The sequence below is a fragment of the Tenrec ecaudatus genome, chromosome 9 (assembly GCF_050624435.1).
Source record: "Tenrec ecaudatus isolate mTenEca1 chromosome 9, mTenEca1.hap1, whole genome shotgun sequence".
NCBI lineage: Eukaryota > Metazoa > Chordata > Mammalia > Afrosoricida > Tenrecidae > Tenrec > Tenrec ecaudatus.
Window position 1 is genome coordinate 143,133,756 of NC_134538.1, and position 72,089 is coordinate 143,205,844.

At 41.1% G+C, this 72,089-nt stretch overlaps 2 protein-coding genes across 2 annotated transcripts; one reads left to right on the forward strand and one right to left on the reverse strand.

Annotated features, from left to right (window-relative positions):
* The first annotated feature begins 28,382 nt into the window (after nucleotides 1-28,382).
* Nucleotides 28,383-39,090, forward strand: LOC142456172 (hyaluronidase PH-20-like). The gene is made up of 4 exons (XM_075557378.1): nucleotides 28,383-29,336; nucleotides 29,766-29,855; nucleotides 36,689-37,143; nucleotides 39,012-39,090. The coding sequence occupies exons 1-4, from the start codon at nucleotides 28,383-28,385 to the stop codon at nucleotides 39,088-39,090; spliced, it is 1,578 nt and encodes a 525-aa protein (XP_075413493.1).
* A 17,995-nt stretch (nucleotides 39,091-57,085) lies between these two features.
* LOC142456173 (hyaluronidase PH-20-like) lies at nucleotides 57,086-66,628 on the reverse strand. The gene is made up of 4 exons (XM_075557379.1): nucleotides 65,714-66,628; nucleotides 65,148-65,237; nucleotides 59,017-59,566; nucleotides 57,086-57,237 (listed from the first exon to the last, which is right to left on the reverse strand). Exons 1-4 carry the CDS (start codon nucleotides 66,626-66,628, stop codon nucleotides 57,086-57,088), a joined length of 1,707 nt encoding a protein of 568 aa, XP_075413494.1.
* Nucleotides 66,629-72,089: the final 5,461 nt, after the last annotated feature.

Here is a 72,089-nt window from a genome sequence, read left to right on the forward strand (position 1 = left end):
GCCACAAGTAGCTTCCTTCACCATAGCTAATTAACCAAGCCGTAATTAGCCTGCTAATACCCACCTATCAGAATACACCCTGAAAGGAGAGTTTTAGCTTGTGTTGTTCACTTCAAAAAAAGAAAGCAAAAACAAACAAACCGCCATTGAATGCCCTGGAAAGAGCTTTTTCTTTTCTTTTTTTTTAAAGAGCTTTTTTCTTTAACAAAAAGTGTCTGTCATTTTCTCAAGTATCATTCTAAAACATGATTTTTGTCAAACAATCAAATTCCAAATCTTCTCTCTAAACCTATGCCTATATAATTTGAATCAATTTCTTCTTCCTTTGCATTCCTAAGTATATTTATTAGTTTTCTAATTACTTTATTGATTTATTTTGAATAGGTACTATTACATCAGTATACTATGAACACAAAAGAGAATAAGAAGAAAATATCTACCAGAGAATGTTTTGCTTAAATCTGCCGAGAAACTTCAGTCATTCAGCTCCCCTCATTCGAGACAACTATCTATCTATCTATTTATAAATAACTTTATTGGGGGCTATTACAGCTCTGATAACAATCCATATATCAATTGGATCAAACTCATTTGGACATATGTTGCCATCATCATTTTCAGAACATTTCTTTCTGCATAAAACCTTGGTATTAGCTCCTCTTTTCCCCTTTCCTGCTCCACTCTCCCACCCTCATGGACCCCTGATAAATTATGAATCCATATCATTTCATATCTTACGCTGTCCACTGCCTCCCTTCACCCACATTTGGAGGTGGATTATGCATTGTAGTCAGTTCCCCATTTCTCCCCACTTTCTATACCCACCCCATCACCCCACATTCATGGTATTGATCTTCCCATTACTATTCCTGAGGGATTTCCCTGTCCTGGATTCCACATGTGTCAAAAGCTCTTATTAGTCCCACTGTACATGTTCTAGTCTAGCCAGATTTGTAAGGTAGAATTGTGGTCATGATATGGGTGGGGTGGGTGGAAGCATTAAAGAACTAGAGGAATATTGTGTGTTCAGTTGGTGTTACACTGCACCCTGGTTTACTAGTTCCTTCTGACAACCATCTCTTGAATATCTGTCGGAGACATTATCGTTCAGCATGTGAATTTTGGGCACATGTACACAGCCATGTTTTAGGAACATGGTAACATTCCATATTTATCTTGGACTTATCATTTTTTACAATTTAAAGTAGATTTCTGGGAAGATGGTGCTGATGTAGGATCACCCACATGAAATGTTGCTGTGTGATCGCCAGATGTTTAGGTGAGGAGGCCAAGTGTGGGACTGGGATGTGAAACTGGATTTTCCCAGCAGCCCAGAGTTCTCATGTTAGTTTTTCCACAGAGAACACAAATGTACTGGTCAGATATGCACTTCTCAGAGTGCCCACCCATGACTTTCCTCACCTTGTGGGTGGGGCAGCAACTCCAGGCCTCTTCCCTCTCCCCCACCTCCAGTTCAGCAGAACGCCAGCTTGGGAAGGTGGCCCATGACACCCTATCACTCAGGGAATCCCACCGACACCCACATGGACTTCTGGAAGCTCTTGTACCCTCAGTGACTGAGTTACCATTGGGGATAAGCTTTAGTCAAAACTCGGTTCACTCCTCTGGTGGCAGGGGTGCCACTGGGCTCTACAGAGAGAAAGCCCCACTAGTTGGAGAGGGACCGGGCACTGGGAATAAAGAGGCGAGCTGGGACTCTCAGAGCAGCAGGTTCTAGGAGGTTGTAGATTTGTTCCTATTTTCCTTTGAGAAAGGACATCCCACCAGAGGAAGTCTAGAGAAACAAAAGTAAATTACTGAAGATGACCCAAACCCGAAGGTTTACACAGAGGAAGCAGTCAAGATACTAGAATCTTCATATTGAAGGGGAAGCCAGGTGTTAAGGAATGATGTAGCAGAAATAAGGAAAAAGTTGAATGCTCTCACTAATAGAATGGAAGACCTGGAAAACCAAACCACTGATAAGGGAAATAACCAAGCAGAATCCAGCAAAGGAGAGAAATAACAAGAAGAGGAAAAGAATTTGAATAAACCCTGAGGACAATGTGGGATTCTGTGAAGCAAATCAATATTTGAATTATTGGAGCTCCTGAACAGGAGAAACTAAATAAGCCTACAATTAAAATAGTAAGGGGATTCTTGGAGGAAAAACTTTCCAGTGTCCCAAAGGAAGAGATGATAGCCATTTAGGAAGCAGAGGCAACATCATTCAGCTAAAACTCCACCCAAAATATTATATATATATACACACACACACACGCACACACACGCATACATACAGAAGTTAAAATATCCAATTTCAAGGAAAATGAGAGAATCAGAGCACCTACAGGTAAAAAAGGAATCACATATAAAGGTAAACAGGTAAGCAGACCTCTTTGCAGACCACGCAGGAAAGAAGAAACTGGAGCAATGTATTCATAAAGTTGAAAGACAGCAAGTACAATCCAAGAATCCTTTATCCAGCAAAGTTTTCCATCGAATTTGAGGAGAAATTAAAGTTTTAAAAAAATGAAACATTTAGAATTTTAAAAAATAAAATCACCATTACAAAAAATACTTTCTCATTCTTTATGGACAGAAAACCAACAACCATAGCACACAACCATGAGACCACCACAGGGTGTAACACCATCCAGAAGCCAACACATTAAAAATAGTACCCAAAATATTATATATCCAATGGAGAAAAGAAGACAGAAAACTACACACACCAACACTACCACCACCACCACCACCATCACCACCCTATAAAGGGGGAAGAAAGAAAGTATCAAACATAAATAGTATGAGCTGGCAGCAAATAATCAACATTTAGTTTATACACATTGAATAAGAATGGTTTAAAAACATCTATTAAAAGATAAAGAGTGACAGACTAGATTAAACAACAAAATCCATCAGTCTGATGCTTTCAAGAGACACATCTCAAACTCTGAGACAGAAATAGACCAAGAGTCAAAGGATGATGAAAAAATTTACCAAGCTAATGGCAACTAAAAAAGAAAAGGTGACAATACTAACCTGACAAAATAGACCTCAAGGCACATGACACAGTGAGCGATAAAAATAGGCATTATTTAATGCTCAAGATATCAGTAGATCAAGATCCTATAAATATAATAAACATATATGTGTCCAATAAGACCCTCAACATTTTTCAATCAAATCCTCAGAGATGAAAAGAGAAATCACTGGATCAACAATTATAGTAGGTGATTTCAATACAACTTTCTCAAAGAAATATAGATCAACAGGTAAGAAACTCATTAAAGAAACTGAATAGCTGAACAATACAATTGAACAACTTGACCAAATAGACATTTTCAGAGCTCTCCAACCACAAGCAAAAGATACACATTCTTCTCTAATGCACCCAGCTCATATTTGAAAACAGACCCTATGCTGTGACACAAGAAAGCTTAGAAAATTCAAAACACAGAGTGCATTCCACCTTCTTTGACCACAACACTATAAAACTAGAAACCAACAATAGAAAGGACAGAAAAACAAAGACCAACACTTGGAGATTCAATAACACTCTTCTAAAAAAATGAATTGGTATTAGGGCAAATTAGAGACAAAATTAGGAAGTTTCTAGAAACCAATGAGTATGAAAATATAACATACCCAAACCTATGGGACTCAGCAAAGGCAGTTATCAGAGGTCCAGTTATTGCAATAACTGCACACATGAAAAATCAGAAGAGAATTGTGGTAAGCAACTTCACTCAGCACCCCTAGCAACTAGAACAGAGTTAAAAGTATAATCCTTCCAACAGCAAATGAAAATAAATAATAATTAGATCAGAGATGAATGAACTAAAAAAAGAACAGTGGGAAAAAAATCAACAGAGCAAAAAGGTTGCTCTTTTATTGGATCAACAATTCAACAAACTGCTAGCAAACTTAACAAATGAAAGAAAGGAGAAGATGTCAACATCCAGAATTAGGGATGAAAAGGGGGAAGTCACAACAGACCCTAATGAAACATAAAGATTAATTACACAGTACGAAAGACTATATATCAATAATTCAATAATTAGAAGGACATGGACAAATTCCTGGGAAATCATTCTCTCCCCAAATTAACAAATATGCACATTATGAACTTGAACAGACCCGGAACAAAAGAAGAAATAGTCAAGTCATCAAGACACTATCAACTTAAAAATACATACACAAAAAACCAGTCCAGATTGTTTCACAGGAGAATTCCACCAAGCATTCAGAGAAGAGCTGACATAATCTTCCAGAACATAAAAGGGGACAGCAAACTCCCAAACTCATTCTATGAAGCCTACATAACCCTGTAACAAAAATTAAGCAAAGACGCTTCAAGAAAAAAAGAGTTACAGAACAATATCTTTCATGAACATAGATGCAAAAATCCTCAGCAAAATCTTGGCCAGTAGAATCCAACAACATATCAAAAAGATAATACATCATGATGAAATAGGATTCATTCCAGGGATGCAGGGATGGTACAACATTTGAAAAACATGAACCATATGATCATATCAATTGATGCAGAAAAGCATCTGATAACAACCAATACCCATTCCTAATAAAGGATTTCAAGAAGACAGGAGAAGGGAGCGTCTCAATACAATAAAAGCCATATGCACAAAACCAATAGACAATATTAAACTCAATGGAGAAAATCTGAAAACATTTTAAAGAAAACCTGCCAAGGTTGGCCCTTCTCTCAACTTCTGTTCAACATTGTGCTGGAAGTCCTAGCCAATAGCACCAGACAACATCAACATAGTAAGGGTGTACAACTGGTAAAGAAGTGAAATTATTTACAGATGATATGGTTTTACATATTGAGAATCCTAAGGGATCCATGCGATAAGATTGCTGTAAACAACAGAAGAGGTTAGAGTAGTAGGATACAAGATTAACAAGCAGAAATGGCTGGTTTCCTATATAACAGTGATGGGAATGCAGTAAAAGATACCAAGGAATCAGTACCATGCACAATAGCCATGAAAAGGCGGAAATATCTAGGGATAAATCTAACCAAAAAACAAAAGACCTAAATGAACCAAATAATGGAAGATTACGATAAGAGACTAAAAGAGGTCTACACAAGTTCCATATTTTCAGAGTGGAAGACTCAGTGTTTTGAAAGTGTCATACTACCTAGAACAATCTACAGATTCAATGCAACCCTGTTCCAAATTCCAGTATCATTCTTCAACGAAATAGAAAAACTGGCTATTTTCTTCATTTGGAAAAGGAAAAAGCCCGGGATAGGCAAAGAACTCCTCAAGAAGAAAAATTAAGCAGGTGGTTTTTCATTATCTGACCTCAAAACCTACTATACAGCCCCAGTGGTCAAAACAGCCTGGTACTGGTGTAGTGATAGATACTCAGACCAGTGGATCTGGACAGAAAACCACCAAATAAAAACTTCCACATACAGAAAATTGATTTGTGACAAAGGCACCCCCAAAAAACAACAAACCAGCAACACCCCCCAAAAAAAACCCCACAAAACACTAACTGGGAGGCAAATGCCCTCTTCAATAAATGTTGGAAAATCTGTATATCCACATGCAGAAGAATGAAACAAGACCTATATCTCCATGAACAAAAACAAACTCAAGGTGGATCAAAGACTTAGATGTAAAACCCAAAGCTATGAGGTTCATCAGTGAGAAAATTGGGACAAAACTAGGCGTCCTAGTACAGGGAATATACAGGCTATCAGAAATAACAAAGGAGGTACTCCATGGAACATAAAATAAAAGAATGGAACCTAGTAAAAATAAAACACTTGTGTACACTGAAAGACATTATTAAGAGTAAAAAGAGATCCCACAGTCTGGGAAAATATACTTAGTAATGGCATAACAGACAAAGGACAAATTACTAAATCTACAGGTTTTTACAAGCTTATGACCAGGAAAAAAGTCTGAGAAGGTGGGCAACAGACCTGAAGACAATTCACAAAGGATGACACTTGAATAGCTAACAAACACATGAGGAAATTATCCAGGTCATTAGCTATCCGGGAAATGCAAGTCAAAAAACCCCCCATAAGATACCACCTAAGGCCCCAAACTGTAGTCCAATGTTTAAAAAACGAATGTTGAAGATGTGTTTTAATAGGAATTCTTAACTATTGCTGGTGGACTTGAAATAGGTACAGTTGCTGTGGAAGGTGACATGGTGATACCTAAAACAGATGTTAATTGAACTGCGATATGGTCCAGCAATACCATTACTGGGCATATAACCCCCCATAATAAAAAATTTATCATGAACAGACATTTGCTCACCCATGTTTATCGCAGTATGGTTCACAAATAGCAAGAAGCTGGGAAAAGCCTAAATTCCCTTCAGTAGAAGATGGGATTAAGAAAACCACAACAAAAAAACATAGTACATAGCCACAATGGAATACTACACATCCCCATAAAACAGTAATGAAACTATGAAAATCCCCAAGACATGGAGGAATCTGAAGACATTATGCTTAGTGAAGTTAATCAAGGAAAAGGGAAAATATTGTATGAGTCCGCTGCAGTAGGATCAAGCAGCAGAATGAGCATAAGTTCAAGTTTGTAGGCTATTCAGTCTTCTGGCTGGGGACAAGACAGCTTGGTAAAGAGCTGAAATGGTGCCAATGAACCACACATCATCCACTCCAGGTAAGTATAGTGTAGTTCACTTGAGGGTACCTTACAACAGTTGGGATCAAATGGCCAAAGGAGGGTGGAATGCTGTCTGCTGAGTAATAGCCATGTGGATCTGGTTCCCAGAGAGGCAGGCAGCTGTGTCAGAGGGATGAGGCCTGCTGATGGGAGTGGCAGGGTAGGAGAGGGGAGAAGAAATGGTCATGTTGTGGAAACACCAGTGCATGTCTGTTCTGGGAAGGGAAGGGAGGGATGGCCTCCACATAGGGGGAAGAGAGATTGAGGATGATCTTGGGATCATTAGGTTGGAAGGGCATGCAGCCCTTTACACGGAATCATGGATCTTTGGGGTTCGCGGCGTACTCCAGAGGCTTCATGGATGATTTCACATATGGGAACTCCGCTGGGTGAACTGGTCTCCTTCTCAAACACGCTTGTAACCTGAGGACTTAAGCCAGAAAATACATGGTATCTGAGAAAGCTATACCAAGAACGGTGTACTCTTGGTTGGCAGACAGAAAAGGTCTTGCTGCATCAACACCCTGTATGCTGTATTTAGATACATATTATTCTGGTAAACCTGCAATGGTCATTCTTTGTTATACTTTGCATATGCTTATTCATATTACGGCGTATCTCAGAGTTGCATTGCCATTGGAAGTCACCCTCTTCAATCTGTGTTATTTGTTCCTCTGTTTTTCAGTAGAGGAATGCTGAAAGTAGAGGGAAAACAAATATGACAAGGGTTTCAGGAGGAGGGAGAGTGGGGTGGTATGGAGTGGGTGGCGGGGAGACAAGAAGAGGATGATGTCTAGAAGTCTGGGAAAAGAATGTTGAGAGACTGATTATGAAACCAATTGTATAATTCTGTTTGACATGATTTAACAGATCTGACATATGTATTTACTCACAATTTACACTAAATTAAAACCAAAAAAAAAAAAAAAAACTAGATCCAGGAATGGGATTTGGGCCCACACTAAATCCTAGCTCCAACATAAGAACAATTAGTTCTTACATCATGGCCTTGCTTGATGCTCACCCTTAGGAAGTGAATACAGAAGATACAGGTGCCACAGCAAAATATGGTGAAGAATTTAGATGGTGCCCCGCTATCAGATAAAATTGCGTTTGGGGTCTTAAGGGCTTATCTCCAAACACACAGCCATCTAAGCATCTAAGGTTTATCTCCAAACAAGCAGTGAACATGGAGGAAGCACACCATCATCAGACACTGAAGGACTGCAATCCATAGAACCCAAAGTTGAATGAGGGATCAGTAGCAGAGCCTAAATGATGAGAATCGGGTTTGCAGAAGGCAATACATGACAATGGGAACTCAAGATTCATTTGTGGAACAACCGAGGAAACAAGCTTCTGAAGGACTCCCCCTATCTAAAATTGAGGGAGGAAAATGGTCACTAAACAGAGTGCTTGGGAGACAGGAGTATAGAAGATCAAAGGCATATAGCAGACTTGCATAGTTGAAACTTTGTCAGTAGATACCCCCTATGATGCATGCTGGACCTAATCTGGTTTCAAAAACTTTCTGTATTTTGGCTTGTATTATTTTCTTTGTGTTTGTTTATTCATATTAGAGTATATCTCAGAGGTGTTATGTAAATGGATTTCACTCTCTTAAAGCTGTGTCATATGCTTTCCCATTTTTCAGTATATGAAACCTAGACTAAATACAACTAGAGAGATAGCAAATAGAATAAAAAGTTGGGGAGGAGGGGGATAGAGTAGTTGGGGTGGCCTGAAATGGAGATGATGTCATGGAATCCTTGTAGAAAAAGAATCTTCGGAAATGGTACATTTTACTTGATGTGATTGAAATTTTGAATGCTATGATATTTGAGTTAAATCCCAACTAATAATTGAAAAAAATTAAGTAACTCTCCAGACACACCTCAAACACAAATACATAGTTCAAGGAATAATTGGGCCTGGGAAAGATGGCACATAGGTGGGCAACCTGTGATGGGAGCTCCATGAATATCAATGAGTAGGGAGATTGCAGATTGGGAGTCCAGTGGTAATGTGGTAAATGTTGGAGAGAGCCCAGAGCATTTCCATGAACTGTAACAGAATTTCACACCTTCTCCTAAACCTTGCTGCAGATTCCTGGGGATATGAGGGATTTCCTTTATATCCCACATATGCTGGATATGAGGGAAGCAATACAGAAAAAGAAATGATAATGAAGATAAAGGTCACACACCAAAGGGAAATACAAGAATTAAGAAATAAGGTAACAAAGCAAATATCATGTTAACAGATGCCACAAACAGACTATAAGAAGCAGAGAATGGTGCGAGTGATATCAAGGATAACCAGGCTGACTTCAACAAATGGGAAAGACAGTCAAACAAGATAATCAGAGAAACTGAAGAAAGCCTGAGAACAATGTCTTATGCTATGAAGAAGTACAACATTAGAATATTGTGCATACTCATCTATAAGCTAAGCTTTTTAGTACATTTTCATGCAGATATTGTGGTAAAAGTAAGTGCCTCAGCTGATATTTAGGTCGGCTTATACTCGAGTATATATGGTAATTGGATTATCAGAGCAAGACACAACAAAGAATTTAACAGCCAAAATATCAAGGGAATTCCTAGAGGAAAATCTCCCCAGTTTAATTAGCGAAAATCAGGCAATTATTCGGGAAGCTGAGAGGACACCAGCTAGACTGAATCCCACGAAGAATTCTCCAAGGCATATAATAATTAAACTATCCAACTTTGAGGCAAAGGAGAAAATCATAAGAGCAAATAGGGGGGCGGGGATCCCTTCAGTCACCTATAAAGGTACCCAAATAAGAATATGCTCAGACTGATCATCAGATATCATGAAGAAGAGGACGGAGTGGAGTAATGTCTTCTGAAAGTTGAAAGAAAACAATTCAAACACAAGAATTTTCTACCCAGCCAAATTATCAAGATAGAGAAGTATGAGTCTTTTCAGACAAGGAAAAATTCAAAGAATACTTTGATAGAAACCTAGATCTACAAAAAAAATTCTTGCTAATCAAGTGTGGTCAGAAGAACAACACCCATCAAGCACAAATAGGTTATCACCACATAGAACAAGTCCACACAGAGGTCAAAACATCAAAAACCTCCCATAAGACAACAGTGACTAAACAGTGAAAAGAAGGCTAGAATGAACATCCCCTGCCTCCCCACATGCACAATGCACTGATAAAAAGGGAGGTAGGAAAACACTCAACAAAAAGGCATGAGATGCTACTACAGAGTCCATTGATGGATGTAATTGAAAATAAATAGAATAAACTCACCCATTAAAAGACAGAGATTAGTGGACTGGCTTAGAAAATATAACCCATTACAAGAGACACATTTCAAGTTTGCAGACAAAAATAGTCTAAGAACCAAGGCTGGAGAAAAATATACCAAGCAAATGGCAATTCAAAAAAAGCAAGTTTTGTAGTGACATAATCTGTCAACTAGCAAAGGGGTGGAGTCTAGCATGTCAATTAGGTCACAGCTTGAAGACCTCATTTGGAGGCACAATGGAGATAAAGACCTCATTTGTAGGCCAGATACACCCACTTCCTGCAAGATATTCCTGTTGACAAGCCACATAGAGCTATGCTGATAGAGTCAGAGCCCTGGAGTTGGAGGAGCCACATAGAGACCCATGCCTGTATTGAGCTGCTTCCACTACCACTGGATCCACAAAACTTTCCACCCACTGACTGTGATCTTCCTGCATTCGGCACCATTGCATGACTATGAGATTCTAAAGAGGAATTTATGGACTAGTATCGACATATGGGGTAATATCAGACTTATGGGGTAATATCAGACTTATGGACTTGATCTGGACTGGGTAGGGACATTTTATTAATGTACATTTGCTCTTTGATATAAAGTTCTCTGACACACATATGAGTGTCTCTGGATTTGTTTATCTAGTCAACCCAGATGAACACAGAGGAGAGATTTTATAAGAGCTGTAAGATCCCCCTATAAAATGATTTAAAAAAGAAGTCTAAAACAAAACAAAACAAAACAAAAAACAGGGTTGCAAATCTAATCTCTGACAAAATTGATCTCAAGGTGCAAGTCACAAAAAGAGATAAGGAGGGGCACTATATAGTGCTCAATGGATCAATAACCCAAGAACCTACTGAATGAGAGACCCATGAAATTCGTCAATCAAATGCTCCAAAAGATGAAAAAAGAAACCATAGGCTCCACAATCATAGTTGACTTTAATACACCGCTCTCCGAGAAAGCAGTGCTCTTGTGGGGAAAGAATCTTAACAAGTTGACTACCGAACTAAACTCTACCATTAGGCAACTTGACCTGATAGACATTTTCAGAGCTCTATCTGCAAATGCAAAAAAAAAAAAACCCACCTTTTTTTCAAGCCTACATGGAACCTACTTGAATATAGACCAGATGCTGGGCACCAAGTCGAGCCTGTGTAAATTCAAGCACATATAGGTTACTCAGACTTCCCTCTCAGGAACACTATTCCATATGGCTGGAAAGCAACAAAAGGATGATTAAAAAAGGAAGGGTAAACAATTAGAGGATAAATAACTGTACTGTAAAATGAGTGGGTACTGGCCCAGATCAGAGACGAAATTAGGAAGTTTTTAGAAGCCAATGAGAATGAGAATACGATGTAGCAAAACTTTGGGGACACAGCAAAAACAGATATCAGAGGAAATTTGATAATGAATAAATAAATACATGAAAAGCAAGGGACTTATGATCGATATTCAGACACAAAACTTAGAGCACTTAGAGCAGTCAACAGGACAATTCACTAATAGCAAAAGAAAAGAAAGAATAAAAACCAGGGCTGAGATAAATGAGAGTGAAAACAAGAAAACAATACAGACAACCAATGCACCAAAATGTTGGTTCTTTGAAACAGAACTGATAGACTGTTGGCAAACCTAACCAAAGAAAAGAACAAACCAATATTGATAGCCAGAATCGGGGATGAAACGGGACATAACAACGGACCCTAATGAAATTAAAAGGCAAATTACACAGTACTATGAAGGCCTATATATAATGTCTTCAACAACTTGGAAGATGTAGACAAATACTTGGAAAAACAATCCCTCCCTAGACTGTCCCAAATGGACGTCAAGAACTTCAACAGACTCATAGCAATACAAGATATAAACATGGCTATAATAAACAGACAACTAAAAGTTTCCCCATGCTAGACGGCTTCACACAAGAATTCTACTAAGCATTTAGGGAAGAACTGACATCAATCCCAAACAAACTATTTCAGAACATAGAAAAAGACATCAAACTCCCAAACTTTCCATGAAGCTAGGATACACTGATAAAATGGGCAAGGATCTCACAAGAATTGAGAATCTCTTATGAACGTCAATGCAAACATTCTTAACAATATACTGGTTAATATAATACAAAAGAAAAAAAAACAAACCTAATAATTCACCATGATTAAGTGGGATTCATTCCACGGATGCAGGGCTGGTTCCACACCTCAAAGTCCATCAGCATTATTTGCCACATTGATGTGAAAAAGGATAAGAACCACATGATAATAGATGAATGAAAAGCATTTGAGAACATCCAGCACCCATTCCTGTCTAAGACACTCAAGAAGATAGAAATGGAAGGAAAATTCCTCAGTATAATACAAGTTAAGTATGAAAATCCAACAGCCATGGTAGCCAAAGGTGAAAAGATGAAAACAATCCCACGGAAAAAGGGGACTAAACAAGGATGGCCCTTGTCCCCACTTTTATTTAACATCGTACTGGAGGTCCTAGATAACAACATGAAGCAAAGGAAAGACATCAAAGGTATTTGTCTGAGGAAAGAAGAGGTGAAACTATCATTATTTGCAGATGTTATGATTTTATGTACGGAAAACCCCAAAAGCTCCACAAGAGGAGTGCCAAAAGTCATATCACAGTGGTTCTCAACCTGTGGGTCGCGACCCTTTTGGGGGGAGTCGAATGACCCTTTCATAGGGGTCGCCCGATTCATAACAGCAGTAAAATTACAGTTATGAAATAGCAACGAAATTAATTTTATGGTTGGGGGGGGGTCACCACAACATGAGGAACTGTATTAAAGAGTTGTAGCATTAGGAAGGTTGAAAACCACTATGATAGAAGGATAAGGCAGAGGAGCAGGATACAGTCTATTAGACTGCTATAGACATTGGGCGAGACTACAGAAGGGGAGATAAAAAAGTAGTACCCTTCATAATAGCCAAGAACAAATTGAAATATTTAGGCTATACCTAACCAAAAACACAAAAATATTTGTATGAGGAAAACTACAGAATCCTTTTACAAGATACTATGTGCGATATCCACAAGTGGAAGAATATCCCATGTTCGTGGATAGGAAGACTTAATATAGTAAAGATGTCAGTCCTGCCCAAGGCACTATATAAGTTTAATGCCATTTCAATTCAGATACCAAAAACTGACTGCCAACTTTATATGGAGAGGGCAGAAGCCCAGAATTAGCAGAGAATTCCTCAAGAAGAAGGCCAAAGCCGGAGGGCTTGCTTTACCTGATTGTAGCACATATTATACAGCTACAGTGGTCAGAGAGATGAAACATAACCTGGCCCGTTCAGAGCTGCCAATGCACAGGCTAGCCCCATCATGAGACATATGTTCCCTCACTGACCCAGAGTGCTATGTAGAGACACAGTGCAGGAACAGTGCCCGGTCTGATCCACACACACGGGGGTGCAATACAAAGGGAGCGCAACAGGACAGCAAGGGAAGCCAAGCAACAAAGTTCCTGAGAAATCCTGAAAATAGACTTCTGATTCTGGGTGCAGAGCTTAGCACCTCATCAAACTTGATTGGAAAGCATTCACAAGGGTCAACAGACAAGCTTGGACTTATTTATAGGCTTTAAAGTTTTTTTAATATATATTTTTTCTATCTCTAGCTCTATCTATATAAGATAGGCAAGATAAACAATCCTGAGGAGCAAACAATAGGACTGATGGTTCCAGGGGACATGGGCGAGGAGGAGGCAGGGAAGGGGAGGGTTGGGCAACAAACTCAGGGACAAGGAAACAATAAGTGGTGTAAATCATTGGCGAGGAGGGCGTAGAATGCCTGGTGGGGTTTGAGCAAGTGCAGTGTAGCCAAGAGGAACTACAGAGTCAAATAAAGGTAGAACATGATAGTGGGACAGGAAGAAAGTAAAAGGAAATACAGGAAAGAATTAGGAGGCAAAAGACATTTATAGAAGTATAAGTATAGGCATGTGTATATGTAATATATAGGGATATACTTATATGTTAAGTATTAAGGTAGCAGATGGACATTGGGTCTCTACTCAAGCCCTTCCTCAATGCAAGAACTCTTGTTTCTAATAACCTAGCATTCTGTGATCTCACCTGCCCGACATGATCGTTGAAAGCAAAATGGCTGCATAAGCAAATGTGGTGAAGAAAGCTGATGGGACCTGGCTATTAGAGTATATGGCATGTGGGTCGTAAAGGCTTGATTTTAAACAAGCAAGCACCTAGCAGGGAAGCAACAAAGCCTTTATGGAAGAAGCACACCAGCCTTTGTGATCATGAGGTGTCAACGGATCAGTTATCAGGCATTAGAAGATCAAAAGCAAACAATCATATTGACATGAATGAGAAGGGTAGAAGTGAAGACGCAAAGCCCATCTGTGACAATTGGATGTCCCCTCATAGAAGGGTCACAAGAAGGAATGAGTCAGCAGGGTGTGGCATAGTACCAACAGAACACAGCACATTCCTCTAGTCCTTTAATACTTCCTCCCTGCCACTATCATGACCCAGTTCTACCTTACAACTCTGGCTAGACTGGAACACGTACATTGGTACAAATAAGAGCTTGGATCTACAGAATCCAGGACAGATAATCCCCTTGAGAATAGTAGTGGGGACAGAGATACCATGAGGGTAGTGGGAAGATTGAAGAAAAGGGGGATAAAGGGGTAACCAATCACAATGATCAACTTAGAACACTCCCACCCCCTGGTCCCACTAATGGGAAAGAACAGAAATGTGGGTGAAGGGAGACAGCAGATGGTGTAAGATATGGAAATAACAATTATAATCTATCAAGAGGGTGGGAGAGTGGGGGAGGGAGGGAATAAAGAGGAGCTGATACCAAGGGCTCAAGTAGAAAGAAAATGCTTTGAAAAAGGTGATGCACAAATGTGATTGATACAACTGATGTAGGAGCGCCCAATAAAGTGATTAAACAAGAAGAAGAAATATCCTCCAATACCCCATCAGTATGGAAAGGCAGCCTCATTCTTTCTTCCAGCTGCATTGTATCCCGCTGTGCAGGAGACCACATTTAACTTTGTCCTTAATAATGGACAATTGATCCCAGGCTTGATAATTACAGCACCACTGCAGTGAATGACACCGGAGCAGGAATTGTAGGTGAAAGATTGAGTGCATTGGCAATTTAGCTAGAAGTGGTCAGTTGGCTCTCTGTGAGGTGCCCATTGTGCACCCCCACCAGGAAAGCATGATAGTGCTTTACTTGTTCTTCCGTGCAAACGGCTTGGAATCAATCTCTGTACATTTTCACTTTGTCTTGCCTGGTTCGAACATATGAGGGGGCTTTAAGAAGTCTGCAGAGAATTTCCAAGATCAATGCTATTTTAAGGGGTTTAGTTAAGGAACAGATTGATAGAATATTTTATTCGAAACATGGTTCATGTTTGTAAGACTTGGTGTACTTTTCCTAAAAAAGCTGCCGATCTTCATGGCAAGACATTCCAAGTCCTGAAGGAGAAGTAACATTTTAATTGCCTTCCCCTCCCACCCCGCCCTGTGAACATTTTGAAGACTGCTACATTGCTTCTAGAGAACAATCAGAACCAATGTCCAGGCCTGGACAATCCTAGTTTCCCAGATAATGCAGGGCAAAATCTGAAATTAAATCAGCCTGAAACAAGAAAACAGGGCAACACCACCACCTTTGGTCTCCTCTGTGAACGTTTCCTGCACTCACTTCACTTCTGTTGTTGTCTCTTACACTGGTGCTCCTATCTGGGATTCAAGGCATCTGGATGAACTGTTCCATTTAATTGTTGTAGCTCCAGTTCCCAGGACTAGGTCCAGGCGCCATGCCTCATTCCCAATTTCTGTCTGCCTCATAGTCAATTTCTCCTAGTAAATGGCAGGTCAAATTGGAGGGCAAACATATATTTTAAGTTCCACTCTTGACGATGAGCAATGGAAAGCCTTAAGTAACTTTTCCAGGAGGCCTGGTGGCGCAGTGGTGAAGTACAGGGCTGTTGATCAATAGGATGGTGATGGGAATCCAGCAGCGCTCTACCAGGGGAAAGCCCCCTTCTGTGAGATGTACAGACGTGGACAGTCTGGGAAGACAGTCCTCCTCTCTCCTACAGGGTCCTTAGGAGTTGGAGATGACTCCACGGCCAAGGATTTTGTTTGTGTGTTTTTGGGTTAGTTTCTTTTAAAATAACCATGCACAGGCCAGTGAATTGCTTCTTAGAAAACTGAAGATTTAAATCAACTCCATGTTCTTTGGCCTCAAACATATCTGCTATGGTGAGCATGGCACACAGCTGGGAAACGTTTTGTTCTATGGCACGTGGGGGCTCTATGAGTCGGAATGAAACCCCCATCTAACAACAGCAACAATGATATTTTCAGAAGTTTATTTAAGGAGCAGGTTGACAGAACATTTTATTCGAAACATGGTTCATGGTTGCAAGATTCTTTGTGCTTTTTCTAAAAATGCACTTGATCTTAATTGCAAGGCATTCCAAGTCCTGAAGGAGAAGTGATACTTTTTAAAAAAAAATATTTCTTTGGGGGATTTTACAAAATTCCCTACACCAATCATATCAAGCATAGTTTACATATATTGCCATCATTATTGTCTAAACATTACTTTCTATTTGAGCCCTTGGTATTAGCTCCTCTTTTTCCCCTCCCTCCCCTACCTTGTGATCCCTTGGTAAATTATAATTTATTATTTTCATATCTTACGCAGACTGCTGTCTCCCTTCACTATGTTCATCCCCCAGGGGTGGAGGACAGTTCAGCATCAATCACTGTGATTGGTTCCCTCTTCCCTCCTTCCCTCTACCTTCCAACTTCTGTTCCTGAGAGATTTAGCTGAACTGGATTCTGTGTTGTGAGCTCTTATCTGTACCAGTGTACATGCTCCTGCCTAGCCAGAACTGAAAGGCAGGACAGGGTCATGATAGTGGTGGATGAGGAAGTCTCAAAGAGCCAGAGGAATATTCTGTGTTTCATCGGTACTAAACTGTGCCCTGGTTGACTCATCCCTTCCTTGTTAATCTTCTCTGAGGGGATGTCGTATTGATACAGATGGGCTTTGGGACTCTGCTCCCACCCCCTCATTCTCAATAATATGATTTGTTTTGGGTCTTCTGGTGCCTGTTACCTGATTCTGTTGACATCTCATGCTTGCACAGGTTGGTGTGCTTCTTCCATGTGGGCTTGTTGTTTCTCTTCTCGATGGCTGCTTCTTTAACATCAAGCCTTTACGACCCCAGATGCTATATCTTTTGATAGCTGGACACCATCAGCTTTCTTCACCACATTTGCTTTTGCTCTCATTTTGTCTTCAGCGATCATGTCTAGTGGGTCAGCATCACAAAATGCCTGGTTGTTAGAACACAGTGTTCTTGCATTGAGGGGATTCTTGAGCAGAGGCCCAAAGTCCGTCCACTTTCTCAATGTATTGCCATATAAATATGTGTACATAGGCCAATACCTCTCTTTTTATGTATTAATGTATTTACATAAGTGCACACCCGTGTTTATATATCTATCCATAGCTTTGATTCATAGATCTGTTTCCTTGTACCTTTCTCCTGCCCTACCATCATGCTTGCCCTTCTTCTACCTCTTCGCAATTCCTCTACGTTAGATTGCTGTTGCTCCAACACCACTGGGCTCTCTATATTCTCCTTGTTGTTGCTTTTAATTCCCTAGTTCTTCCCCTGTCTATGGCATGCTTCGCTCACCGCTCCTTGCCTTATCTCCTCCTTCTCCTAAGTTCCTCTGGAACCGTTAGTTCTGCTGCTTTCTCCTTGGGCTTGCTTCCTATGCCTATCTTTTTTTAATATATATATTTTTAAAATGTTTTATTAGGGGCTCATACAACTCTTATCACAATCCATACATATACATACATCAATTATATAAAGCACATCTGTACATTCTTTGCCCTAATCATTTTCTTTTTTTCCCTTTTCTTTTTTTACATTTCATTAGGGACTCATACAACTCTTATCACAATCCATGCATATACATACATCAATTGTATAAAGCACATCCATACATTCCCTGCCCCAATCATTCTCAAAGCATTTGCTCTCCACTTAAGCCGTTTGCATCAGCTCCTCTTTTTTTTTTTCTCCTCCCTCCCGGTTCCCCCCTCCCTCATGTGCCCTGGGTAATTTATACATCGTTATTTTGTCATATCTTGCCCTATCTGGAGTCTCCCTTCCCCCTGCTTCTCTGCTGTCTCTCTCCCAGGGAAGAGGTCACATGTGGATCCTTGTAATCAGTTCCCCCTTTCCAACCCACTCACCCTACACTCTCTCAGCATCACCCCTCACACCCTTGGTCCTGAAGGTATCATCCACCCTGGATTCCCTGTGCCTCCAGCCCTCATATGTACCAGTGTACAGCCTCTGTCATATCCAGCCCTGCAAGGTAGAATTCGGATCATGGTAGTTGGGGGGAGGAAGCATCCAGGATCTGGGGGAAAGCTGTGTTCTTCATCGGTACTACCTCGCACCCTAATTAACCCATCTCCTCTCCTAAACCCCTCTATGAGGGGATCTCCAGTGGCTGACACTTGGGCCTTGGGTCTCCACTCTGCACTTCCCCCTTCATTCAATATGGTGTGTATATATATATATATATATATATATATATATATATATTCCATACATATATTCTTTTTTTTTGCATGATGCCTTATACCTGGTCCCTTGGGCACCTCGTGATCGCACTGGCTGGTGTGCTTCTTCCATGTGGGCTTTTTTGCTTCTGAGCTAGATGGCTGCTTGTTCACCTTCAAGCCTTTAGGACCCCAGACACTATCTCTTTTGATAGCCGGGCACCATCCGCTTTCTTCGCCACATTTGCTTATGCACCCATTTGTCTTCAGAGATCCTATCATGGAGGTGTGCAGCCAATGATATGGTGATTTTTTGTTCTTTGATGTCTGATAACTGATCCCTTTGGGGCCACTCGATCACCCAGGCTGGTGTGTTCTTCCATGTGGGCTTTGTTGCTTCTGAGCTAGATGGCCGCTTGTTTATCTTCAAGCCTTTAAGACCCCAGTCACTATTTCTTTTGATAGCCGGGCACCATCAGCTTTCTTCACCACATTTACTTGTTCACCCACTTTGGCTTCAGCAGTTGTGTCGGGAGAGTGAGCATCATAGAGTGCCAATTTAATAAATGAAAGTATTCATGCATTGAGGGAGTGCTTGAGTAGAGGCAACCTTGGACATTTTGAAGTTGTCCTTACTTGATAAATTCTGCCTTACAGATTTACTAAAACACGGCCAACAAAAAAGTAAGCGTAGGTTTTTAAAAAATAAAAGCAATTAAGGTTCAAACTACTTGAACTGGAGACATACCTGGTGCTACAAAGTGACATGTAATATTCCAAAATGGTGATGTAACAGAAGCACATTTATGACGTAAAAGAACTGCGTGTGCGGCATTCTGATTGGAAGTGGCCTTGCAGAGAGGACCAAGGAGGTTAGGACACTGGAAGCGGGGTCGGGGAGAGCTTGGGTCGAAACATGAATGTGGACTAAGTGGATGGGTTAGCTTAAATACATCCCAAAGGGGGAGTTGAAAGGGTGGCCCTAAGGTAACTATTGTAAAAACTATCCTGAGTATTGCTGAGGGAATATCTGGTAAAGGTTGTATGTCAAAATCCCCATTTAAGAACATCCTTTCCACATATTTATCTTATTGATGAAGAAAAATGTTTCCTTTTCTATGTGCTTAAGTTTAAGTGTTTGACAACTGGGGGAGAAGTGAGAAAAATGTTGAGTCAGGGTTCAGACGTGGACTGATCATTGAGTTCAGGGCATCTGTGTTCAAACTCTCATCCCCCACCTTTAAGAACTAAGATGAAAGTTTTAGCATGATCTGGGATACAAGAAAAATAGAAAAGATGGCTGGTAATAGTTGTTTACGGTTTTGAGAGAGAAAAAGAAAGTCATTGTGCCTTAAAATTAGATATCTGGTTATGCTACCATTATCACCAGACAGTTGTCCTATGTGTGCTATGGTGGTGGTGTAGTATGGTGGCATCTTGTGTATTGCTGTGATGTTGGAAGTTATGCCATTGGTGTTTCAGGTGCCAATGGGTTGGTTCTACCACAATATGAAAGGTAATAAAAGGTAAACTTGAAGGTGTATGGTAAGTAATAGATGGCTTGAAAGAACAGGGAAAAAGAAGACTGTGGGAGAGTGAGAGTGTGAAAAGAGACTAAAGAGAGACTCCATCAGAAAGGGAGCGGATGTCAAGTTGTCCAGGAAGGAAATGAATGCTTAGAAACGGACTACACTAACAATTGTGCAATGCTGCTTGACGTGATTGAATGATGGAATGGTATGAATTCAGTATTCACTCCACATTAATAATAAATTTTTAAAAATTCACAATAAAAAAAGGATTGGGGATAAACAGGAAGATTAAGAGAAGAGAATGAATGAAAGACAATGAATGAGGTTGTGATGAAAACATCTATGTAAGCAGTTGAAGGTCTGTGTAAGTGAAGAGAAGAAGGTCTGTCTATTTGGAGGCATAAGAGAATGTGACAGCGCATTGTGATATTTTAAATATGTTATCTCTTATTTCCCTGTTTCATTTTTGTTTTTTCGGTCCCAAGCAATCACATTGTTTTTTTTAACAGTTGTATGGGTGCTTCATCCAGAAGCCATACAATTCAATGATTCAATCATATCAAGAAGAGTTGTACAATCAATTTTAGAACATTTCCTTTTTCCTTTGACTCATTGTTCTTCATGTAATTATTTTTTTCAATAATGGCAAAAATATATACATCAAAACACTCTCCAATTCAACAACTTCTACATGTACAATTCAGTGCCTTTGATTGTATTCTTTGTGTTGTATAACCAATATTGCTATCCTTTCCCAAAATATCCTGCCACCATTAACAGAAACTCAATGTCCCTACAATTACACTGTGCATAGTCACTTTGAGTTCAATGTGATTAACCCTCTGATGCTGCCGTGGCAAAAGTTAACCTGATGACCCTTCAGTTTTATATCTTAGATAACCCTTCATTTTCTCAGGCAGAATTGGAGTCCCAACTTCCACATGCTAGTGATTTAAAAATTATACTTAGATTTGTAATTCATTTTACTTCTTTCTTACTATTTTCTTTTTTTAAATCATCTTTATTGGGGGCTCGTACAATTCTTATCACAATCCGTACTTACATCCATTGTGTCAAGCACATTTGTACATTTGTTGCCATCATCATTCTCAAAACATTTGCTTTCTACATGAACCCTTGATATTAGCTCCTCATTTTCCCCACTCCCTCCCCACTCCTTCCTCCCTCATGAAACCTTGGTAATGTATAAATTTTTATTTTGTCATCTCTTACACTGTCTGATGTCTCCCTTCACCCACTTTTCGGTTGTCCATCCCCCCAGGGAGGAGGCTATCTGTAGATCCTTGTAATCGGTTCCCCATTCTACCCTACCTTCCCTCCACCCTCCAGGTATCACCACTCTCAACACTGGTCCTGAAGGGATCATCTGTCCTGAATTCCCTGTGTTTCCAGTTCCTATCTGTACCATATACATCCTCTGGTCTAGCCAGATTTGTAAGGTAGAATTGCGATCATCATAGTGGCGGGAGGGTAGGGGGAGAATTTAAGATCTAGAGGAAAGTTGTATGTTTCATCGTTGCAACCCTCCTGCAACCTGAGTGGCCTGTTACTTACATATGGGCTTTGGGTCTCCACTCGACATTCACCCTCATTTACAATGGTATGATTTTTTGTTCTTTGATGCCTGATACCTGATTCCTTCTACACCTCTTTGTCTCACAGGCTGGTGTACTTCTTCCATGTGGGCTTTGTTGCTTCTGAGCTAGATGGCAGCTTATTTATCTTCAAGCCTTTAAGACCCCAGATGTTCTACCTTTTGATAACCGGGCACCATCAGCTTTCTGCACCACATTTCCTTATGCACATATTTGTCTTCAGTGGTCATATCAGGAAGGCGGGTACCCACTGATATGATATTTTGTTCTTTGATGTCTTATACCTGGTCCCTCCTACACCTTGTGGTCACACAAGCTGGTGTGTTTCTTCCATGTGGGCTTTGAGGCTTCTGAGCTAGATGGATGCTCATTTACCTGCAAACCTTTAGATCTTACTATTTTCACGTATCTTCTCTTAATTCTTTATTTTAGTTATATTTCATTCCCACTCTCCTCAATCCACCCCCTACCCCAACCATATTTTCACTGTTCATCATTCATAGCTACCTTTATGGAAAGTTTTGTTGAAACCTGTCCACCAACGGCACCCTATTGGTTTTTGAAATACTGGTGGAATAGTTTCTTATGTCATAGAAACATGTAAATCACCATAGTTGGGAAAACATACAGATGAGTGATGAGTCATATTCTATAGGTAGGTACAAATGTTTTCACAAAAGATCAGTCTCATCCAGGTTTGTGAGTTATGGGGTTACTTGCCGGGCCAGATAATCTATTTTAAGACAAACTTATCTTCCTTTCCTATCTCAAAAAACAAACCAAAACTAAATCATTTCCAAAACTACTAACAGACCTATCAGCAACCCAATACATAATCTATTGCATATCCAAGGTTCTGCCCTTGAGGTAGAGTGGATCTTAATCCTACCTATGGGTTCAAGCTTTCAGAAACCTCATTTGCTAATGTGGCACGATTTTAAATGGGCAGAGTGGCTACAAACATCCCTCTTAGTTAATGTGGAAGGTATTAAGTATAAATCTAGGAAGATGGAAAGGCATCATAAAGGACATGGAGCACAGGAAGATCGATGCCTTAGGCATTTTGAACTGCAGTAGACTGATACTAGACATTTTTAATCAGACAATCATACGGTCTACTATGCCAGGAATGACAAATTGACAGGGAATGGTGTCCATACATGAAAAAGCTGTTAAATGACGACCACAGGAAGATGGATGCATTTCAACTTTGGTGCTGGTTAAGATGATTGAAATCACCACGCACAGCCAGGAGAATGAACAAAACCATCTTATAAGAAGTGCAGACTGAAAGTTCTTTAGAGATGAGAATGGTGAGACTTTGTCTAACATATTTGGACAGGTCATCAGGAGAGACCAGTTCTTGAAAAAGGACATTATGCTTGGAAAAGTGGAGGGTCAATGAAAAATAGGAAGACTCTCAATGAGATGGATTGACACAGTGTGTGCGACCAAGGGCACAAACTTAAAAATGATTTCAGGATGACACAGCACTCTGCATTGTTTCCTTCAGTGTGCTTAGTGCATCTGTATGTCAGCACTAGCTTGACAGCCCATAACAACAACAACAATGTTACATTTTGCATAACCCTTTCAGAATCTATCTGCCACTATGGCTCACATTACTTACAACATTGAAGATTTTGTCTAAATACCTCTAACACTTTGCATTAGCGTTGGATTAAAATTGCTGGAGAAATTAAACAAGGCATCTCTAATGTCTGCCAGAAAGCCACTGACTGCATGCAACACATTCACAGTTGTTCCTTGTTTTCTTTCGATTTTTAGTGCGCTATGTAATGGTATGTATTGTCTCCTGACTAAGCTCTCTACTACAAAGTGGCTTAACTCATTTGATTGCTATAATCATTATTATAGACTATATTAAACGCTTTATAAATTTCCAATCTGATGCTTGCATATGAACAGAAACTCCCAGAGAACCTGGATTTCGGTTTACTTTACCTTGTGTTGTAATCCATCCTAAAGGCTGTAGTCCTTAAATTTTCATCAGCAAGTGATTTAAGACCCCCTGTCAGAGGAAGCCAGCCCCTAACACATCATTACAGGTGCGGTAGGCGCAATTGTACAGCGATAATAAGTAAAGATCATAGTAAAGTTATAGAGAGCATGAGAGATAGAAATATTGAAATAAATGGGAGTCAGACACGTTTCATGGTAGCATGTTTACCTCAGCCCCACTCGATGGTTCACGTGGAGGGAGAGAGAGAGAGTTTAATGGTAGCCCCAGCACCTTTTATATTCTCTGGGGATGTGCAAGCCCCCTAATTACAGGTGAGGACATACATCACAGGAAAGGGCTGTACTATAGGCAATACAGTAATGAGAGGGGGGTGGTCTACGGACATACACTCAATAGGAAGGGGAGGGATCCTAGGTTCAGGATGGTGGCCTAACTTTGACCTATTCCCTAGATCTCCATAGGAACCATTATCAGTAGGGTGTGAATGCTTGGCCACAGGCCTCAAGGAGGAATAGTTTATTGTCCCCAGTAGCAGGGAGTGAGGCCTGCCCTATAGTCTGGTTGACTAACTGCCCTAGAGGCCTACCCTGTAGTCTGGTGACTAACTACCCTGGGGAGGATGTCTGTAAGCATTTGACCTCTCCCCACACCCCCCTTACTTTCAGCAAAGCAAGGTGGTGTCATCTGCATATTGCAGGTTGTTAGTAAACTTTCCAGCAATCTTGATGCTACATTCTTCTTCAATTAACCCAGCTTCTTTGATTATTTGCACAGCATAGAGAATGAATACTTGTGGTGAGAAGATACAACCTTGAGACACACCTTTCCTGACTTTAAACCATGCAGTATTCCCATGTTCTCTTCACACATCTGCCTCTTGGTCCATGAACAAGTTCCTCATGAGCACAATGAAGGGTTCTGGACTTCCCACTCTTCTCAAAGCTCTCCATAATTTGTTATGATCCACACAGTCAAATGCCTTCACATAGTTCACAAAACACAAGGAAACAACTTTCTGGCATTCACTGCTTTCAGTCAAGACCCATCTGATATCAGCAACAACATTCTTTATTCCAGGGCCTCTTTTAAATCCATCCAGAACCTCTGGAAGCTACTTGTCAATGTAATGCTGCAACTTTTATTGGATTATCTTCAATTAAATTTTACGTGCATGTGATATCAATGATATTGCTGTCATTCTGTTGGGTCATCTCTCTTTGGGATGGATCTAAATATGGATATTTTCCATATTTATATCTAGACAGCAAAGTAGCTGTCCTTCAAGGTTCCTGGCATAGATGAGTGAGTGCTTCCAATGCTTCATCAACTCGTTGAAACATTTCAAATGGTATTCCATCAATTCCTGCAGCATTGTTTTTGGCTATGTTTTCAGTGCAGCTTGAATGTCTTCCTTTAGCATTATTGGTTCATGCTCAATGTGCTACCACTTGAAATGGTTGAATTTAGCTTTCTTAGATTCTTTAAAATGTCCACATTTTAATTAAAAATAAGAAACAAACAAACTCATTACTGAGTCATTTCTGACTCATAGAGACCTAATAGGATAGAGTAGCAACCACTTGGGAGGGTTGCTGAAGGTGTAACAGACAATGGAAGTCAACTGGCTGATCTTTATTTCAAGCAACCATTTTTGCTTAAATTGTCATGTTTGTTTGTTTGTTTTCCCTTTTTCACAGTAAATCGGGTTTTATTAGGGAAGTTAATGGCTTACCACAAGCCAGGATCAGCGAACAGCAAGGATACAATCATTGGTCTCCTCAGACAGCTGCCAAGTTGCTCTTCGGTTCTCAGCCTATCAGTCACATTGCAGCCGAATCTCTCCCAGTTCTTAGTCTGTTCGCGGAGTTTCTCCATGACCTTTGCCTCAGGGGGACCAGTCCCCTGCTATTTTGCCCCAAAGTTCCACAGTCTTGGGCCAGATAAGATGAGCGAACCCTGTGCGTAGTCTCAGGCCTGTTCCTCTGCGTCTGTGATGTATCTGGTGCCGGTGATGACACTGGAGGTTAGAATGGTCTTTGCGGATTTACCATTGGGAAGTTGGATATTCAGGGCCTAGAGCAGAGGGAACTGTCACCAATTCATGTTTGGCGGCAGATCAGTGCATCACAGTTACAGGTGGGACTAGACAAGAATGAACTGAATCATGGCTGGGGCCCATGCTTTGTTAGAAAGAAGGACTAACAAGATTGATATAGGGCCCTCTGGCCAAAGCAGCCAGGGAGAGACTGATAGGGCATGAATCATGACTTGGAAGAAGTATGGCTAGTGGGCTCCTTAGAGGTTTACGTACTTTGGCCATGTTGTCAGATGAGATGAGGCCCTAGAGAAGGACATCGCATTGATTAAGTAGAGGGGGAGCAACAAAGAGAAAGGTCATCATGAAGATGGATTGACACAGTGGCTGAAACAATGGGCTCAAGAATGGGAAAATTTGTTTAAGTATAGTGCATGACAAGACAGTACTTATCTTTGCCCATAGAGTGTCTATGGGTCATAACTGACTCAATGGCACTGACAAGCAATAACAATATAACCATATGATCCCCTGTGCTTGGCCCAATAAAGTGGCCTTCATCAAGGACATACCCCATAAGAGGGAGACTTCCTCTACCTGGGCTGACTAGAGGGATTGGAGTTAATGTTCTTTCCCAGGCACTGTGCTTGAAGGCAAGATGATCTACATCCTTGATTAAAGATCAGAAGGAATTCAGTGGATGCTTAATCTATTGGGGGATATTGTCAATGGGAAGAAGTGTCCTTGGGGTTACCTGTCCAAGACAGCGACTACACCACCGGGGCTCTATTCCTGCATAGAATTGAAAAATTCTCATTGTACCTTCACACATCCATCTACTACTACTCTCATTGAACAGAAAGGTTCCAGTTTTCTCCATGAATGATCGCATGTAAATATGTTGACCGTTTCTACATAAATTTTTACAATTAATGAATGCTAAATGACACATAGTTTGACTATCCTAGACTCAGAACATTTTAACAGCATCACAACATATGCTCACTTAGAGCAAATTATCAAAAGGTCACTTCATGCTTTGGTTTTATTATTAAGATAAGCCAGATGCGTGTTTTTTAGTGGAAGACACGAAGTAGTAAAATTTTAATCGTAATGATACACACGAATCTGTTTCTGCACAAGCTAATGGGGCACTGTTTCAAAGGGCACTTATTCTTGCCCCTTGGAAGGATCATTTGGTCTAGTCAAGCAACATTTGGCTTATTATTGGTAGCATTCTATTGTGAAACATGTTGCCAGCGACAAGGACTGGCCTGCTGCTTCTGTGGAAGGAGCAGTCCTGTCCCTAATGCACACGTCACCTGAGCTGAAGACGACATTTGCAGAGGTCAGTATTCGCAGGTCACAGAGTGAGGTCTGAGGAAAAGGCATGTCTGCACTGACAATGGGCACCCTAGAACACAGCCCCAGGGGTATTTTAAAGAAAGCTTTCCACAGAGCTCCTTCAGCTACCGAATCTAACAAAATGCTGTCAGCCGATGAAGTGGAGACTAAGAGTGTGGTGTCTAACTTGCATTTCTTGCAAGAATTGTGACGATTTAAACAAATTTACAACAGGAAAAAAAAAAAGAAAGAAAAGGAATTGACGGTGGTGGCTTTTCCCCTTATCGGTACCTCTGAAAAGCAAAAGCGAGCAACAACCAAAAAGAAAAAGGGAAAGCTTTCTTCTCGGTGATGTTTTCATTATTTCCTGAGTATGAATGTGTGCGGGCAAAGGTTTCCTCTCAGTCTGAGTCATGCTCTATTAGCAAATGAAGGTCTCAGAGCTTCGCCCACGCAGGTCATGTTGGTCACCTCTGTTGTGAGGAGGCAGCTCTTCCTCAGTCATATTTGGAATGCCTTCCAACCGAGGGCTTCATCTTCCGGAACTGTATCTGTCAACGTTTTGCTGCTGTTCATAGGTTTTCGGGTGACTAATCCCTCATAAGTGGACAGCCCATTTCTTCTTCTGAAAGGTCTGCTGCTACCTGTCCACTCTGAGTGTCTGGACTAGTATTTAAAATACCTGTGACATAACTTCCAGCATCAAAGCAACATACAAGCCACGACACCACAACAAACTGGCAGACAAGTGGTGGTGAAGATTTAGCAGAGCACTAGAGAGGGGTCTTTCAAGAAGCAACAATCGAGAATAAGAGGACATTCTTGGGATTCATTGTCATTTCACAGGCTGGACTAAGAGATTGGTGCAGAGTTTTGCTCACCTAGAAGGCAAAAGTAAAAATAGCTGCATTTGCCTTTTTGCAGGTACGATGGTAATTCGGGAAGAAAAAAAATTGTTAGTCGTTATGGAATTTAGATAGAGAAAATAATTTGATTAATTCAAACATAGAAGTAGGTTGTTATTTACTAAAATCCAACTTCTTGCCCTTATCACGGAAAACTAGATAAAACAGGGTATCTTTGATATAGAAATACAGTGTTATAATTTCTATATTTTTTCAGTTATAGATGAAGCAACTTGAAAATATCCCTAAGATTTGAAGCAAGAAGACTGATATTTCGATGTAGTATTTTACTCCATATCCATCAACGTGATTTTATCCTGTTCCACGTTTCTGCCTGCACCAAGGCTGCAGGAACAAACAAGTGCTTCCCGTAATCACTTATTAAAATGGGAGTGTTAGGGATCACGCACGTTTCCTCTAGGTGTGTGGGGTGCAGGGGTGCATCCCAGACAGTGCTCGTCTTCCTTCTGCTCCCGTGCTGCCTGACTCTCCGATATGCAGCTCCACGTCTGTTCTCAAGAGATTCTTTGCTCTGGGCCTGGAATTCTCCCATGGAATTATGTGCCAATAAATTTAATGTGCCTCTGGATCTGAAACTCTTTTCCTTAATAGGAAGCCCCAGAATACAGTCAATAGGGCACAGGGTTGTAATATTTTATGCTACTAAGCTTGGCCTCTACCCTTTTATAAATGAAAACACAAGCACATGTGTGAATGGCGGCGTCCCCCAGTTGGGAGATTTAAAAGAGCATTTGATCAAAGCCGAGAATGACATTCTCTTTAACGTAAGAGCAAACCAGACAGGCTTGGCAGTCATTGCTTGGGAGGAGTGGAGGCCCACTTGGAAGAGGAACTGGACACCAAAAAACATCTACAAGGATTTATCTATTGAGCTGGTTCAACATCAAAACGAACACCTCAATATCTCTGAGGCCTACAATATGGCCAAACAGGATTTTGAAAGGGCAGGAAAGGCCTTTTTTCTTGAAACTTTAAAATTGGCAAAACGACTTCGTCCACAATATCTATGGGGTTATTATCTTTTCCCTGAGTGTTACAACCATAATTATACAAGACCTGATTACAACGGAACTTGCTTTCAGATAGAAAAGAGGAGAAACAATGAGCTCTTATGGTTGTGGAAGGAAAGCACAGCCCTTTTCCCAAACTTGTATTTGAACTCTCTTCTAAGTTCTTCTCCCCTCGCTGCACACTTTGTCCGGAACCGTGTCCAGGAAGCCTTTCGGGTTTCTGGTTTACAAGACCCCGAAAATCCAATTCCGGTTTACTTTTATGCCCGTCCAAATTTTAATGATGTGCCTTCCATGTACCTTTCTCAGGTATGTCCTTCAATGAAGGGGGGGTAGGGGGTCAACCAGTGATGGTGAATGAAATTGAGCATCGCTTTTGAAGGGAGAAAAATTATGCTAGTAATAATTTTGAATGTGCCAAGAGGTAGATCTACCTTATTATAGGAAATTAAGAAATGTAATCACAAATCTTAGCAACTGTGAAAAATTAGGGAACTGAGGCAATATATTAACCCTTCTTACTACCAGCTCCACCCCCCACTGCCTTACAACTTTCATCAATAGTCCTTAGACTAATGACTATTGGTAGTACACTGGGGAATCATTAAAATAGGATTCTCAGATCAACACACTATCATGTTACTGCACTTCCATTTTAGATAAAAATGTTTGCTTTGGTGTTGCTGCATTTGATATAATTTATTGCTATCTGCTAACTCTTTGTATCCCTTTTGCCAGTATGACCTTGAGAACACAATCGGTGAAAGTGTTGCTTTGGGTGTCCCTGGAATTGTTTTCTGGGGAAGCCACAATTTGACCCAAAACGAGGTAAGTTAAATGGGTGGAAAACAGGTAACAACCAATGATACCTTCAGGGTCCTTGAGGACGGCTGTAGGTGGCACAGGAGGTCCATGGGTCAACTGTGAGGTTTAAGTGCAGTCACAGGTGCCTTGGAAGAAAGACTTAGCAAGCTACTGCCAACAGAATTGGACATTGGAAACTTCAGGGAGCAGAGCTCAACTCTGACACATAGAATAGGTGGGGTGGGGGTGTTGTTTTGTTTAGTTCTGTTTTAATTCACTATTTTTTATGGTACTGAGTAAGTACCATGCCTGGCATGTAGTAGTAGATGCTCAATATCGATTGAGTAAACACAATTTGCATTTCTGTTGGTAATGTTTTAAGGCAGAGAGCATTGTCCTTGTCTTCCCGAGACAGAAAAGAAATGTAGTGAGATTAATTGAAATCCTCTGCCCAGTAAGAAGCAAAACACAAAGCTACAATCTTTGCCTTCTGGTATAATATTGGTTGGTATTGCCACTCAAAGAGCTCCACTGGTCAGTGGGTATTCACTCATCCATTCAGTGACTGCTTCTGGAACACCTGCCTAAGATAAGCATTACTTTGATCATCCACTGACTGTTCATATTTCTAAATGATTTAAAACAAAAGGATCGGCGTATCATATTGAACATGATGACAAATTTAGATTTCATTTTCTGTCAATCACGCTTCCTTGGACCATAGCCATGCTCATTTATTTGGGGAATATGAGGGTAAGTTCAAAAAGTGTGGCTACTGTTACACTACAATGTTGAGAAGTTACACCAAAGACGACATGGAGCTCAAGGCTTAAAATATGGACCGTCTGGCCCTTTCAGGAAATGTTGGCTCCTACCTGGTCTATTAATTTACTATTTTGACTGTTTGCCAGATAACGAAATTTCTGAAATATCAGGGTAAGTAAAAAAATATCAGGTTCCAGTTCATATAGAGAGATTTATTCAAAATAAAATACAATTTAAATATATTTATGCAATCAGTGGATGGATGTGTACAAGTTTTCTTGATAAGATACTTGTGTTAGACTCATTGGCACTGCTTGCAAAAAAAGAAAAAGAGGTCCAGTCAAAACTGGTTTCAAGAATATATGCTGCTAGGCCAATCAGATTCAACGCAAAGAGTTCAGCTCAGTAAAGTCTGATGAGTCTTCTGGGACGCCCGAGAGCATCATCTTGGTAGATGTTCTCAAGGAAACAAGGTGGTCATGAGGACTTCTTTTCAATAAGTTTAAAGGAAATGGGACGCTGCATGGGTGAGAGACAGGAAAGTTGTTGCAGGGAATTGTTCCCCATGTGACACTGTACCTGCAAGGGCTTGCAAACGCTGTCCTACAAATTGCTTGTTGAGAAATCTTCCCCCATCCACCCCACAGCCCTGCTCCTGCCTTTTCAGGCTTCTTTCGTTCCCCCAAAGGAACATGATGACTTTGACTCCCTTTTGGATGCAAAATTGGTCAACCTGGTGTAGTATAAGTCAGGAAGTGCACACTTCATTGGGGGTGCGGGGTGCGGGGAGGCCTCGATAGATGCAAACGCTGCCTTCACAAATATATAGACCTAGGTGGGGGATATGTCAAGAGACAACAGATTTCCATTTTGATTTTTTTAGATAAAGTTCCTATGATTTTGTCGTGATTTTTTTGAATTGCCTTCCTGTGTCTTTTTTCAATGGTTTTATTGGCATGTAACTCACAGATCATACACGTCAACAGTCCAGTCGTATGTAAAACATTGCACAGTCATCACTGTTATCAGTTATCGAACACTTTCTCCCTTCTTATCACTATGAGCTCCCATTTCCCTCCAACCTCCCTTCCCACACCCCCTCTCACGGCTGTCAACTCAAGGCTGACTCAGAGTGACCCCTTGTGGGTTTCTGAGACTGTAGCTGTTGATGGGAGTACAAAGCCCTGTCTTTCTCCCACTGAGCTGCTAGTGATTTCGAACTGCCAGCCATTTGGATTGCAGCCCACCGCATGACCCCTACACCACCAGAGCTCCAGAAGCAGCCCCGCCACCTCCAGCCCCAGCAGACCATTAATCCAGTTATTGTCTCTCTAAATTTACTTATCTCATAGTATATATACTGGAAGCCCTAATGTATTAGTGAGAAATCCCTTTTGCTTTGGAGGGATTGTTTCATAATTGTATAGTTTCATAATTGTGGAGGTAGTAGGCCTAGATTAAGGGATGCAGTGGGCATCAACGGAGCAAGGTAGGCAGGATGGGGCTGTTTTGACGCAATAGTATACACAGTCTCTGTTTAGCAAATATTTAAAGGAAGTCCGTATGGGAGGAAGTCTCTTGGGTACATGGGGTGGGGAAGGGGGACTGTAAATACAACACCCTCCCTTGCAACTGCAATGTTTCAAGGCATCTTCAAGGAAACATGGGAAGGCCGTTGTGACTGGGTTGTCACCAGGGGGCGGGCGGTAAGGAGTACGGGCAGTGAGCGCAGGGGATCAGCTACAGAGCGTCACATGTCACAATGCGGCGTTTTCTCATGTGAGAAGCTACTAACTAGTGGTTTGGGGCAGAAGAGTGATTGTACCTGACCGTGATTTTAGAATCACTTAGGGGAGGTGAGAACAGACTGATTCCATAAGGACAAGAATGGGAGCAGGGAGAAGTGACTATTGGTGATGTCTTGGAGCACAGGGTTATCGGTGATTGTGCAGATGAGTGTTTGGATTGTTGATATAATCTGACAGAGTTCAGGGGAATTATTTATAGAATGGGATTGGAGGAGTGGTCAACATGACTCCCAGCGTTTTGGTGTAAAGATATTACCATTTGGATAGGGGAGACGAGGAAAAACAGCTTTGATGGTCATTGTGCGGTATGGGGGAAATCAAGATTTAGATACAGAAAAATTGAATGAAATAAAAGCTACATTCAAAGATTTCCTTTAGAAAGGAACAGAAACACATATTTTTTCTTCCCTTTGTCTTATATTCTTTAGTCTCTTCTAAGTAATGCTATAAATAAACAAAATAAAATAAATGTTAAAAAATGCCCATTTTGTTCGGTATCATATGAACTGTATCTTTTCTCTCCTGATACATGTGATTAGCATAAACGATCTTTCACTATTATGATCTAGTGATTTTATTTCCTCCTTTATTTTCGCCCTCATTCAATTCTCCTTATCAGATCTTCTCCACTCCTGGCTTCAGACCTTCTAGACAATGCAAGATACATAGATAGATAGTATTGTTACATAGATAGCACTGAATTAGTGTTGAAATTTTCCTTCTCCAATGGGTGTGGAAGCAGTAGTGCCACATGGGCTAGTGAAGATGTCTAATGATGCTCCTTGTCCAGGGTTCTGTCATGGGATTTATAGAGAATAGAATTTCTACTCAAAGACCAGAAGAGATCTTGGAAGTTTCTCTTATCCTTCAGATAGAATAGCCCATATTCTTTCTTCATTTAAAATTTAAAAAATAATTCCAATTTAAGGTGATTTACAGGACAGAGGGAGGAGCCCTTCTCGTGCAGTGTTTTCTCGGTGGGCTGCTGACTTCAAGGTCAGCAGTTCAAAACCACCAGCCACAGCAGGAGAGAAAGATGGGGCTTTCTACTCCTGAAGAGTTAGTTTGAGAAAACAAAACAAAATCCCTAACTAGAAAACTAATTATTAGGCAAAATGCTTGGAACATACACTCTATAATGATTTTAGGTAATCAAGAGCATTTCCCTTGAATATCATTTTTAAATCCCACATGAATAAACACTAGAGATTTGATGATAGATGTGTTTTATTAAATTATCTTTTTATAAAAAGAGTCTGTTTTTCTGTATAGGAAATATATGGATAGTAAATCTATAGAAACAGCAATGGATTAATGGTTTATTTAGGGTAAGGCAGGGAAGTTTGGGGGGAAATTGGGAACTGATAACAATGAGAACAAGAAAGAAGAAATGTAAAATTGAAGGTGGCAATTATTATATAATTATTCCTGATATCATTGAACTATTGAATCGTATAGATTCAATTGCATCATGGATTAGTGGGTTAATTTCCCATAAAATGTTTATTCTTGGGAAGTCACAGGGGGAAGTTCTATCCTGTCTTCTAGGGTCATTATGAGTTGTATTGCAGTGAGTTTTTCAATTTATAGGACAGAGTAGAACGTCCCTATTAGGTTTCCAAGGCTGTTCATTTTTTTCTTTCTTTTTAAAATTTAAATCATTTTATTGGAGGCTTTTACAACTCTTATCAAAATCCATACATACATCCATTGTGTCAAGCACATTTGTACAAATGTTGCCATCATCATTCTCAAAACATTTGCTTTTTACTTGAGCCCTTGGCATCAGTTCCTTATTTCCCCCCATCCTTCCCTCCCCATTCTGCTCTCCCTCATGAACTCTTGATAATTTATAAATTATTATTGTTTTGTCATATCTCACACTGTCTGATGTCTCTCTTCACCCACTTTTCTGTTGTCCATCCCCCAGGGTGGAGGTTATATGTAGATCCTTATAATCAGTTCCCCCTTTCTACCCCACATTCCCTCCACTCTCATGATATCACCACTCTCACCAGTGGTCCTGAGGGGTTCATCTGTCCTGGATTCCCTATGTTTCCAGTTCCTATCTGTACCAGTGTGCATCCTCTGGTCTAGCCAAATTTGTAAGGTAGAATTGGGGTCATGACAGTGGGTGGAGAGGAAGCATTTAAAAACTGGAGGAAAGTTGTGTGTTTCATCAATGCTACACTGTACCCTGAGTGGCTCATCTCCTTCCCAGAACCCCACTGAAAAAGGATGCCCAGTTGCCTACAGATGAACCTTGGATCCCCACTCCGCACTTCCCCTCCTTCACAATGATATGATTTTTTGTTCTTTAATACCTGATACCTGGTCCCTTTGACACCTTGTGATCACACAGGCTGGTTGGTATGCTTCTTCCCAACAGACATCACCTTTTGTTTAACAGCCTGGTGCTTGGTCACTGCATCACCAATGTTTCTTCAACTTTGTGAAATCTTTGAAGGTGATCTGAACCCTCCCTGCCTATCTGGTATTGTCCTATTTGGTTTGATCACCAATAAAAAGTACTAACAGGAAATATAACTACAGAACAAAGTGTATAATTTTTAGTGAAATATTTTTTATTAGAAAATTATTTAACAACAACAAACCTCTCATATATACTCCAAATTTTGTTTGCTCAAATCCACAAATTTCTTCCTCAAGGATTCTATTAACTTTATGATGGACCCATTGATATATTTTCTAAATAACAGTTTTGTTTTGTGTTGGTTTGTTTCAGCTGAACTCCTTTACTCCTGTGTCGATGAGTCAGGGATTCTCAATGTGCAGGGTGATGTAAAGTGTTAGGTGCATTGAGTTTGTTTTCAATGGCACTTTAATCTGAGAGTCACACTACTGTGACTTGCAGTTCAGCTTTAGCTATTCAGAGGCAGTCCTCCAATTTTTATTTTGAATATTTTCTGCTTGGAATTGTCCCTTTAGGGACTCTATGGAATAGACTTCTGTGATCTTTCCAAACTTATTCATTCTAAATGTTGGCCACATTATTTCTCCCCTTTTCTATGTCACTTGTAATCAATAGAGTCTTGGATCTTTTGTCACATTTCTGTGTTTTGCTAACAACTTATTAGCAAGCACTGCAATTGACCTAAAACAATTGTTTGTAAAAATAAGCAAACTATTTCCACCCATTCTACTATATCCAGAAGTGTGCTAGAGTCAGCTCCTACTGTGATCATAGGTTAATGGACATCAGGGCGTAGGTATCTTTGGGCAACATTATTTGGCTTGGCACAGAAGGCCTCATCTCAAGGAAGGTAATGAAAATCAAGTTCAAGTCAGAGCTGCCAGAATTCTTGACATTTGCAGCCAGACTACCCCTGCCACTTGCTCTGGTGTGCTGAGGGATCTGCACCATCATCTCAGTCAAGAGGACTGTTGATCACGACAGAATGAGATTACCAGTGATGATTTCAGAGGCTGGTGCATCTAGGATTCATGATGCTGTGGCCTCAAGCTGAGCCATTTCAGTCAGTCACCACTCAGAGCAGGTCTGAGTATACTCATAAAGAAGTGCACTTGTGATCGAGCAGTCAACATTCTCCCTTGATTATATATATAATATTTAATATAAAGTATACCCAGTTGAGCCTGTTTCCATTTATAGCTAGTAGCTTCCTTTCTGATGCTGTGTCAAGTTGCCTAACGAATGTGATGCTTATTGCATTCATTACTATTATTATTGTTATTGAGGGCTAACTGATGATGCTCTTAATTCTGTGTTAAGCAAATTTTTATAAATAAGATTCACCCCCATCTGATCTTTGCAACAACCTAATGAGGCAGCTGCTACAATGAACCTTATTTCACAGATGAAGCTGAAGCATACAAGGTGAATTTGCCACAAGAGGAAACTAAGCATTAGAAAGCTTCAAAAGAGCCTCCCACTTGCACAGATTCCAATCACCAGCGCTGAGGCTCCAGTCAGGGGAGATGGGCCTCAGAGCTCATGCTCTAGTTACTCAGCCTCTCCTGATTATGGCTTATTGAGGAAGACCTAGGCTCAAGTAGCAGAAGCCTCCATTGGTGGGTCTATCCCTCAATATCGTGGAATGGCTGATGAGCCTTTCTGACAAATGTTGAAAACAAACAAACCAGTTGGATTAATTTTACCTCACAAGGGTGACAAGACCAAATGCATTCTACCTCTTACTCTATCTGTTTTAGTCTTGATTTCTTAAAATTTTCTTATTTCCATGAGTGAATTTATGTATGAACTGATTTGTCCCTTGATTTCCTGACCCTGTCATTTTACAGTCTGCTTGCACAATCTTAGCCAACTACCTGAGGACTACACTGAATCCTTACATCATCAACCTCACTTTAGCAGCCAAAATGTGTAGCCAAGTGCTTTGCGCAGAAGCAGGAGTATGTGCAAGGAAAGACTGGAATTCAACTGACTACCTTCACCTGAACCCAGATAACTTTGTCATTCAAACCGGAAACAATGGACAGTTCACAGTAAATGGGAAACCCACGCTAGACGACCTGAAGTATTTTAATGAAAAATTTGATTGCAATTGCTATAGAAGTGATGTTTGCAAGCTGAGAGATGTAGAAAATACTAATATAAATGATATTAAGGTGTGTATTGCAAATGGTGTTTGTATAGGCAGCTTGGTGACTAAAAAATCTAGTAATTACCGCTTTAGAGAAAAAGAGAACCCATTGGCTGCACAGTTGCCATGTGTTCCTGTGGCAAATTTCAGTGGGTGTGTTGAGGCCAATTGTTCTGAGAAAGCTGTCTTGACCAATGCCCAAGAAGACTGTCAGGGTCCTGATGGGAAAAATATGTCCCGTCTTCAAAATAAGAAAATTGAAACAACCAATTCAAGTCCACGTTTGATGCTTGCTCCATTTCCTATCCACATACTTTCTCTTTTGATATATTTAAAATTTTTGTATTCAAGCATTTAGTTAATTCAGTTTCTTTGGGGCAAGTGATATATACCCATACTATGGAAATCTAAATTTGAGATATAAATAAGTGTACTTGACAGGGTTGTGACTCAAAACTCAGTCAAAAAGACATTTTGACTTTGAGCAAAGATTCTTTTCCCATGATCAATTAAAACTTGGAATTATTGACAGGTAGAGAACCTTGACTGGAATCTGTAATTTTCAAAATTGTTGTACAGAATTTAATCCCGTATGTTGGCATTTTGATTTTGAAACTTCCAGTAAAGTCTTGAAATTTAATGTAGCACAGCATTTGTTTTGTGAGGTGACTACCAGTTTTCTATTTTCTAGTGGTCATGAATGGAAATACTTCAAATACTGTGAATTTATACACAGACCTAAGAGCCATTAATCATATTTTAGGATTTAAAAACAGATAACAAGACTTACAGCACTTGGAGAGTTGGAGACATTATTTTCTTTGGAGAAATATTAAGATTTGGATAAATGAATGTATTTGTTTGGAATTTATAATAAAAATGCCAAGAATGTATTGAAGTGAAAATCCTATCCACTTAAAGATTAAAATATTGAAGTGCCTTACTCCACCTGAAGTGTGTTTTTGTTGTTAGGGCCATCTAGTAAGTTCTAACTCATAGCAACTTTATTTACGACAGAGCGAAAACTGCCTGGTCATGAGCCAGCCTCACAGGGGATTGAAAGGTGGTAATGAAAGATTGGCGATATTATATGGCTTACAATTGTGCCTTAATATTGGGGTGATTGGTACCAAATTCAACAACTGAAACAAATGTTTCTCCCTGACAAACTGCTGCTTGTGACATAGACACTAAGCCATTTGAAGACCCAGTCCATCCATCAGGTAAGTGGATAAGCTCTTCTTATCTGTTTCTGGGACTCAAATTCCTCCCTCAAAGCAGTTTGATATACATATATGTGGGGAACCTTTGAAATTTTACACAAAGATCATTCCTGCATCAGCGAGCATCCCCCCACTGATGAGAATGGAAAAGTCGCTGTTCCCTGGCCAAGCATTACCAGCCTTAGGACTCGTTCTCCAAGAGGGCCTGTCCGCTGCAGGCCCCGGGGCCGCTGCATTACCCAAGGATGGGTGCCCCTGGTTGGGGACTGGACACTGCCCAGGGCCAGGTTAGAGTGTCCCCAACCTTCCAAGGGAGGTTCCCACACTGCTTGCAAACTCAGAGGGACTTGACTGAAACTAATGAGAGACAAACAGGAAGTCCTGGTGGGTCTTTCCTAAACAAATCCTTCAGGTCCTGTGTCTGGGTACGGGGACAGGGTGAGTCCTCCATGCCACAACAATGGTGCCAGGGCCTTCTCTCCTCCTTCTGCGGGAACCCTTTTCCTTCAGGTATAAAGGACCCAAGAGTTTACTCTGGAACATTAAAGGGGCGGGCCCACTGGGTGGATGTTCATCTCCCAGGTGCTGTTTCCCGGGTCGTCCACAGGACCTGATTCCCGGGCTGGAGCTGCATCGAGGGGCCTCTGGAGGGAACAGCAGACTGGAATTGTGATGCTCAATAGGGGAGTCGCTTTTCCAGGAGACTGCAACGGCCCTAGGTTCTAAATTAGCATTAAGGTAACAATTCTTGCTCTCCTTGTCCACTTAAGGACTGGTCTCCTGCATTCTGCCTTTTAGGGGCTTTTACCTTCAGCCTGCTTCTCAGGGCAAGTGTGATTCTGAGCAGGCCAAGGGGGAATACTGGGTCTCAAGTTAAATTCATTTCCTGGCACAACTTTGCCAGAGTTGTTTTTGAAGAGTGGTTTATCATTCTCCTCTTTTCAGTAGATTGTAGCTTTCAAGAGGAGGGAAATTTCCTTGTGACTCCTTCTACATGACTGATGACTTTTCTAACTTTTGAAACAAATGCCTTCCCGTTGTCGTGCTGGGGAGATAAAGGCAGCCTCAACTTGGGAATGGTCCCTTCAGAAGCCCTGTCAACACTTCTGTGGCTTTTCAGTTCTGCAGGGATAGGCCTCTCCCCATCTTGTGAAGGTGTCCCCAAACACTGAAAGATATCCTGGCCACGGAGGGCTCAATCTGCTTTCTGAGCTAGTCAAGCACACAGTCCCTTCCAGAGCAGAAAGCTGAGATCTGCTTGAGCTGACTTCGGGGATTTACTGCGGGTTACAAACTTATTCTGGAATTCCTGGGATGTCAGCCTTGGGATTCAGGTAGATACTGAGTCCTCACTTAACATCTCTTTCTAGGTCCTCAGTGTCTTCGGGTTCAAAAGAGTCTAATTCTAAATCATGGACCAGAGTCGAGGCTTGTTGACTTAGAAGCTCCTGCAGCTGTCTTTGCTACCAAATCGACTTGGTGGCTGCCCAGGCCCTGGGCAGTATAGGATGCCAACCTGTGCTCACCTGTGTAGGCCCTTGGACTGCCTCTAGTGGTTTGCAAGATTCCTGGAGCAGGTTTGATTCCCTCTTAAGGCTGTTGTTCATCCCCTTTGTTTCTAAACAGCTTCGTGTGCATGCAGTATGGAGAAAGCATATGTATGCTCACCTTTTCTTAGATGTGAGGTCTTGTGATGGAAATGGGCTTAGCCCTTGGGGAAGAAGTCTCAGTGGGGCAAGGCAGCAGCCTCCAATGTCTCAGGATTACCAATGAAGACGCTGCTTCTTGATATCTTTGTTCCATGAGGCCACTTCCATCAGCAAGCATTCCTGTATCAGGGTCCTTTAGGACTGGTTTATTAAATCTAGCCTGTGGGAATATACTTGTTTTATGATCTGGGCATCACTGTGGGATTACGGATGGGCTACGTTCATTGGGGAAGGAATGTGGCTGGGTTATGGGAGGCTATTGCTCACAGATTAGCATTTCTGCTTTAAGAGGATGGCCTGGCATTTTTCTATTTTCCTGACAGTTAGCCAGTACCCATGTTTCAGCCCAAGGAAGAATAGCACGTGATGCAAACTGTGTACAGTTGTTATATATAAACAGCATCCCGTGAATGATTTGGAGAAGTAAACCATGAGTCTTCTCGATACACCAAGTCCCTGTTTCTCCTGTGTGAGTCAGCTTAAAAGGTTTATGGACGTCTGGCAAATGTAAGGCAGGGGCACTTAGTAGCTCATTTCCAAGCCATCAGTGTCTTTGGGCACTGGGAGCTCACTCACAGCGTGGGGGCTGATTCATCTGTCCTAGTGATTTGTAAAGAGTTCTGATAATCAGGCCCAAATGAGGGATTTGAACTGCACAGAATTTAGCCATTTTAAAAATGTCTCTAAATTGTCTTCAAGGCCTTAGAAGGTCTACCTGATACACAGTGTTTCTCCAATCAGGAAGCAAGTTTTACCTTGTGCTCTTTGTTTACTAGACAATCTAAAACAGTAACAATATTTTATCAGCCTCCTTCTTGGAATAATTTCTCCAATTATGCAAATCACAGGTAGAATAGGGCATGCACATAGAGAGTCCCTCAGGATGGTTCACCTTCAGTGAACCCCATGGAGACCTCCTGGGGTGGAAACTGCTCTGCCCCAGCAAAGTCTGCCTCTGGGTTGCGTTGAGCAAACACCATGATGGGTGTAGTGGTGGTGGGGCCAGGGGCACTGGAGACCGTACCGTCTGAGATGGGGGTGTCAGCTTCCTGGATTTCTATTTCTGGAGAGACTGTTGTCAGGGAAAGTGCTCTGGGGCTGATGTCCATGTCGGTGCTGGCAAGCACTCAGCCAGGGAGGGTAGAAGTGAGGCTCTGGTTGCTGTCTAAGGAAAAGGAAGGTATTTATCCTTGAACATATGGGGTGATACTGGCTGTTTTCCATTCAGTTTATTCTTTGCAACACATGGCCACATTTTCTAAAGTCTTCTGGTCTGATATAGTGACATGAGAACTTGAACACAAAAGGAAGTCTATCCCACTTATATATATGTGAGTCTAGTTGTAAAATGGTGATATAATTTAAATTTTTATTAACAGACTGTATTTTCTTGACCCCAAAGCATATTAGGCTAAACTCTATGGTAATACTAATTTTTCCTCCATTATGGACATAGACCTGAAAGTTTTCTAGTACTTAAGAACTTATCCTGAAAGGGAGTTCAGTGCATGATCCAGTAACACCACAGTGCCATTTAGGAAAAGGCTGAAACATTTCGCAAGTCTTATGCACATGGAGTGTTTGTCCATCGTATTCCAAGTCCAAACCCTGGACACCAACTACTGTTCCTAGACGTTTCCTCACAGCACTTTGAGCAGTGGTCCTCAACCTGTGAGTCGCGACTCCTTTGGGGGTCGAACCATCCTTTCACAGAGGTCACCTAAGACCATCAGAAAACGCATATTCCTGATGGTTCAGAATCCAGACACTGCTCCTCGATCAGTCTCCCAGCAGGTCCCCCCACATGCAGCGACGCCCACATATGGTTACCCGCGTGAAGAATACTATCCATACTACACAATGCCTCAAGACCAAATTTCATTCATTTGTAATTAGAAATAAATATTTCACAATGTATAATTACATAATATTTTTGTGATTAATCACTATGCTTTAATTATGTTCAATTTTAACAGGGAAAGTACATCCTGCATATCAGATAGTTACATTGTGATTTACAACAGTAGCAAAATTACAGTTATAAATTAGTAACAAAAATAATGTCATGGTTGGGGGTCATCACAACATGAGGAACTACTGTATTAAAGGGTTGTGATACTAGGAAGATTGAGAACCACTGGCTTAGAGTGTTGAAAGGACAGGAAGGGAGAGAACACCTGACTGAAAGGCCACCTCTTTTTACAACTGTTTTGTGTGAGGTTTTGGGCAGCTTTGCCTTGCAGCACAATTAGCAGACAAAAGGAACCTTTCATGTGTGACTTTTAACCTGTGGTGACAAAGGCATCAACTGATGATGTAGCTATTGACTTCTGTGTCTATTACCAGCCCCCCCCCCCCCCACAGCTATGATCACGGAAGTACAGCTGACCCAATGAAGGCATGCACCTGCGGTTAGCGGACTTGCAACGTCTCCACCTCCCCTCTGGAATTGTAATGCACTAAAAAGAGAACACTTTTTTGTATTAAAAATAGGTTTTAAAGTGTTCTCGGCCGTGCTCTGTACTGGAAGTAGATTCTCAGGCCTTTTCTTTTGAGCTGCCACCGGTGCATTTCCTGTCACCCAGAGTTTGGATGTGCCGATTGGGATCCACTTGAGGACACAAGACAATAATGCTGGAGTAGGTCCCCTGCTGTCCACCAAGCCCCAGACTGCAGAGAATACGTGACAGGGGAAGGGGAACTGTGCTGGGAATTTTGCCAGAGGGCAAATGTCCGTAGACTGTATATCCTGGGGTTAGACATAACCAGGATACATTACATGACATCGCTGTTAGAGAAAGCCCCCATTTATTGCAAAATTGTCATGTGAATTTATTCTCTGAGCCTTGGCATGGATATTATCTTTGTCCAGCTACCTGGAGGTGCATGTTACATGCCAGGTGGCAAGCATAGCTCCTGATAAGAACAAAGAGGGGCACAATAAACACAATCCAAATAAATAAGTAAAGCTCTGTACCTGCAGTCTTCTCTGCTGCAGGCTCTGGGTTTTTGCTTTCATCAAAACCAGGCCCCTCGTGGTCCTTTAATTAGATCTATGTCCTGCGGCCAGTGGCTTCACTGGACACCCTGCAAACACTTCTTCAACCAAGCAATGCTCCTCCCATCATCACACAATCCCTGGCTGTCTGCTTCTCCACCCTACCTGCCTTTATCAGGGAACTTCTCCAGAATTTCCTTTGGATTTCCTGGATTTCCCTATCCATTGTTGGGTACCATCCAGTCAGTTATGACCCATAGTGACTTTCTGCCCAAGAGAACAAAACACAAATTGTTTCACCGTCCCTGGGCCAATTATTCCTAAGCCTGAACCAATGTTGCGGTCATCTCATCAACGTCAGTCCATCACATCGAGGGCCTTCCTCTTCTTGGCTGCCCTGCCACGTTACCAAGCACGATGTCCTCCTGCAGGGACCAGTCCCCTCTGACAATGTATCCAAAGGACACAAGACAAAGTCTCAAGGAGTCCTGGCAAACTAAGTTACAAGGGATGAGGATGACACTGCTTCAGAACAGATTTGCAGCCTAGGAAACCCAAGGGGGACTTCGGCCTGTCCTATAGGGTTGCCGTGAGTTGATATTGAGTCTCGGGCAGTGGGCTTGGCTTGGGTTATCATGTTCACTCTGATGGACATTACTTCCTTATTTTGCTCTTTTTTACGACCAGGGTGTGGGATTGTTGGTTTTGTTTTCAAACTGAACCTGAGTGTTTAGAAGTTTAAAAATATTCATAATGGATTACTGTTTCTCAATTGTGTCTCATATTTGTCTTAATGAACAATGGAATAGCTGAAGAATATCCCTCTAAGACCCATAATTCAAACTTCATGCCTGATATTTACCATAGTTCTATTTCATGTCACTATAAAAGAATGTGTGTTCTTCCAGTGGAGCAGCTTATAGAACTACTGTGCTATCTTTACTGTATAGAACTGCTCCCTTTATTAATGGAAATTGATATTTCAGTATAATAGGTGATAATGCAAAATTCACTCTACTCAATTTGAAAGATGGCCTTTTTTTCCCCAAAAGCATTTTTAAGAGTCACATTTCAGGGAGAGAAACATGATATGATTAAGATAGAGTTGCTGCTAAACCCAGACTTGGGGAAACCAACAGAAAGTAATAGGACAGTTTGATGCATATTTAATTATGTGATATAATTCCAAAAGAGAAGAAATAGTCACAAACATCATTAATAATCAAAACATGGAATGTGGGGAACTTGAATTTGTGAAACTTGGAAGACATCAGACAGGGAATGGAATGCAAAAAGATAATTATCATAGATATTAGGTAGTTGAAATTAACTGATTTTAAATAATTTAAAGTCAGATAATCATAGCATCTACTTAGTGGGAAAGGCACAGAGAAGAGAATGGACATCATCACATCTAAAGAACATCACAAAAAACATTTCACGGCCTGTGCTGCAGTACAATGCTGTTAATGAAAGGGTAATATCCACCTACAAGAAAGACCAGTCAATTTGACTATTACTCATATTTATGCATCAACAGTAATGGCATGATGAATAGGAGAATTTTTGCCAATTTCTGTATTCTGAAATGGATCAAACATGCTACAAGGAAGTATTGATAATTACTGGTGTTTAGAATGAGAAAGTTGGAAACAGAAAAGAAGGACCCGTAATCAGAAAACACGTCGTTGGTGATAGAAACCACATGCAAAATCACATGATGGAATCTTGCAATATCATTTTCAATAACCTAAATGGCTATGCATGCATGTAAACTTGTCCAGATGGCATGCACAGCAATCAACTCTATAGAAAGAGATGATGAATATTCTGAATAGCAGCAGCTAAGACCAGACCCGCGGTTGCCTGTGGCCTAGACCATCACTTGCTCCCATGTTCAGCTTGAAGGTGAAGAAAATGAACACAAGTTCATGGGAGCAAATATGACATTGTCTATAACAACACCCCTGCCCCTGGAACTCAGGACTCTGCCAATCAAAGACTGGGCACCTTGAACACTAGTGACTAATGACCAGTTGAGTTGCGGGATGACATCAAGCTCATCATAAAGAAAGTAAAAGGAACTGACCAAGACAGAACTGCAAGGAAAGACAAAGCGGATGTCAGAAGGAACTCTGCATTTATTCTTGAGTGTGGAGAGCCTAAAACGAATGTAAGAAAGGATGAAGTACAGAGTCCAATAGAAAACTTCAAAAGAAGACCCAGTAAAGGTTTACAATTTAACGTGCAACGATGGGAGTTAGATGCCAAACTGAGAACACACGCTTCGCACGTTATCAAGCTGAAATGAATGAAGACAAAGTTCCACCTTCAGTGAAGGAGTCAATGCACAATATTTTTCCTGTTTTTCCAAAGGGAAAAATAATTGAGCAATGCAAAAAATATAAAAAGAACTTAGAACGAATGAACAGAGTTATGGTACACAAAAGATTTTGTCAATAGTCATTTCAAGAGGCAGCGTATGATCATGAATTGATGGTATTAAAGGGAAAAGACCAAGCTGCCCCGAAGAAGTTGGCAAAAGCAAGGCTTCAGGAATTGACAGACTATCAATGGAAATGTTTCAACAGCTGATGTACTGCTGGAAGCATTCGCTAGCTTATGCCAACAAATCTGGCGGACAGTTACCTGGCCAACTGACAGGAAGAGATCCATATTAGAGACATTTTAAAGCAATATGAGAAAATAGAATGCAGACATTTCTGAATAATATATCATAAACAGTACATTTTGCTGGTGATAATTTTAAAATGACTACAGCAGTACACGAATGAGGAGCTGCCAGAAATTCAGGCAAAAAATCAGAAGAGGGTGACATGAGAGAAATCATTGCTGTTGTCAGATGGATCTTGACTAACAGCAGAGAATGACAGTTGTTTACTTGGGTTCCATTGACGATGCAATGGGATTCTACTTGTTACATTATAACTACAGATAACTTTGAGATCAATGGGAGTTCCAGAACCCTTCATGGTGTTCATGTGGGCAGAACCTGCACACAGACCACGAACCAGGCAGTCATTGTAACCAAACACAGAGCTGCTGAATGACTTTAATCCGGGAAAATCATTTATCAGAATGGTGTTCTTTCACCATAGGTAGTCAATCTGTACATTACGCAATTACTCGGAGAAGCTGGACTACATGCAGAAGAACATGGCACGAGGATTGGACGAAGGCATACTGACAATCGACAATGTGTACATGAGACCCTCTTGTTCTCTGAAAACAAAGGGAATTTGAAATCTGGATGAGGATCAAAGACAACAGTTTTCAGTGTGGATTGTACCTCAATGAAAAGAAAACAAAAGGGGGGAGCAGGGAGGGAGGGGAAAAAAAGAGGACTTGATGCAAAGGGCTTAAGTGGAGAGCAAATGCTTTGAGAATGATTGGAGCAGGGAATGTGCAGATGTGCTTTATACAATTGATGTATGTATATGTATGGATTGTGATAAGAGTTGTATGAGCCTGAACTAACTACAAGCTTTTCTCTTGTGAACTGTTTTGTTCTGTTCTTTGTCAGTGGTTTGTTTTTGTTGTTTTGTTGCCTGGTTGTATACTGTTGCTTTGTTTTCCTCTGTCTTGTTTTCATGCATGTTAGTGTCTCCACAGGTCTGTCTGAATAGGACAGGCTGGATGAACTATCTGGAGGAAAAACAACGGGACCCACAGTTCCGGGGGACTTGGGATGGGGGGGGTAGGGGGGTAAGGAAGTGGTGTTAACAAACCCAGGGACAAGGGAAAAACATGGGACCCCAAATGGTAGAGAAGGGGGAGTGGCAGGCCTGGTGGGAAATGATCAAGGGTAAGGTTGCTTAGAGAAGAGGTATACTCTAGCCCAGGTGGCGACGAAGCATGGTAGTAGGGCAGGAGGAAAGTCAAGGGAGATGGAGGAAAGAGCTAGGAGTCAAAGGGCATTCATGGAAGTCTAGACAAAGACATGTACATGCAAATATATATAGGAGGATGGGAAATAGATCTATGTGTCTATATTTATAGGTCAAGTATTAAGGTGGTGGAAGGACCTTGGGCCTCTACTCAAACACTCCCTCAATGCATGAAAACCTTCTTTTATTAAATTGGAACTCTATGATGCTCACTCTCCCGACACAATGGCTGGAGCCAAAGTGGGTGAACAAGTAAATGTGGTGAAGAAAGCTGATGGTGCCCGGCTATCAAAAGAGATAGTGACTGGGGTCTTAAAAGTTTGAAGATAAACAAGCAGCCATCTAGCTCAGAAGCAACAAAGTCCACATGGAAGAACACACCAGCCTGTGTGATCGAGTGGTCCCAAAGGGATCAGTTACCAGGCATCAAAGAACAAAAAATCATATCATTGACTGCACACCTCCATGATAGGATCGCTGAAGACAAATGGGTGCATAAGCAAATGTGGTGAAGAAAGCTGATAGTGTACGGCTATCAAAAGAGATAGCATCTGGGGTCTTAAAGGCTTGAAGGTGAACAAGCGGTCATCTAGCTCAGGAGCAAATAAGCCCACATGGAAGAAGCACACCGCCAGTGCGATCACGAGGTGCCAAGGGACCAGGTATAAGGCATCATGCGAAAAAAAGATATAAGTGTGTGTATGTATGTGTATATATGTATATATATACCATATTAAATGAAGGGGGAAGTGCAGAGTGGAGACCCAAGGCCCAAGTGTCGACCAATGGAGATCCCCTCATAGAGGGGTTTAGGAGAGGAGATGAGTTAATTAGGGTGTGAGGTAGTACCGATGAAGAACACAGCTTTCCCCCAGATCCTGGATGCTTCCTCCCCCAACTACCATGATCTGAATTCTACCTTGCAGGGCTGGATATGACAGAGGCTGTACACTGGTACATATGAGGGCTGGAGGTACAGGGAATCCAGGGTGGATGATACCTTCAGGACCAAGGGTGTGAGGGACGATGCTAGGAGAGTGGAGGGTGAGTGGGTTGGAAAAGGGGAACTGATTACAAGGATCCACATGTGACCTCTTCTCTGGGAGAGGGACAGGAGAGAAGGGGGGAAGGGAGACTCCGGATAGGGCAAGATATGACAAAATAACGATGTATAAATTACCAAGGGCATATGAGGGAGCGGGGAAAGGGGAGGGAGGGGGGAAAAAAGAGGACCTGATGCAAGGGGCTTAAGTGGAGAGCAAATGCCTTGAGAATGATTGGGGCAGGGAATGTATGGATGTGCTTTATACAATTGATGTATGTATATGTATGGATGGTGATAAGAGTTGTATGAGTCCCTAATAAAATGTAAAAAAAGAAAAGAGGAGAAAAAAATGATTAGGGCAAAGACTGTACAGATGTGCTTTATACAATTGATGTATGTATATGTATGAACTGTGATAAGAATTGTATGAGCCCCAATACATTATTAAAAAAAAAAAAGAGTTGTATGAGCCCCTAATAAAATGTAAAAAAAGAAAAGAGGAGAAAAAAAACAAGGAAAAGAAAATGATTAGGGCAAAGAATGTAAAGATGTGCTTTATACAATTGATGTATGTATATGTATGGATTGTGATAAGAGTTGTATGAGCCCCTAATAAAATGTTTTTTAAAAATAAAATAAAAGTAAAAAAAAAACAAAACAAAAATATCCACAAATGGAACAATAATCATCATTGTGATACATGAAGAAAATATGAAACTGTTAAGAACATAATTTTTACTTAGTCAATACCAACAGAAGCAGCAACTTGGCTATCAAATGACGTAATACATCATCAAATTTACTATAAAAGACCTCTTTAAAGTACTGAAGAGCAAGGATATCAATTTGTAGGAGCTCAAATAATCTCCTGAAATGAGCACTGGAGCTAAGCAGTCACTCCCAGAATGTCATGGGGCCTCTTGGAACTATACCCTCTCCCACAGCTCCCCAGCTGGAGGCAAGGTGAATGCTGCCTGCCCCCCCCCCCCTTCTCTGGGTTCCAGGAATCCTAGCATCATGGCATTAATGGTATCAGCAGTTTCCATAGCCCACCTTACTTTAGAGTCCCTATAAAAGAGAGTCCCAGAAGATACCCCCCACACCCCTAATGAAAGCGTTCCCAAAGGACCAGTACTTTTTGTCCTGATTTGTAAGCCTGGAAATATAATAAAATAATGTCTCCCTCAAAAAAAAATAAACCCCCCCCCAAAAAAAGGAAATGCCATTTGAAAAACTATGGCCTTTATGTAAGAGCCCATACTTATCCTTTATTCAAAAGTATCACTTCTCATTCAGGACTTGAAATGTCTTGCAATTAAGATCAACAGATTTTTGGGAAAGCACACGAAGTCCTACAACCATGAACCATGTTTCGAATAAAATGTTCTGTCACTCTGTGTGTTAACCCCCTTAAAATAGCATCGCTGCTGTTGTTAGGTGGGGGGGAATCCGTTCCGGCTCATAGAGCCCCCATGTATTACAGAACAAAACGTTTCCCAGTCCCGTGGCACGCTCACAGTATGTTAGAACCCAAAATAGCATTAAGTTGATTTAAATCTTCAGTTTTCTAAAAAGCAATCCAGTGTCCTCTGCGTGGTTACTTTAATAGAAACTAACCCAAAAACACACAAACAAAATCCTTGGCCGTGGAGTCATCTCCAACTCCTAAGGACCCTGTAGGAGAGAGGAGCACTGCTCTTCCAGGCTGTCCACGTCTGTCCATCTCACAGAAGGGGGCTTTCCCCTGGTAGAGCGGCTGCTGGATTCCCATCGCCATCCTATTGATCAGCAGCCCGGTATTTCACCATGGCAGCACCAGGCCTCCTGGGAAAATCTCCTCAGCCTTTTCAAGGCTCATCCTCAAGAGTAGAGCTTAAAAGATGTGCCTGCCCTCCAATATGACCTGCCATTGACTAGGAGAACTGGACTCTGAGGCAAGAGAGGCAGACAGAAACCAGGAGGAGATGTGGTGCCTGTTATTAACAATATAACGTACAATGTCGTAATTCATTGTAGATTTTACCAACTATTTTGTTAGCTCTCGTATAATCGAAGCAATACTACAGTGAAGCAGCTCACAACTACATTTATCACTTATTAGTTTATGTTTTAAATGAATGATAAATGTTAGGAATGATTCTATAAGGTCAGACCCAGGAAGAGGTGGTCTGTAACTGGGGGAGGGAGGAGGGGAGAAGAAGGACAGGGAGTTACTGCCCTGGGTGACACCAGTCCTGCAGAGGCTGTTATTCTCGATATAGAACTTGAGCCAGCTTGAGAAATACAGAAATATGAGGACTTATTTAAGGAATCCTCCTCAGCCACCCAATTCTGACACATTTCAAACACGAGGCTCTCTCTCAAAGCCATATGCTCCTATGGCTTAATTACAGTGAGCTGATTAGCCTGCTTTGAGGAACACATTTGAATGTTATCAGCAGTCAATGATGAGGCTACCATACCCAGCAAGCACATTGCCAGGAGCTATTCTTTCTGAGAGACCACATGAAGGGAAGAAATGAAACAAGAAACTTCAGTAAGAGAAACTCATTTGCTAACGTCAATTTTCATTAAACAGAAAATTAATTGGAAACTAACATACAGCTATCAGTGACAAGTGCACTTTTTCAGCATTTTATGAAAAGTTGTTTCAGAAAAGCAGCTTCCCATCTTGAAAGCACACTTCAGAAATAAAGTGAATTACTCTAGGAAAGAAGTTGTGGCAGGCCAAGAAGTTCACCAAAATTAGTTTCCTTTTAATGCTCCCAAAAAAACCACATTTCGCAGATCGATCCTTGGGAATTTTCAAGTAGAACAAAAGTGTGGTTTACCTGTGTTTGGTTTGCTGCTGGTCCTCTAGTCTCCTGGAGGGAAGCAGAGGCTTGAGTGGTCGAGGAGGCCCTGTCACAGTTCGGAGAAACATGTCATTACAGGGGTGACTCGGGCCTCTAATTTAAATGAGAGGCTTGCATTGAATCTCTTTATAACCGAAGGCAGCCTCTCTTTAAAAGCATCTTGATTTACACGCAGCTTTCTGAAAATAACCTATTTTAAATTCCCTGACTTCAGATGGAAGAAAGAATATTATGATTAAGGTGTTATTAGGAAAACAGAAAGGTAAAGAAGACTACATCTGCTCCTGACTTATCGACTATCTCATTATTCAACATGCAGCATTTATGAAATTACGTTAAAAACAAAATCAAGTATGGCACTGATGGGGTGATGGGCCTGGTGGCAGCAGCTAGAGAGATTCGCCTCCCTCAGAGCGGGTCTCCAGGTGCCTCTGGAAAGCCAGGCTCTTCCAGGCCCTGTGCTAATGTGATTTGTAGTGTCTGTAAGACATGTTGCTCCCAGATGAGACTTTATTTCTCTGGCAGAATTATCATGAAGCAAAGAACAGTGTTTAAATTTTTATCTTCTATGTAAACAAACATCAGAGGTAAGTCTACTTACCTTTGAATTTGGAATAATTAATGACTTGTCATTCTATGAATATGATGAAATACTAATTTGTGGAAATTTATAATTATGTAAACCAAGAGAAATTGCCAATATTAATAATAAACCTCAACACATTTCATAACCTGTTTTCAACTTCAGTGGATTTATTTTAACTAATCCATTGCAGACTCTCACACTGACCCCCAGAGGGAGTGATCCAGCTTATCAGGGGGGTTGTTTCATTTTCGGCTAATTGGAATTGCAATTCGCCTCCTGGGCTCGGACTATCCGCCTATTTTCTCCCACACCTCAATCTGCCTCAGGTAAAAATCTGACTTTTCTTCTACTCCAAATTATGACTGCCCCAACCTCCACTCCCCAGGCTGTGAACTCAAGGCAGCTAACAGCATGGAGAGCTCTGGTGTGGGGTTCTCCTCTTGTCTGGGATTATGTCCCCTCTAGGGCGCCAACCTGAAGAAATTGCTATTACCAGCGAAAGGGCACAAGCAGCTTTTCAGCTGGAGCCCGCGAGCCCAGCTCACCAAACTGAGAGCAATTTGGAGTGTTCTTGGTTTGTTTTATGAGTGGAAATCACAAAAAAGGGGGGGTTCAGGAGAGAGTCTATGTGTTATACAGGGTTCTCTACAGAGATAAAACCAGGTTGCTGATAATTTTATATATATATGTCTATAAAGATATATATGTAACACAAGAAATGAACAGTTAAGTTATAAACAGATTGATATTTAATACAAGAAATGAACAGTTAAATTATAAAGCAGTACAAATGGCTCAGTGCGACTCACTCCCGAGAGAGTTGTGAGACACTGGCAGTCCTTCAAGTCTTGAGAGTCGCTAGGTAGTCCTCTGTAGAGAGAGAGCTAGGCTATCCCTGCACAGGCAGCAAACAGCCAGGCAGGTCACCACCTGTCAACCAGGTCACTAACTGTCAGTCCTCAGCTCCTGAGATGTAAATTTTATTCCTGTGGTCTTAAAGGGACCTCAGTTTACAGCGACACAGTCCACAGGCTGGCATCCTACCGGTGGTGTACCCTTTAAACTGAGGCACAGAACAAGCAAGGTACTTCATCATTTCTTACATTCGTTTTAGGCACTCTACACTCAAGAATAAATGCAGAGTTCCTTCTGACATCCGCTTTGTCTTTCCTTGCAGTTCTGTCTTGGTCAGTTCCTTTTACTTTCTTTATGATGAGCTTGATGTCATCCCGCAACTCAACTGGTCACTAGTGTCTAGTGCTCAAGGTGCCCAGTCTTTGATTGGCAGAGTCCTGAGTTCCAGGGCAGGGGTGTTGTTATAGACAATGTCATATTTGCTCCCATGAACTTGTGTTCATTTTCTTCACCTTCAAGCTGAACATGGGAGCAAGTGATGGTCTAGGCCACAGGCAACCGCGGGTCTGGTCTTAGCTGCTGCTATTCAGAATATTCATCATCTCTTTCTATAGAGTTGATTCCTGTGCATGCCAGCTGGACAAGTTTACATGCATGCATAGCCATTTAGGTTATTGAAAATGATACTGCAAGATTCCATCATGTGATTTTGCATGCGGTTTCTATCACCAACGACGTGTTTTCTGATTACGGGTCCTTCTTTTCTGTTTCCAACTTTCTCATTCTAAACACCAGTAATTATCAATACTTCCTTGTGGCATGTTTGATCCATTTCAGAATACAGAAATTGGCAAAATTCTCCTACTTATCATGCCATTACTGTTGATGCATATATTTGGGTAAAAGTCAAATTGACTGGTCTTTCTTGTAGGTGGATATTACCCTTTCATTAACAGCATTGTACTGCAGGATAGACCGTGAAATGTTCTTTTTGATAATAGATGTGATGCCTGTTCTCTTTGCCTTTCCCACTAAGTAGACTAAATGGTTATTTGACTTTAAATCAGTTAAAGCCAGTTCATTTCAACTACCTAATGCCTATGATATTAATCTTTTTTCATTCCATCCCCTGTCTTATGTCTTCCAAGTTTCACAAGTTCAAGTTACCCATATTCCATGTTTTGATTATTAATGGATGTTTGTGACTATTTCTTCTCTTTTGGAATCATACCACATAATTAAATATGCATCCAAACCATCCTATTACTTTCTGTTGGTTTCCCCAAGCCTGGGTTTAGCAGCAACCCTATCTTACTCATATCATGTTTCTCTCCCTTAAATGCGACTCTTAAAAATGCTTTTGGGAAAAAAGGCCATCTTTCAAATTGAGTAGAGTGAATTTTGCATTATCACCTACTATGCTGAAATAGCAACATCCATCAATAGATGAAGGGAGCATTCTATGCACTAAAGATAGCACAGTAGTTCTCTAATCTATTCCAATGGAAGAACACACATTCTTTTATAATGACATGAAATAGAGCTATGGTAAATTTCAGGCAGAAAGTTTGAATTATGGGATGTAGAGGGATATTCTTCGGATATTCCATTGTTCATTAAGACAAATATGAGACAAAATTGAGACACAGTAATCCATTATGAATATTTTTAAACTTCTAAAACACTCAGGTTTAAAAACAAAAAGAAAACCAACAACCCCACATCCTGGTAATACAAAAGAGCCAAATAAAAGAACCCTCAGGCATCAGCAATCACATAAGGAAGTAATAGAGATAGAAGTCAATAGCTACATCATCAGTTGATGCCTTTGTCACCACAAGTTAAAAGTCACACAAAGGTTCCTTTTGTGTGCTAATTGTGCTGCAAGGCAACTCTGCCCAAAGCCTCACACAAAACAGTTGTAAAAAGAGGTGGCTTTTCAGTCAGGTGTTCTCTCCCTTCCTGTCCTTTCAACACTCTAAGCCAGTGGTTCTCAACCTTCTTAGTGTCGCAACCTTTTAATACAGTAGTTCCTTGTGTTGTGATGACCCCCAACCATAAATCATTTTCATAAGTGTAATTTTGCTACTGTTCTGAATCATCATTTAAATATCTGATATGTAGGATGTATTTTCATTGTTAAAAATGAACGTCATTAAAGTATAGTGATTAATCACAAAAACAACATGTTATTATACATTGCGAAATATTTATTTCTATTTACAAATAAAAGAAATTTATTCTTGAAGCATGGTGAAGCATGGGTAACAGTCTTCATGAAAGTGCTCTTATGGGGGCGTATCTGCATGTGTGCTGACCCAGAAATATGTGTTTTCCGATGGTCTTGGGCGACCCCTGTGAAAAGGGTGGTTTGACCCCCAACAGGGTCAAGTCTCACAGGTTGAGAACCACTGCTCTAAGCACTGTGAGGAAGCATCTAGGAGCAGTAGTTGGTATCCAGGGTTTGGAAATGGAACATGATGGGCAAACACTCTGCGTGCAAAAGACTTGTGAACTGCTTCGGCCTTTTCCGGGATGGCACAGGGGTTTTACTGGATCACGCACTGAACTCCCTTTCGGGATATGTCCTTAAGTCAAAGAAACATTCAGCTCTATGTCCAAAGTGGAGGAAATATTAGTTTTACCATAGAGTTTAGCCTAATATGCTTTGGGGTCAAGAAAATACAGTCTGTTAATAAAAATTTAAATTATATCACTATTTTATAACTAGGCTTGTTATGTATATGTGTATATATGTATATACATACACATAAAAATAAAGCGGAAAAAATAAATTAAAAAAAATAAAGCAGGTTGGAATTACTTTTTGTTCAAGTTCTCATGTCACTATATCAGACCCGAGGACTTTAGAAACGTGGCATTCTGTTGCAATGAATAAACTGAATGGAAAACAGGCAGTGTTACGTGATTTGTCTAAGGACAAATACCTTCCTTTTCCTTGGACAGCAACAAGAGCCTCAGCTCTACCCTCCCTGGCTGAGTGCTTGCCAGCACCGGCCTGGACATCAGCCCCAGAGCACCTTCCCTGCTGCGGTCTCTCCAGAAACAGAGATCCAGGAAGCTGACACCCCCATTTTAGAGGGTACGGTCTCCAGTGCCCCCGCCCCCACCCCCCCACCACTACACCCATCATGGTGTTTGCTCAACACAGCCCAGAGGCAGACTTTGCTGGGGCAGAGCAGTTTCCACCCCAGAAGGTCTCCATGGGATTCACTGAAGGTGAACCATCCTGAGGGACTCTCTATGTGCATGCCCTATTCTACCTGTGATTTGCATAATTGGAGAAATTATTTCAAGAAGGAGGCTGATAAACTATTGTCAATGTTTTAGATTCTCTAGCAAACAAAAATCACGGGGTAAAACTTACTTCCAGATTGGAGAAACACTGTGTATCAGGTAGACCCTTTAAGGCCTTGAAGACAATTTAGAGACATTTTTAAAATGGCTAAATTCTGCGCAGTTCAAATCCCTCATTTGGGCCTGATTATCAGACCTCTTTACAAGTCACAAGGACAGATGAATCAGCCCCCCACGCTGTGAGTGATCTCCCAGTGCCCAAAGACACTGATGGCTTGGAAATGAGCTACTAAGTGCCCCTGCCTTAGATTTGCCAGACGTCCGTAAACCTTTTAAGCTGACTCACACAGGAGAAACAGGGACTTGGTGGAACAAGAACACTCATGGTTTACTTCTCCAAATCATTCACGGGATGCTGTTTATATATAACAACTGTACACAGTCTGCATCACGTGCGACCCTTCCTTGGGCTGAAACATGGGTACTGGCTAACTGTCAGGAAAATAGAAAAATGCCAGGCCATCCTCTTAAAGCAGAAATGCTAATCTGTGAGCAACAGCCTCCCATAACGCAGCCACATTCCTTCCCCAATGAACGTAGCCCATCCGTAATCCCACAGTGATGCCCAGATCATGAAACAAGTATATTCTAACAGGCTAGATTTAATAAAGCAGCCCTAAAGGACCCTGCTACAGGAAAGCTTGCTAATGGAAGTGGCCTCATGGAACAAAGATATCAAGAAGCAGCGTCTTCATTGGTAATGCTGAGACATTGGAGGCTGCTGCCTTGCCCCACTGAGACTTCTTCCCCAAGGGCTAAGCCCATTTCCATCACAAGACCTCACATCTAAGAAAAGGTGAGCATATATATGCTTTCTCCTTACTGCATGCACACGAAGCTGTTTAGAAACAAAGGGGATGAACAACAGCCTTAAGAGGGAATCAACCAGCTCCAGGAATCTTGCAAACCACTAGAGACAGTCCAAGGGCTTACACAGGTGAGCACAGGTTAGCATCCTATACTGCCCAGGGCCTGGGCAGCCACCAAGTCGATTTGGTAGCAAAGACAGCTGCAGGAGCTTCTAAGTCTACAGACCTCGATTCTGGTCTAAATTTAGAATTAGACTCTTTTGACCTTGAAGACACTGAGGACCTAGAAAGAGATGTTAAGTGAGGACTCGGTATCTACCAGAATCCCAAGGATGACATCCCAGGAATTCCAGAATAAGTTTGTAACCCGCAGTAAATCCCCGAAGTCAGCTCAAGCAGGTCTCAGCTTTCTGCTCTGGAAGGGATTGTGTGCTTGACTAGCTCAGAAAGCAGATTGAGCCCTCCGTGGCCAGGATATCTTTCAGTGTTTGGGGACACCTTCACAAGATGGGGAGAGGCCTATCCCTGCAGAACTGAAAAGCCACAGAAGTTTGACGGGGCTTCTGAAGGGACTATTCCCAAGTTGAGGCTGCCTTTATCTCCCCAGCATGACAAGGGGAGGGCATTTATTTCAAAAGTTAGAAAAGTCATCAGTCGTGTAGAAGGAGTCACAAGGATATTTCCCTCCTCTTGAAAGCTACAATCTACTGAAAAGAGGAGAATGATAAACTACTCTTCAAAAACACCTCTAGCAAAGTTGTGCCAGGAAATGACTGTAACTTGAGACCCAGTATTCCCCTTGCCCTGCTCAGAATCACACTTGCCCTGAGAAGCAGGCTGAAGGTAAAAGCCCCTAAAAGGCAGAATGCAGGAGACCAGTCCTTAAGTGGAAAAGGAGAGCAAGAATTGTTACCTTAATGCATATTAGAACCTAGGGCCGTTGCAGTCTCCTGGAAAAGCGACTCCCTTATTGAGCATCACGATTCCAGTCTGCTCTTCCCTCCAGAGGCTCCTCGATGCAGCTCCAACCCGGGAATCAGGTCCTGTGGACGACCTGGGAAACAGTACCTCGGAGATGAACTTCCACCCAGTGGACCCGCCCCTTTTAATGTCTAGAGTCAACTCTTGAGTTCTTTATACCTGAAGGAAAAGGGCTCCCCCAGAAGGAGGAGAGAAGGCCCTGGCACCATTGTTGTGACATCGAGGACTCACCCTGTTCCTGTACCCTGACACAGGACCTGAAGGATTTGTTTAGGAAAGACCCACCCGGACTTCCTGTTTGTCTCTCTTTAGTTTCAGTCAAGTCCCTCCGAGTTTGCAAGCAGTGGGGGAACCTCCCTTGGAAGGTTGCGGACACTCTAACCTGGCCCTGGGCAGTGTCCAGTCCCCAACCAGGGGCACCCATCCTTGGGTAATGCAGAGGCCCCGGGGCCTGCAGGCGGACAGGCCCTCTTGGAGAACTAGTCCTATGGCTTATAATGTTTGGCCAGGGAACAGTGACTTTACCGTTCTCATCAGTGTGGGGGATGCTCGCTGATGCAGGAATGTTCTTTGTGTAAAATTTAAAAGGTTCCCAACATATATGCATATCAAACTGCTTTGAGGGAGGAATTTGAGTCCCAGAAACAGATATGAAGAGCTTATCCACTTACCTGATGAATGGACTGGGTCTTCAAATGGCTTAGTGTCTATGTCACAAGCAGCAGTTTGTCAGGGAGAAACATTTGTCACAGTTGTTGAATTTGCTACCAATCACTCCAATATCAAGGCACAATTGTAAGCCATATAATGGCGCCAATCTTTCATTACCACCTTTCAATCCCCTGTGAGGCTGGCTCATGACCAGGCAGTATTCGCTTCTGTCGTACATAAAGTTGCTATGAGTTAGAACTTATTAGATGGCCCTAACAACAGAAACACATTTCAGGTGGAGTAGGGCACTTCAATATTTTAATCTTTAAGTGGATAGGATTTTCACTTCAATATATTCTTGGCATTTTTATTATAAATTTCATAGAAAGACATTCATTTACAGTAAAGTGAATTAATCAAATATTCATATTTCAAAAAAATCTTCATATTTCTCCAAAGAAAATAATGTCTCCAAGTGTTTTAAGTCTTCTTATCTGTTTATACATCCTAAAATATAGTTGATGTCTCTTAGTTCTATGTATAAATTCACAGAATTTGAAGTATTTGCTATAAACTCACAGCCTAGGAAAATACAACACTGATGATCATCTGAGAAAACAAATGCTTTGCTACATTAATAATCAAGACTTTATTTGAATTTTCAAAAGCACAATGCCAACATATGGGATTTAATTCTGTACTACAATTTTGAAAATTACAGATTCCAGTCAAGGTTCTCTACCTGTCAATAATTCCAAGTTTTAATTGATCATGGGAAAAGAATCTTTGCTCAAATTCAAAATGCCCTTTTGACCGAGTTTTGAGTCACAGTACTATGACAAATACACTTATTTATCTCTCAAATTTAGATTTCCAAAATATGGTTGTATATTACCTCCCCCAAAGAAAGTGAATTTACTAAATGCTTGAATATAAAAAATTTAAATATATCAAAAGAGAAAGTATTTTGAAAGGAAATGGAACAAGCACCAAACTTGAACTTGAATTGGTTGTTTCTATTTTCTTACTTTGAAGGCGGGACATGTTTTTCCCATCAATACCCTGACAGTCTTCCTGGGCATTGGTCAAGACAGCTGTCTCAGAACAATTGGCCTCAACACACCCACTGAGATTTGCCACAGGAACACATGGCAACCGTGTAGCCAATGGGTTCTCTTTCTCTCTAAAGCGGTAATAAGTAGAATTTTTAGTCACCAAGCTGCCGATACAAACACCATTTGCAATACACACCTTAATATCATTTATATTAGTATTTTCTACATCTCTCAGCTGGCAAACATCACTTCTATAGCAATTGCAATCAAATTTTTCATTAAAATACTTCAGGTCATCTAGCGTGGGTTTCCCATTTACTGTGAACTGTCCATTTTTTCTGGTTTGAATGACAAAGTTATCTGGGTTCAGGTGAAGGTAGTCAGTTGAATTCCAGTCTTTCCTTGCACATACTCCTGCTCCTGCGCAAAGCACTTGGCTACACATTTTGGCTGCTAAAGTGAGGTTGATGATGTAAGGATTCAGTGTGGTCCTCAGGTAATTGGCTAGGGTGGTGCAGGCTTGCTGTGAAATGACAGGGTCAGGAAATCAAGGGACAAATCAGTTCATACATAAATTCACTCATGGTCGTAAACAATTTTTAAGAAATCAAGACTAAAACAGATAGAGTAAGAGGTAGAATGTATTAGTCTTGTCTCCCTTGTGAGGTAAAATTAATCCAACTGGTTTGTTTGTTTTCAACATTTGTAAGAAAGGATCATCTGCCATTCCATGACATTGGGGAATAGACCCACCAATGGAGGCTTCTGACACTTGAGCCTAGGTCTTCCTCACTAAGTCATAATCAGGAGCAGCCGAATTACTAGAGCATGAACTCTGAGGCCCATCTCCCCTGACTGGAGCATCAGCACTGGTGATGGGAAGCTGTGTAAGTGGGAGGATCTCTTAAATGTTTAATGCTTACTTTCCTCTTGTGTGACCTTCAGCAAATTCACCTTGTATGCTTCAGCTTCATCTGTGAAATAAGGTTCATTGTAGCACCTGCCTCATTGGGTTGTTGTCAAGTTGGGGTGGGGAGAAATCATATTTATAAAATGTTGCTTAACATAAGCAATCATTATTCCTCAATAAAAAGTAAATAAACACAATAAGCATCACATTTGTTAGGCAAGTTTACAAAGCTTCAGAAAGAATGGTTTCTAAGCTACTAGCACCAAAGAACTAAGCAGGTTCATCTGTGTATATTTTATAATAAATATTATATATATTTTGAATCATTGGAGAATGTTGACGGCCCGATCGATCACAAGTACACTAATTTATAAGTATCACTTGCACTCTGCTGTAAGTGGTGAGCGAATGACTCTCCACTGAGAGTCAATCAGGAAAAGGACAAAGAGTTGCCACAGCCACAAGGAAATGAATTCTGTCAACTATATGGAAAAGTAAGGCAGGGCTCTCCCTAACAAGGACCGAAGCTTTGCCAACATCTTGATATGAACCTGATGAGACCCATGTTGGATTTCTGACCTGCAGAACTGTGAGACAAGAAATTCAGGTGGGTTATTTAAATTGCCAGGTTTATTGTAAATTGTAAGGCAGCAACAGAAAACTAATACAAGGCCCCTCTTCATTACTCTCCAATGACTGAATGATGTCTAGAATACAGCCACACATGGTTTACACCATTGATACAGGCCTTCTTGCCTCCTCTACCTCAGATACAGTGATTACTTCAAGACGTTGGCAGTTTCGTTTTCAATTTCAGGACCCTACACCACTGTCCCCACTAGTCCAAATGTTCTTTCTTCTGATTTTTAGTCCCACGCATCTCCTCCTTATTATTCAGATCTCATCTTCAGTTAGACACTGCGCCCTTCCAAAGGCTTTCCTATCAACTCTCTCATATCTCTCTATTTTAATTCTCTGCTTTAGCAATCATTGTGCCAAGTATTTTTCCTGTTGTCTCATTTCTATCCCCCCTGTGAAAAAACAAGCTTCATTAATATTCTTCAAGGGTAGCAAGAATCAATGAGAATGATAGCAGATTGCAGCTGCCTCCCAGTGCCTCCCAGCACCTCCCAGCAGGAACTGTTAGACCCATGAGGAATAAAAAGTTGGAAATGGTTTGAGACTCATTAGCCTGTACGTGATGTTATCTATGGAAAGAACCAACATCTAACTCCAAAAGAAAAGGCCTGGTTTACAGTATGCCCCATTTCCATCCTGCAAGTATTTCTACTATGGCCAGTACCCCCTGACATCAGTGTGTGGGTAATGGGAAAATGAGTGATATGCATGATATGGTACTATGATATGGCACTATGATATGGCAGTATGGTGTCGCATAACTCACACTCTGATACGCATTTTCACTCTGCAGATACATTAAATGTCAATAATCACAAGAGCATAAATAATAATAGTAAAACTGAACCAAAATATTAAATGGTACACCTTGAGTATTACTTTTGTTTTGACTATAAATTATTTATAAAAAGTTTACAATGTTTTATAGTGTCTGTATTTAACAATTAGTTCAAAAAGTCTTGAAATTTCAGCAATTAGGTATTTTGAGCTGGGACCAGTAGGAGCACACTACTGGATAGAGTGGAATGTATAGAAATCATTTGCTTACATTTGTAAACAATTGTTTTAGGTCAATCACTGTACTTGCCAGTAAGCCTACAATAGTCAGTTCTTCAAGTTGTCAGCAAAACACATGATCCACGGCTTTATTAGTGAAAAGTGACATAGGAAAAAGGGAGGGAATAATGCTATCACTAGCATTTAGAGTCACCATAAGTTGGGAAAGGCAGTAGAAGTTCATTGAACAGAGACCCAAAAGGGACAACTCCAACTAGAAAATGAAAATAAATACTGGAGGACTGCCTCTGAATAAATATCAGAGATGACCTGCAAGTCACTCTGATGTGACTCTAAGGTCAACGTGCCTTTGAAAACAAACCCAATACATCTAATACTTTACATCATCCGAGCCATTCAGAGTCCTGAGTCATGCCACACATGACCGAAAGTGGAGTTCGCAGCTCCAAAAAAGAGAAGTCATTTAGAGAATACATAAATGATTCCATCACAGTGTTAATAGAACCCTGGAGAAATAAGTTTATGGACTTGAGAAAACAAATAAAATGTGGAGTATAAATGAGAGGTTTGTTGTTAAATAATTTTATTTTCCTTTTAAACTGAAGGCATGGGAAACCATCTGCTTTCATTGATTGGTCATGGCTTGACTGCTGTAGGAAGGCCAGTCCGTAAGTACTGCTACTAGGGTTCAGTTCCATCATGCCCAGGTTTATTCCAAGTAAGACACTTGAAACCATGTCTCTAGAATCTCTGGGGAGCTGAGATACATTTTCTAAGTAGGATTCTTGCCTTAGTCTCATTAGGATGCCTTAAATGAAATAAACACACTTTTTTTGTGTGTACCCCAAACAGCTACTTTGGGGACACAAAACACATTATAAAAAATATTTCCCCCAAATCCTTGAAATTTGAAGCAAGTATACAGGAATACTGCCACATGTAACACAGTAATTTTTAGATGCATTGAGCATTTTGAGGAAGACTGGGAAGACCCCAAGAGAGGGAGGGAACGCCAACCTTAAGGAACAAAGTGTTCAAAGTGAAGTCCAGAAACTGGTGGAGAAGCTAATGGGAAAGCTCATGTAGTGGCAATTTCACACAGATTTACATGTTCACTTTCTTTCTTTTTGCTTGACACAATTGATGTATGGAATGTATAAGAGCTGTAAGAGCCCCCAGTGAAGTGATGTAAATAATTTTCTGAAAGAAAATCTTTTACTAAAGAACATGCACTTTGTTCTGTGGTTATATTTCCTGTCATTTCTTTTTATAGGTGGTCAAACCAAACAATAGGATAATACCAGATAGGCAGGGGGCGCTCAGATTACCTTGAAAGGCTTCACCAGGGTGGTGTCTGCGACATTCTTTGAAGGGAAGGGGCACGGGTGGTTCAGTGGTCAAGCACCAGGCTGTTACCCAAATGTCAGTGGTGATAGTCTGTTTCCATGAAGATGGATAGCCTTGGAAACCTAATAATGAAGCTCTACTCTGTCCTATAATCTGAAAAACTCACTGCTATACAGTGAATGTCAACTCACAACAGCCTTAGAGGACAGGGTAGAACTGCCCCTGTTTCCAAGACTAGATCTTTTCTCAACTGTTTTATTGGCAAAATAATCCACATATAATCTTCACTTTGTCCTGTAAATCACTATAAGTTGCGATAGTTTTTTAATTTTAAAAGAAGTAAGAATATAGGCTATTCTATCTGAAGGATAAGAGACTCTTCCAAGGTGTCATCTGGTCTTTGAGTAGAAATTCTATTCTCTATAAATCCCATGACAGAACCCTGGACAAGGAGCATCACTAGACATCTTCACTAGCCCACGAATCACTACTGTTTCCACACCCATCGGAGACGGAAAATTTCAACTCCAAGTCAGTGCTATCCATGTCACAGATTGACTCTTGCGTTGTGTAGAAGATGGGAAGCCAAGAGTGGAGAAGATCTGATAATGAGAATTAGATAAGGGTCCAAATAAAGGAGGAAAGGAAAGCATTGGGTCATAATAGTGAAAGGCCTTTTATGCTAATTACATGTATCAGAGAAAAATGGATCCACTTCCTATAAATATATACATTTAATGTTATTCTTAATTTTGGTTTTAATTTTTACTTTAAAAATCATTTTATTGGGGGCTCTTACAGCTCTCATAACAATCCACACATCAGTTGTATCAAGCGCATCTGCACACATGTTGCCATCATCACCTCTAAAACTCTCTCCCTCCACCTGAGCCCTTGCTATCAGCTCTTCTTTTTTCCCTTCCTCCTGATAGAGTTCATATTATACTGAATAAAATAGGCATTTTTTTCCTAGTAGAGTTTATTTATAGTTTTATTTAGAAGAGATATTACAATATATAAGATTAAGGGAAGAAAAAAAGTGGTCCTGTTCCTTTCCCTTGGGAAATCTTTGGACAACCTAGCATTTATTTTGCACAATTTTCAACACCTACATCCTAATTTCCCCACTCCCCCAAATGCCCATCAAAATGATTTTTCCTCGACTCACCTATCCTAATGGTAGTATCTTTAAATTGAAAGGCTAGGAATCATCTGAACCACTTCTCCAATCCCATCCTATAATAAATCCTCCAGCTCCACTGCCAGATTATATTCAAAATCCAAACCATCTTCTGTATTATCACCAATAAGCCTGTGCTCCAAGATAGCACTGTTAGTTATTTCTCTCTGCTCCCATTCTGGTCCTTCTCAACTCACCTAAGTGATTCTAGAATCACCGTCAGGTACAGCCACTCTTCTGCCCCAAACCACTAGTCAGTAGCTGCTCACATGAGAACATGCTGCATTGTGGCCTGTGAAGCTCTGTAGCTGACCCTGTGTTCTCACTGCCCATACTCCTTACCACACGCCCCCTGGTGGCAACCCAGTCACAATGGCCTTCTCACTCTTTCTTAAAGATGCCTTGAAACATTGCAGTCCCTCCCGCCCCATGTACCCAAGAGACTGCTCCCACGTGTACTTCCTTTAAATATTTGCTAAACAGAGACTGTCTAAGTCTATCACATCAACACAGCCCCATCCCACCACTCTCCATCCTGCCCACATTGATCCTCACGGTACTCATTACTCCTGGCATATTATGTCCCCATATACCAAAGAAAAATTATTTTAAAAAACAAACACAGAATGCAAATTGTCTTCACTCAATAGATATTAATTGAGCATCTCCCTACTATGTACCAAGGATGGTACTTATTCAATACCAGAAAAAGAGAGAGGTAAAGAGAGAGAGAGAGAGAGAAAATTAAAAAACAAAACGAAACAAAACCCTCACATGTATCCTGTTCTAATTTATGGACATCCTTGTGTGTCAGAGTTGAGCTCTGCTCCCTGAAGTTTCCAATGTCTAATTCTGTTGGAAGTAGCTTGCTAAACCTTTCTTCCAAGGCACCTGTGACTGCATTTAAACCTCACAGTTGACCCATGGACCTCCTGTGCCACCTACAGCCGTCCTCAAGGACGATAAAGACATAATTGTTTTTTTTATCTATTTTCTGTCAATTCAACTTACCGCATTTCGGGTCAAACTGTGGGCTCCCCAGAAAACAATTCCAGGGACACCCAAAGCAACACTTTCCCCAATTGTGTTCTCAAGGTCATACTGGCAAAAGGGATACAAAGAGTTAGCAGATGATAATAAAATGACGTCAAAAGCAGCAACACCAAAGCAAGCATTTTTATCCCAAATGGAAGTGCAGCAATATGAAGCAAGTGTGTTGATCTGAGAATCCTAATTCAGCGATTTCCCCAGTTCACTGCTGTTCCTAACTCAGCCATTGAACCACGATGACAAAAACACACTTTATATTGCTGCCTTAAGGACTATTAATGAAAGTAGAGTGGGGGGGGGCATGGTGATGGACGTCAGAAGGATTAAGTAAATATATTGCCTCTGTTCCCTAATTTTTCACAGTAACCATTTCTTAATTTCCTTTAATAAAGTAGATCTATCTACCTCTTGGCCCATTCAAAAACATTACAAGCTTTTCCGTTCAAAACGGATGCTAAATTCAATTCCCTGTCAGTTGTGGACACTCTTGTCTAGACCCACTTCCCCCCATTCTTTCATTGACTTACCTGAGAAAGGTACACGGAAGGCACATCATTAAAAACTGGGTGGACATAAAAATAAATCGGAACGGGGTTTTTGGGGTCTCGTAAATCAGAAAGCCGGAAGGCTTCCTGAACCCGGTTCCGGACAAAGAGCGCAGCGAGGGGTGTAGAATTCAGGCGAGAGTGCAAATAAATGTTTGGGAAAAAGGCGGTGCTTTCCTTCCACAACCAGAAGAGCCGGTTGTTTCTTCTCTTTTCCTCCTCAAAGCAACTTCCGTTGTAACCAGGTTTCGCGGAACCGTGGTTGTAACACTCGGGGAAAAGATAATAACCCCATAGATATTGTGGACGAAGTCGTTTTGCCAATTTTAAAGTTTCAAGATAAAAGGCCTTTCCTGCCCTTTCAAAATCCTGTTTGGCCACCTTGGTGGCCTCAGAGAGACTGAGCTGTGCATTTTGTTGTTGAACCAACTCAGTAGATAAATCCCTGTAGATGTTTTTTGGCTTCCAGTTCCTATTCCAAGTGGGCCTCCACTCCTCCCAGTCAATGACAGCCAGGCCTGTCTGGTTTGCTCGTACGATAGAGAGAATGTCATTCTCGGCTTTGATCAAATGCGCTTTTAAATCTCCCAACTGGGGGATGCCGCCATTCACACACGTGTCTGTGTTTTCGTTTATAAAAGGATAGAGACCAAGTTTAGTAGCATAAAATATTACAACCCTGTGCCCTATTGACTGTATTCTGGGGCTTCCTATTAAGGAAAAGAGTTTCAGATCCAGAGGCACATTATATTTATTGGCACATAATTCCATGGGGGAATTCCAGGCCCAGAGCAAAGAATCTCTTGAGAACAGACGTGGCGCTGCATATCGGAGAGCCAGGCAGCACGGGAGCAGAAGGAAGACGAGCACTGTCTGGGATGCACCCCTGCACCCCATACGCCCAGAGGAGACGTGTATGATCCCTGAGACTCCCATTTTAATAAGTGATTATGGGAAGCACTTGTTTGTTCCTGTGCCCTTGTTTTGCCCAATATTTGGTGCAAGATAGAAATGTGGATGAAATAATGTTGCTAAATATGGAGGCAAAATACTACATTGAAAATGAGTCTTCTTGCTTCGTATCTTAGGGATATTTTGCAAGTTGTTTCATCTATAAATATAAAATATAAAAATATAAAAGTTATTATTACACTGCATTTGTATATCAAAGATACACTGCTTTATCTAGCTTTTCATTTTAAATGCAAGGAGTTGGGGTTTGAAAAATGAGGACCTACTTCTCCGTTTGAATCAATAAAATTATTTTCTCTATATACATTCCATGATGACTAACAATTTTTTCTTCCCAAATTGCCATTGTACCTGCAAAAAAAGGCAAATACAAGTATTTTAACTTTTCCCTTCCTAGATGAGCAAGCCTCCGCACCAATCTCTTAGTCCAGCCTGTGAAATGAAAATAAATACCAAGAATGTCTTCTTATTCTTGACTCTTGCTTCTCGAAAGACCAATCTCTAGTGCTCTGTTAAATCTTCACCACCACTAGTCTGGTAGTTCGTTGTGCTGTCGTGGCTTGTGTGTTGCTGTGATGCTGGAAGTAATGTCACAGGTATTTAAAATACCAGCACAGTCGCCAAAGGGAACAGGTTTCAGTGGACCTTCCAGACAAAGAGCAGACTATGAAGAAGAAAAAAAGCTGTCTGTTTATGAGGGATTAGCGACCAAAAACCTTATGAATAGCACCAAAACATTTACAGATATAGTGCCAGAAGATGAACCCCGCCAGTTGGAAAGCATAAAAATACAACTGAGGAAGAGCTGCCACCTCAAAACAGTGGTTACCTCAAGGACATGGGTGGACTAAGCTTTGAGATCTTCACTTGCTAATAGAGCCCCAGTGACGTACTGGTTGTGCTGGACTGCTAATCATACGGGGCACGTCTACCCAATCCTATTGGGCCGATATGAGTCAGTGACAGTGGGCTTTTAGCCAGGAGTATATTTACCATATCTTAGCAAGTTTTTCATTCATCTTCATCCTTTCAAAAAGAAATGGCCCTAAAGATAACACTGTAATGTTGTTAAGTGCCATCGAGTCCATTTCAGCCACAGCAAATCCATGTGGCAGAGTGCAACTGCCCATAGGGTTGTCTTGGCTACGATCTTCATGGAAGCAGATGACCATTCTTGGGTTTGACCTGCCAATCTTTGGGTTAGCATCCAAGTGCTTAACCATTTCACTACTGAACTTGTTGCAGAGAACACCCTAATCATAATAAAATGAAATCATAAAACAACTTGTATCTTATCATTGTGATAATGGTATCCCCTAATGCTTATTTTAGTGAATTTCTTAGTTCAAGCCCTCATGAACTTCTTTACTTAGAACCTACTACAACATATTGACCTAAAATAATATTGGGAAGGCAACTCAAAACCAAACTCATTTCTGTCCAGTGGAAGCCAAATTTCAAGGGAGCAGGCTTCTAAGATTTTTGCTCTGTATTGTTAATCATCTCTGCAGGGCATATATTATTTCTGAAGCACTTTGTTTATCATTTCAACCAGAGACTGACAAATACCTTCAGTTATGTTAGAATGAATCCAAATTCCAGGTGTGGGTAAACTTTTAAAGAGTGCAATATAATTCCCCAAGCAGAAATCCTTGGGCAAGTTTATATAATTTCCAGGCCAGAGAAAGGTTTTTCAGCAATTTGTTTTCTAAGAAATTTCTTCTTAAGCTATATATTTATAAGTAATATGACCAGAAATACACATCCTATATTGATGCCCAAGAGAAGTTCATAACGCTTTGAGTAGCATGCCAATTCGCTTCCTTTTCCCTTCTCCTTTTTCTAATGTTACCATTATCACAATAGAACCTTTTTTCTATTTCTTGTGTTTTCTTAACTTTGTCAGTGTGCCCAGAGGAGATTTTTTCGTATAGGTCAGAGTGCCTCATGTTAAAGGAAGTGTTCATTCTACATCTGTGTTTTCAATGTTCTTAAGGATCCTTGTGTTTGTCTCTTTTATGTACAGTCATGTGGATTCTAACACACAGTAAACCTACTCAACAGAATTGAGAGAAACACTGACGGCCAGAACTTCACGATAGGGTTTTCCCAGGCTGTAACCTTTATGGATTACACAGAACCCATTGTGACATTTTCCCACTGATCTTTGTATCAAGAACTGAGTTGGCTCCTTGTGTTTTCTGAAGCAGGTACAATTAAATAGCGCCGAAAATACTCACTAAAGAGAAAGGCTTAAAAAGGTGGCACATTACATCATGTCTGATGCCTTTTTACAGAAAACCATTACAGGCTTTGTAGTAGGAAGGAAAACTGGGAACTTTGAAACTTTGAAGCAGGAATGTAAAAATTTCTAAACTATAAGTAGGTCTGAAATGGTTCCAGACCGCCTAAAAGGCTGCCTTTTGCCCAGGCAATTAATGATATGTTAATCATTTGAGGTAGGTGAAAGAAATAAAATCACCTATTTGGTTGGGAGCAAAAGCAAAATTTGCTGTAGAAAAGACAACACAAGCTATATCTAGATGTTACAAAGCATTTCTGCCTTGGGAGGCAGGGAGAAGGATTGCGCAATGATTCCAGGAACTCCTAAGCCAAGTTTTGGTTTTTGTTTTGCTTTGTTTTCGGAAGACGCAACCAGTCAGGGACATAAACCAAAAATGGGAATTGCTCCTCAGTGCATATGGGAGAAGTCCCAACAGGAGGGAACCTGGGCTCTCTGCAAGTTAGAGAAGCAGCACAAACGCTATCTTTTTCTTGAAGTTGGAAATTAGCAGCGATGGACCATTGTTTCTATTTCTCATGCCCTTCACAGTTGATCTTTGGCCAAAGCCACTTCAGGGTTATCCCTCCCCTCTGCATGAGCCAGTCCTTCTCAGCCACATTTCAACTCACCCAGCCGAATTCCTCACCTGGCTGGTCTCGGGAGGAGCGCTGTGCAGATAGTACACCTAGGAACAGACGGGCACCCTCACTATCTAGGTAATGCTTGTCGCCATTTAGATATTTTTCTCCTTTATTTCCTCCTTCCTCAGCATCCCTCTCCCTCACTCCCCCTTGCCTGCCCCCCGCACCCCCCCCCCCCGCCCGCCTGAAGCATTTCCCCTTCCTCCTCTCAGGAGCTAAGTTCACATACCACCCCCACTAAATAAGCAGGAATCCTTACCAAACTAAGGCTTATGTTTTTACTCTTGTTTGAATCCATATTCCTTTTTGACTCTCATATCCTCCTTCCACGAGGCCCTTTCCCCTCCAGACACACAGCCTCCAGGTGACACAGGTAATCCACACCTGTCCCAAACAGGTTTTTGTTTGTTTGTGCAGATTTTTATTCCTGTTCCATGAGGGCACAGACCTACTCAAGTTCACACTGCCATAGCAACGGAATTCTGTTCCCACACCCAATTTAAAGCCCCACCTATTGTTTGGACTTCTTATATTCTCTGCACGTGTATCTCCCTCTTCACCTTTCGTTCTTCCTTGCTTGCTTGCCCTTCCTTCCCTCTCTCTTTTCTGCTTTAAGGCTACTTCTTTTAAATCTACATACATATCGATTTAAAAGGGGATATATTCATAAATATTTAAAAGGGGATATATATACCTATATATTTAAAGGGGATATATAGAATCTATATATCTATATCTATCTATATATCCCCTCTGGTTTGCTTACTATTTCTTTACAAGTTTCTGCTGCCCCACCATTTCTTTTTTCTCTCTCTTCCTCTCCTAGTGAATATACTTCCACACTACCTATTAAATTGTATTACCTCTCTTAAAACACATTTTCCATTATTATTTCAAACCATTAGGTCTATCCAGATGGCCCCTTCCTGTTGTATTAGAACTGAAACTCTGAGCACCCCATTTTTCAAAATGCTGTCAATTGCTGTTATAGCACACCACCCATTGGGAAGATCCCCCAAAAGATTAAACCTCCATTGAATTCTTTCTGATCTTTAATCAAGGATATAGAGAATCTTGCCTTCAAGCACAGGGCCTTGGAAAGTACCTTACCTCCACTCCTTCTGGCCAACCCAGGTAGAGGAAATCTCTCTCTTAGGGGGAATGTCCTTTATGAAGGCCGTGGTACTGGGGCAAGTACAGGGGACCATATAGTTATATTATTGGTGGTAGGTGACATCAAGTTACTTACGACCCATAGACACTCTATGCAAAAGAGAACTAAGCACTGTCTGCTCCTGCACTATACTTAAAAATGTTTCCCATTCTTGAGCCCATTGCTTCAGTCACTGTATCAATTAATCTGCATGATGACTTTTCTCTTTGTTGCCCCCCCCCCACCTTTATCAATATGATGTGCTTCTCCAGGGCCTCATCTCATCTGACATGTCCATAGTATGTAAACCTCTAACCAACCTCCTAACCATACTTCTTACAAGTCATGGTCATACCCTATTAGTCTCTCCCAGGGTGCTTTGGTCAGAGGACCCTGCACCAATCTTGTAAGCCCCTCTTTCTAACAATGTATGTGTCCCAGTCATGATTAGGTTCATGCTTCTGTAGTGCCCCCTGTAACTGTGATGCACTGATCTGCCACCAATCATTAATTGGTGACAGCTCCATTTGATCCATGCCCCGCATATCCAGGTTCCCAATTGTGAATCCTCAAAGACCATCTGTGACCTCATGCTAATAGCCTCCCTCATCTGCATGATGTATCTGGGTCTCTGTGTTGTCTCTGCCCCTTTTAACACTTAATAAATCTTCTCCTACATTGTTTTGAGATGAGGTTTCTTTTGTGCCCTGCCCTGTCAGGAACAGGAATGCAACACTCTCTTCCCTGGTGGGCTCTCTGGAGGGTGGAGGAAATTTGGCACCAAATAAAAAGGTCCTTTCCTTCACAGTTCCATGGACCCTCAGAGACTATACAGTGGTAAGCACTCTTGGAATTGTGAACACATACTTTGGGGATTGAGAAATTTTATTAAGTCTTAAAAGTTTTGTGTTTTCTCTCAGTTGTGAATTATTCTTTAGTTCTCTCTGCCCTGTGTGCCTTTAATCCCTAGGATTGCTTGACTTAGAATCTTCTGAACTTTGGCATTCTGCCTCAGCTTTTGATAGAGGTAGTTTCTAATTTTGAGGGGGTGAGAGGTGAAACGGAGGTGCTGAACAGAGATAGAATTTAGTCAGGAATGTGAAGAAAGATTTTTATTGAGGCAGAGAAAGAACTCCCGGGAGGGAAGGGAGAGCAGAGAAAGGGACAGGAGCATCTTGAGCTCCTGGTCAGGTTCTGAGACCCAACGAGTTAGGTAAGGGAAGTCATGCCCACTACTAGGGTGGCAGGATATATATATTGTGAGCTTTAATGCATATGGGCTAGTAAGGGGGAAGGGAGGTTCTTTGT

Bases quoted from the DNA above. Each gene is read 5' to 3' on its own strand.
- LOC142456172 (XM_075557378.1), top strand. From the start codon at position 28,383: ATGGGAGTGTTAGGGATCACGCACGTTTCCTCTAGGTGTGTGGGGTGC. The intron at 29,337-29,765 runs GTATGTCCTTCA...CCCTTTTGCCAG, and splicing joins CTTCCATGTACCTTTCTCAG to TATGACCTTGAGAACACAAT. The intron at 37,144-39,011 runs GTGTGTTGAGGC...TCTGCCTTTTAG, and splicing joins CCTGTGGCAAATTTCAGTGG to GGGCTTTTACCTTCAGCCTG.
- LOC142456173 (XM_075557379.1), bottom strand. From the start codon at position 66,628: ATGGGGTGCAGGGGTGCATCCCAGACAGTGCTCGTCTTCCTTCTGCTC. The intron at 59,567-65,147 runs GTAAGTTGAATT...GTCATTTCACAG, and splicing joins ACAGTTTGACCCGAAATGCG to CAAGCCTGCACCACCCTAGC. The intron at 57,238-59,016 runs GTAAGAAAATAG...TTTCCACTTAAG, and splicing joins AAACATGTCCCGCCTTCAAA to GACTGGTCTCCTGCATTCTG.